Source organism: Bidens hawaiensis, unplaced genomic scaffold (assembly GCF_021521415.1).
Source record: "Bidens hawaiensis isolate Kalapana, Puna unplaced genomic scaffold, B.hawaiensis_p1.1 tig00032431_1, whole genome shotgun sequence".
NCBI classification, from domain to species: domain Eukaryota; kingdom Viridiplantae; phylum Streptophyta; class Magnoliopsida; order Asterales; family Asteraceae; genus Bidens; species Bidens hawaiensis.
This window is the reverse complement of record NW_027495523.1, coordinates 45,996-118,084: the sequence shown is the minus strand read 5'-3', so window position 1 is coordinate 118,084 and position 72,089 is coordinate 45,996. Positions and strand designations below refer to the sequence as shown.

Sequence of the window (72,089 nt, the reverse complement as noted above, 5' to 3'; positions counted from 1 at the left end):
GTTGCTGATCTTGTAACGAAGTACAAGCTGAATTACTGCTGATTTCTTAAGTTCTTAAGTTCCGTCAAGCCGATTAAGGCAGGAATAAGGTTAAGATACTTTACTAGTTACTTTAAATACGTAGTTATAAATTAGTTAGGAGTATATTCGTTAAACTGTTAATATTTTCCACCTAATGTTTTATAAAGTAAAGACGTTGCTTCCATGTGAAGTAATGTTATCAAAATTATTATTTTGACGGGCATGTAGTAACCGGAAGGGGGTATCATTAGTAGACTCTTCTTGCCTAAGGGAAGCAATTCGTACAAATCCAAATCAACCATGGGACCCGTTTGCTTACCTGGAGAAGTTTGCCAACGTGATATCCTTTATTAGGCCAAAGCATGCTATTCCAAACGTCATATGTAAATCCAAAGTATTTTCATAAAAACGACTATAACTATACTAAGGTTAGGTTAGACTTAAGAGTCTGCTGATCAGACCTCGAGTCTGCTGAAACTGTAACAGACTTAAAGTCCGCTGAATAATACCAATTAGGTACTTATGCATACCTATTATGAATATAGGTTAATAGCATACTGAAGTCAAGGAGGTTGATATTTCCTACTGATTATATAAGGTGAACACGTTAACCTTTTACTGTCTGAACTGATTTTACTCTTGTAATAGACTGGTTGTTTATTACAAAAAGTCTGATAAATGTTTGCATGAGATATAATCTCTAAAATCGTTATAATAAAAAATAGATAATAAAAAGCAACTCAGACCGAATACACATGTGTCTGGATCCAAACATAACTGATAATTGGCATACAAAACCAAGTCAATCATAACCGGTTCTCCAACAGAGTTACATAGTCTTGGAGAAGGTTTTCTCCGAACAGGGGCTATGTACTCAGGGAACCTTTGAATTGTGTGTGACACCCGGTAAATTCCCAATCCCTTAAACTAAGTAATCAACCTAATAATTAGGTGATTGTAAATATTATGCGCGCCATGTTAGTCAGCGCGTGCATTTGTTATGTGCGCCCTGCGCGAGCGCGCCATGTTAGTCAGCGCGTGCATTTGTTACGTGCAACCTGCGCGAGCGTACCATGTTAAGAACCAGCGTGAGCATATGTTATATGCGCCATGCGCGAATGTTTTGGCTTTATGCTTTCATGTAACTTAAACGTTATGTTGTCTATGGGTTGACCATCCCGCATGATGCTAAGGCGGGTGCATCCTAAATCGTTTATGCGCGTGCGGAAGGGAACTAACCTCCCCGCATGGCGGGAACATTGAGAGCTAGTTTGTCTGAAGCTCCAAGATGGAATTGACTTCAACATGACTGATCACTATGTTGAAATACCAAGACCACCTGGAGAATCTACAAACGAAACTCGATATCCCCAACTGCGAGAAGGTTACGCACCTACCCGCAGCAAAGAAATGTCCTTCCCGCAGAAAGCTATGCGCACAAAGTGATGCGCACAGAACACTTAGTCTATTCTCCAGACATAAGGAGATTACTCCCGCCCAAAAGGAAACAGTAGCGTGTTTCAGAGATTTTCCACTTTTTACTGTACACTGACAAAAGTACCTGAAAAAGCACACTGTAACATGAAAAGTCAACTGTCAGCCACCCTATTCTCACCAACCCCAGACCTGCATGTCCTGTCCAAATCAAATCAAGATCTTTTGTCCACTCCTCCACTTTTAAATAAACAATAAACAATAATAATTTCCATACTTTATCATCATTACACCTAGATATGAAAAGATTTCAATCCCCTAAAGCAAGGGATTGTGTTCCCTTGAGTTTGCCTATAAATATGTAACCTAAATTACCACTCAAAACACACTCCAAAGAACTGCAAACTTGCACTAATCACCTCCCGAGCATCCGTTATTTTCGATTCCGATCCAGTTACTAGGTAAGCCGAGGTTATAAACTTGAGATCTACTTTCCAAACCTTATATTCTCCTATTTCTTGATCTTAATATATATACTTCTTGTTATTTAATCGTATTCTAGACCTTCGATTCCGGGGCCAACACCAAGAAAACCCGAATCTCGATTAATCCCTTAACAAGAACCACAGGTGAGTCTCACAGCCCCTATTTTCACTGTTTTCACTATTTTTAAACTGTTTTCGGGGCGAGGGACACGTACTTAAATAATGTTTTATCATGGTATACTTACAAGCTATGCAAGCGATTATGTGTTTAAGTTATGTTTCATGATGAGTAATGCAAACGGTTATCTAAGGTTTTCGATGTATGTGCGCTAGAACTCGAGTAAGTGATCACTTTACCATTGGAACTCTAAGGGTAGGGACTGCTGGTTTGATCCACCCACTCGTAGGGGTCGCACCTCTTTGCATGGACGAGTGCCTAGTATGGTCATGGGGCAGTACTATGGGTTTGAGCCCGCTCGTAGGGGTCGCGCCTCTTTGCATGGACGAGCGCCTTGTTTTCCGGCACAACGTCCGCGCGTAACCCGCGGGACGGAATTATTATTTTAGCTCGTAGTGGCAGCGCCACTTTGCATGGACGAGCACATGTTCCTGAAACGTTCGCGCGTAACCCGCGGGACGGTATTACTTATTTTAGCTCGTAGTGGCAGCGCCACTTTGCATAGACGAGCACAGTTCCCAGAAATGTTCGCGCGTAACCCGCGGAACGATTTTATCAGAATATGTTGATAAAACTATGTTTTACCAAGCATGTGTTTTAATGATGCTATCAGAATTATGTTTCAGAATGATTTGTACCAAGATTATGATGCAATACGATTTATCAAGTTACTAAGACTTGTGAACTCACTCAGTTTATACTGATTCAAATGTTTTTACGTGTCTTTCAGGAGATAACTAGGTAGCGCATGGAGTCACACTTAGAGCACCTCACGCTGAACATCTAAACTAGCTTTTTGAAAGATTTTAGTTCTATCCCTTCGATGCGCGTGGTTGTTCCCGCCGCGCATGGGGATATGGCGTGGAAATCTTCAACAATTTTTATACTTGGATGTTTTTATGTAATTTTTAAACAATGTAATGTATTTGTATTAAACTTTTCATGCGCAATGAAAATCTTACTTTGAATGTTTGCAATGGCCCGTGCTTAAGTATCAATTCCCACTCGCGCGCGCCCGGCTGTTTCCGCCGCTCAGGGCCGGGTGTGACAGATTGGTATCAGAGCACTGGTTATAGCGAACTAGGAAAAGAAGTTTTAACCTAGACTATAACCGTTGGGGAATCGCATGAAATATTTTTCAAAGAAAATATTTTCAAAAGAAACTATACACACACTTAGGAACACGGGTCACACTGTCTAGTAAATAATGATAACATGATGTGCTCAGAGTACATGCGCTAAGTCTGATATATTTTCACTCTTTTAAAGCAAGAATGCCTCCAACTAAAGCCAAAGGAATTACCATGACACCCGAGGAACTCGCGGAAATAATCGCGCAAGCAATCGCAACACATGAGGCCAGCAAGGCCGAATCAAGTCAGGGTCGTCAGAATGAGACCCCAGAACCCGAATCAGGAGCCTTGGACAAAGGATGCTCCTATAAGACATTCATGGCCTGTAAGCCTTGGCCATTCAAGGGAACCGAAGGGGCCATTGGGCTCTACAACTGGATTGACAAGATGGAGACAGTTCTCTCCATTAGCAGATGTAGTGAGAACCAGAAGGTCCTTTACGGGACCTGCATGTTCCAAGAGGCAGCTTCGTCTTGGTGGAAGCTTCAAACGAAAACATTGGGGCGAGAAGTTGCTCTCCACAAGACCTGGGAGGAACTGAAGGAGATGATGATGAGAAAGTTCTGCTCTCGCGCAGAAATCCAGAGTCTACAACAGGAATTCTGGAACCACACCATGGTAGGAACGGATATCGACGCCTACAACAACCGGTTCAACGAACTTTGCCAGTTGGTGCCAGACATGGCAAACACGGAGGAAAAGAAGATCGAGAGGTATATTTTTGGGTTACCTCCTGTTGTTAGGGTTCCGCTCAACGCCGCAGCGCCTCCAACCTTTGATGAGGCGGTAGCGCGGGCCATCACCCTTACAAGGGATACGATCCGTGCGGGTATGTTGACTACGCGCGGAATCGAGCAGCGAACCTCTGATCCCAAGAGGAAATGGAACTCTCACCACCGAGGGTCCGACTCCAAGCAGCCACCGTTCAAGAAGCAGGAAAGCGCAAGGGTTTACGCGATTCAGGCCGCGGAGCCACCACGAAAAGGATACAGCGGGCCTCGCCCATGGTGCAGCAAATGCAAGTATCACCACGAGGGTGAATGCGCAAGAATCGAATGTGCCAAATGTGGCAGACCAGGGCACAAGACGATGAATTGCCGTGTCAGAGAAGCTGGAGCAAGCGACAACTGCTACGCATGCGGGAAGCCAGGGCATTTTAGTCGGGATTGCCCGCAAAAGGGGAACCAAGCTCGCGGGAGAGCTTTTGTGATCGGCGCAGGCGAAGCTAAAGAAGAGCCGAATGTGGTAACCGGTACGTTTTTGCTTAACGGACATTTTGCATCTGTCTTATTTGATACTGGCGCTGACCTAAGTTTTATATCCGCTGAGTTTAAAGACTCCCTAGGCCTAGCAACCAGTAGACTAGACACGCCTTATACTATAGAACTAGCCAATGGTAGACAGTTATGCGCGAACGAAAGAACTGAACAATGTGTTATAGTCATGGGAGGTCACGGGTTCAATATTAACTTGTTGCCAATAGACTTGGGAAGTTTTGACATTGTGGTAGGTATGGATTGGTTAGTCGAGAACCGCGCGGAAGTTATTTGCCATGAGAAGCAGGTTCGGATCCCACTGTTGAACGGAGAAACCTTGGTAATTCAAGGGGAAAGAAGGGGAGTTGCGACGAAACTGATTTCGTGCCTAAAGGCGCGAAAGTGCCTAAGGAAAGGGTGCTACGCCTTCCTGGCGCATGTCGTAGAAAAGAAAGGAGACGAGCGAAGAATTGAAGACTTACCAGTAGTGCGCAAATTTCCAGAAGTTTTTCCTGAAGATTTGCCCGGATTACCGCCGCCGCGACAAGTCGAGTTTCGTATTGATTTAGTCCCAGGAGCTGCGCCAGTAGCTCGAGCGCCTTATCGATTAGCTCCATCTGAGATGCAAGAGCTATCCAATCAGTTACAGGAACTATTGGATAAGGGTTTCATACGCCCAAGCTTTTCACCTTGGGGAGCTCCAGTACTGTTTGTTAAGAAGAAGGATAGTTCGTTCAGAATGTGTATTGACTACAGGGAGCTGAACAAGCTGACAGTCAAGAATCGGTACCCCTTACCGAGGATTGACGACTTATTTGACCAGTTGCAGGGATCCAGTTATTATTCGAAGATAGATCTACGGTCAGGATACCACCAACTTAGGGTCCATGAGGAAGATGTGCCGAAAACAGCCTTCTGAACTAGATACGGCCATTATGAGTTCTTAGTGATGCCTTTCGGGCTAACTAATGCGCCGGCTGTGTTCATGGATCTGATGAACCGCGTGTGCAAACCATACTTGGACAAGTTTGTGATTGTGTTTATAGATGATATTCTGATTTACTCACGGACCAAGGCCGAGCATGAGCAACACCTGAGATTGAGTTTGGAATTGTTGAGGAAAGAAAAGTTGTATGCGAAGTTTTCCAAGTGCGAGTTTTGGCTTAGAGAAGTTCACTTTCTCGGTCACGTTGTAAACGAGAAAGGAATTCACGTTGATCCTTCCAAAGTCAAGGCCATCGAAAACTGGGAAGCGCCAAAAACCCCAACTGAGGTGAGGCAATTCCTAGGACTAGCTGGCTACTATCGACGCTTCATTGAGAACTTCTCCAAAATAGCTCTACCTCTGACCGCGCTAACTCAGAAAGACAAGAAGTTTGTTTGGGGCGAAAATCAGGAAACAGCATTTCAAATGTTGAAACAGAAGTTATGTAGTGCGCCAATTTTGTCTTTGCCCGAGGGGATGGATGACATTGTTGTTTACTGCGACGCTTCACATCAGGGACTTGGATGTGTCCTTATGCAGCGAGACAAAGTCATAGCGTATGCCTCACGCCAACTCAAGACCAATGAAAAGAACTACACAACGCATGACTTAGAACTTGGAGCGGTTGTCTTCGCGCTAAAGATTTGGCGCCATTACCTCTATGGTACAAAGTGTATAATCTTTACGGATCACAAGAGCCTTCAACATATATTTGATCAAAAGGATTTAAACATGAGGCAACGGAGATGGGTGGAGTTGTTGAACGATTATGATTGTGAAATTAAGTACCACCCTGGAAAGGCGAATGTGGTAGCAGACGCGCTAAGTAGGAAGGAGCGAATAAAAACGCTACGAGTCAAGGCTCTAAGGTTGACCATTCACGCAGATCTCTCTACCCGCATCCGAGACGCTCAGCAAGAAGCCTTGAAACCAGAGTTTGTTAAAAACGAATGCCTTGGGGGTATGGTTAAGAATTTGGAACTTAAAGAGAACGGCAATCTATATTTCGCTAACCGCATATGGGTCCCTCTCAAGGGAGGATTGCGCGAGAAGGTATTGAGCGAAGCTCACAAGACGCGGTATTCCGTACATCCTGGCGCAGACAAGATGTACCAAGATGTTAAAACGCTGTATTGGTGGCCCAATCTTAAAGGCGCCATCGCGACGTATGTCAGTAAGTGCCTGACGTGTTCGAAGGTGAAGGCTGAATACCAGAAACCATCAGGGTTGCTTCAGCAGCCAGAAATTCCCATGTGGAAGTGGGAACAAATCTCTATGGACTTCATCACCAAACTGCCAAGGACACCTGGGGGTTATGACACAATATGGGTTATTGTGGATCGGCTAACTAAGTCAGCGCACTTCCTGCCGATCAAGGAAACCGATAAGATGGAAAAGTTAGCCCGACTGTATATTCGAGAAGTAGTTTCAAAACATGGAGTCCCAGTGTCCATCATTTCTGATAGAGATAGTCGGTTCACATCAAGGTTTTGGAGATCGTTACAAGGGGCTTTAGGTACTCGTCTTGACATGAGTACGGCATATCATCCTCAAACGGATGGGCAAAGCGAGCGAACAATCCAGACATTGGAAGATATGCTACGCGCGAGCGCAATCGATTTCGAAGGTAGCTGGGATACTCATCTCCCATTGGTTGAATTTTCTTACAACAACAGCTATCACACAAGCATTAAGGCTGCGCCGTTCGAAGCTTTGTATGGGCGCAAGTGTAGATCCCCACTGTGCTGGGCTGAAGTAGGTGACAAGTAAATGACTGGTCCAAAATTGATCCAAGAAACAACAGACAAGATTTTTCAGATAAGGGATCGCCTTAAGACAGCGCGCGACAGACAGAAGAGCTACGCAGATGTGCGAAGGAAACCATTGGAATTTCAAGTAGGGGATAAAGTACTTTTGAAAGTCTCTCCATGGAAAGGAGTCCCCCGTTTCGGCAAGCGAGGAAAGTTGAATCCGCGCTTCATTGGACCATTCGAGATCCTGGAAAGGATCGGTCCGGTTGCTTATAAACTCCGTTTACCCGCCGAACTCAGTGGAGTTCATGATACGTTTCATGTGTCCAACCTCAAAAAGTGCTTATCTGACGAAACGTTGATTTTGCCGTTGGAAGAGATTCACATCGACAAACAGCTGCACTTCGTAGAAGAACCTATAGCAGTAACCGATTGGAAAGAACAAAAGTTACGCAGGAGCAAAATCAAGTTAGTAAAGGTTCAATGGAACTCGAGGCGTGGGCCTGAATTCACTTGGGAAAGAGAAGACCGAATACGCAAGAAATACCCACACCTCTTTCAGAGCATGGCTTCTGCCAGCAACGTCTCCTAAATTTCGGGACGAAATTTGTTTAACGAGGGGAGAATGTGACACCCGGTAAATTCCCAATCCCTTAAACTAAGTAATCAACCTAATAATTAGGTGATTGTAAATATTATGCGCGCCATGTTAGTCAGCGCGTGCATTTGTTATGTGCGCCCTGCGCGAGCGCGCCATGTTAGTCAGCGCGTGCATTTGTTACGTGCAACCTGCGCGAGCGTACCATGTTAAGAACCAGCGTGAGCATATGTTATATGCGCCATGCGCGAATGTTTTGGCTTTATGCTTTCATGTAACTTAAACGTTATGTTGTCTATGGGTTGACCATCCCGCATGATGCTAAGGCGGGTGCATCCTAAATCGTTTATGCGCGTGCGGAAGGGAACTAACCTCCCCGCATGGCGGGAACATTGAGAGCTAGTTTGTCTGAAGCTCCAAGATGGAATTGACTTCAACATGACTGATCACTATGTTGAAATACCAAGACCACCTGGAGAATCTACAAACGAAACTCGATATCCCCAACTGCGAGAAGGTTACGCACCTACCCGCAGCAAAGAAATGTCCTTCCCGCAGAAAGCTATGCGCACAAAGTGATGTGCACAGAACACTTAGTCTATTCTCCAGACATAAGGAGATTACTCCCGCCCAAAAGGAAACAGTAGCGTGTTTCAGAGATTTTCCACTTTTTACTGTACACTGACAAAAGTACCTGAAAAAGCACACTGTAACATGAAAAGTCAACTGTCAGCCACCCTATTCTCACCAACCCCAGACCTGCATGTCCTGTCCAAATCAAATCAAGATCTTTTGTCCACTCCTCCACTTTTAAATAAACAATAAACAATAATAATTTCCATACTTTATCATCATTACACCTAGATATGAAAAGATTTCAATCCCCTAAAGCAAGGGATTGTGTTCCCTTGAGTTTGCCTATAAATATGTAACCTAAATTACCACTCAAAACACACTCCAAAGAACTGCAAACTTGCACTAATCACCTCCCGAGCATCCGTTATTTTCGATTCCGATCCAGTTACTAGGTAAGCCGAGGTTATAAACTTGAGATCTACTTTCCAAACCTTATATTCTCCTATTTCTTGATCTTAATATATATACTTCTTGTTATTTAATCGTATTCTAGACCTTCGATTCCGGGGCCAACACCAAGAAAACCCGAATCTCGATTAATCCCTTAACAAGAACCACAGGTGAGTCTCACAGCCCCTATTTTCACTGTTTTCACTATTTTTAAACTGTTTTCGGGGCGAGGGACACGTACTTAAATAATGTTTTATCATGGTATACTTACAAGCTATGCAAGCGATTATGTGTTTAAGTTATGTTTCATGATGAGTAATGCAAACGGTTATCTAAGGTTTTCGATGTATGTGCGCTAGAACTCGAGTAAGTGATCACTTTACCATTGGAACTCTAAGGGTAGGGACTGCTGGTTTGATCCACCCACTCGTAGGGGTCGCACCTCTTTGCATGGACGAGTGCCTAGTATGGTCATGGGGCAGTACTATGGGTTTGAGCCCGCTCGTAGGGGTCGCGCCTCTTTGCATGGACGAGCGCCTTGTTTTCCGGCACAACGTCCGCGCGTAACCCGCGGGACGGAATTATTATTTTAGCTCGTAGTGGCAGCGCCACTTTGCATGGACGAGCACATGTTCCTGAAACGTTCGCGCGTAACCCGCGGGACGGTATTACTTATTTTAGCTCGTAGTGGCAGCGCCACTTTGCATAGACGAGCACAGTTCCCAGAAATGTTCGCGCGTAACCCGCGGAACGATTTTATCAGAATATGTTGATAAAACTATGTTTTACCAAGCATGTGTTTTAATGATGCTATCAGAATTATGTTTCAGAATGATTTGTACCAAGATTATGATGCAATACGATTTATCAAGTTACTAAGACTTGTGAACTCACTCAGTTTATACTGATTCAAATGTTTTTACGTGTCTTTCAGGAGATAACTAGGTAGCGCATGGAGTCACACTTAGAGCACCTCACGCTGAACATCTAAACTAGCTTTTTGAAAGATTTTAGTTCTATCCCTTCGATGCGCGTGGTTGTTCCCGCCGCGCATGGGGATATGGCGTGGAAATCTTCAACAATTTTTATACTTGGATGTTTTTATGTAATTTTTAAACAATGTAATGTATTTGTATTAAACTTTTCATGCGCAATGAAAATCTTACTTTGAATGTTTGCAATGGCCCGTGCTTAAGTATCAATTCCCACTCGCGCGCGCCCGGCTGTTTCCGCCGCTCAGGGCCGGGTGTGACATTGTGTGTGTATGGCAGTGGTATAAATCCCAGGAATTGACAGGCATTCCTGCTGAGATTGTGAACAGAAAACTATGGTTGTATTTAACGACTGTTATAAACTGTTTTATCGAGTCAACGTTTCACCAGCATATAGATGACGTGTTTTTCCACCTTTGCAGGTAACTAGATGATAATAGATGACATACAAGGATTGGAGTCATAGAAGATCGCTCGAGATGACTCCTTTTTGAATATTACAAATCCATGTATTATTAATATCACGGTTTTGTAAAACTGAAACTCGGGTGTTTAATTCCCGAGTAGTTCTGATAATGTAAATTAATATTTTAATATTTAAAGACTTCCGCTAAAATGAACCCGCTACTCTGATATATTTACAAAACAGGTACCAGCTGATGGTCACACTCCTAGGCCCTGGTTTGGGGTGTGACACTTTTGGGGTGAAAATCATGTTTATCTACGTTTATCTATCTGAAAACGGTTCAGGATATGAATCATCTAAATGTTCATATACGAAAAGTCCCAACAAACATAATGATTGACTACGTGTTGACGAAAGCTGAATAGTATTGTTGATTGATAAATTAGATGGAGATAGTACGAACACCAAAACATTATGAAATTATACGTAACTATATGTTTATACAAACACGCTATGAAATGTTAAACCTAAAAAATTAGAGAATAACATGGTCTGTGAAGGCCATGGGTATAACGTGGTATGTGAAAGCCATGAGGCCATTGTGGGCGAAAGGGGGGAGGGGCATAATGGTAACAAACTAAACTTGAGTATGGCCTATGTGTCAAGTTCTGCTGCAACTTAATAAACAAAGTTAAGTATGGCCTATGAGCCAAGTTCTGCTGCAACTTATAAACAAAGTTGAGTATGGCCTATATGCCAAGTTCTGCTGCAACTTAATAAATAAAGTTGAGTATGGCCTATTAGCCAAGTTCTGCTGCAACTAAAGAAACTAAAGTTGAGTATGACCTATGAGCCAAGTTCTGCTGCAATTAAACAAACTAACTTGAGTATAACATGAATGCCAAAAAAATACTGTGATTATACATATTATGGGCGGAATGGGGGGCCCCAGTGACTGAGCCGTCTGATCGAGTTAGCACAAACTTTGGTCCTAGGTGGCCAACTGTTTGGGAAATTCCGACTGAACCGGTGCACGTGAACCCGGCTGATCTGAATCCAAACCAGTCAAACCCTGTTGATCAAATCGATCCTTACTTGGCTTAGGGAAGCCAACCAATTTATGCTCCGGGAAGTCCATAAATGCCAATCGAAATATCCAGTGACACTTCCGAAAGTGTTCTAATGACCGGTACCCCGAACTATTATCCATATGATCTGGAAGTTCAAAGTAGAGTCAAACAAGAAACCAGTACTGAATCTTCGAGTTGGATGAATTGTCATTACAACCAGAGTTTATGGCATTTTGGATCACCCCCACCAGGTGCTCAAACTTTAGCTGAACCGAGTCGAAGATTGGTTTATTATTCTAATAATCCTAATTTTCCACCGTATCACGGACCTGTACCAACCATAGATGAACAAACAAACGAGATACAGGAAGAAGCCCGCTTGATTGAAGAATTTTATACAACCAATCTTCCTGATGAGGAAATGCAGACTTATAGCTAATCCTCACCTGTATCCGAGAGAAAATGCTTATCTTTTTCTTTCGGCATCCGCACTGGTAGGGTATCCCAACCCACCCAACTCGGTGATGGATGAATTAAGAAACGAAAGGATCAAGAAGAAAAAGATGGGTGATAAGATCATAAAAAAATGTGATAAGATGAAGAAGATGGTTAAGAAATGGGCCAAAGATTAGGATTATATAACTACTGTTATTGTATTTCTATCTTTTGTAATATTATGAATAAAAATTTGCGTGTTGTGTTAAAAATTCATGTATTTAAATGATTTACAGAATGTCTGAACAACGAGAAACCCGAGTCAGTCAAGGGAGTCAAGCTGATAAAGCAAAGACCCTTGAAAATAATAATTCACTGCCTGAAGAATACATTGGAGGAATTCGTGATATGATAAAAGAAACAGTTTCTCCGTTAATCAAAGAAGCTGTGACTCCTTTAATAAAAATTGTTCAAGACCATACCGCGAATTCAAAAAGTGTGGCTAGATCAAAATCAAGAACAATTAAACAACTAAGTCATAACATTTCCGTTCATTCTAAACCAAAAGATTCCAAAAGGACGAGGGATGATAAAACAAAAGAACCAAAAGATAAAGGATACGAGAGTTCTACTGTCGATTATGAGCCAAGACAAACAAAGAAAAGGAAAGTCAATACGGGATGTACTCTTAAGGACTTTCAAGTATATAAACCGAAAGAATTCTATGGGGATAAGGGCGTGATTGTTACTCTTCGTTGGCTCGAGGAAATGGAGTCAATAATTATTATCAGTAAGTGTACCGAAGAGGAGAGTATCCAGTACTCGTCCCAGATGTTTAAGGGAGAGGCGCTGGAATGGTGGAATACGTTGATAGACGTGAAGGGAAGAAGCAATTTGTATAATCTCGAATGGGAAACTTTTAAAGAACTGATCAAACAAAGATTCTATCTTATCCACGAGGTTGATCAGATTCAAACCAAGCTTTGGAACCACAAGGTTATTGGCACCAATATCAAGGAATACAACACTAAATTCCTTGAATACTGCAGGCTTTTTCCACATCTTGTTACTCCCGAATATAACAAGGTGACTCGATATATTTATGGTTTGCCAAAGGAAATCCGTGATCATGTAAGATCACACATGCCTGCAACAACCGAGTCTGCTATTGAGCTGGCTGGATATTTGATGGATAGTATGATTAGAAATCGAGAGGAGGAAAGGAAGATGATGACTGAGAAGAAGCGTGAAGTTGATGAGAAAAGAAAGTTTGAAAAAGGGAAGGAGAGGTCGGCTGCATTTAACCGATCGATGTGTAAAAAATGTGGTAAGCGACATGACGGGAGGTGTTTGAAGCCTACACCGAAAGTTGATGTTCGTAAGTTTGATCCGTATTCAACTTGCAACTTTTGTAAATGACCGGGACATAAGGAGGAGGATTGTAGGAAGAAATTAATCGTCTATTTTGATTTTGGTGAGAAAGGGCACTTTAGTGCGGAATGCACTAAAAAGAAACCGCTAGTTGGAAGCGCCAGTGGTAGTGGTGCCAGGAATGAAGCCAAGAGGGGAAATGCCCGTGCATTCATGCTTAACACTCAGAAGGCGGGAGAATTACCAGACGTGATTACTGGTACGTTTCCTATTAATAATGTTTATGCTAGGGTTTTATTTGACTCAGGAGCCAATCAAAGTTTTATAGATTATAAGTTTTGTAGTCTATTGAATGAACCTCTAGCTAAACTAAATAATCAATATGAAGTAGAAACGGCTAATGGAAACTTAATCCGAATATCTGAGGTATTACATAGTTATATTATCTTAGCCGGATATGAAATGCCAATGCAATTGTTACCAATGGAGTTAGCTGGATTTGATGTTATTTTAGGGATGGACTGGTTAGCTGCCAACCAACCCCGAATACTATGTAACAAAAAGGCTATTGAAATTCTAACTCCAAACAATAAAATGATGCGAATAGCTGGAGATAAAGATTCTGGTAAGATAGGAATCATTTCAAAAATAAAAGCTAGTCATTGTTTGGGAAAGGGTTACTTAGCATTCATGGCTTATGTAACCAAGGAGCCCGAGCCTAAGAAACTTCAAGAGGTCCCAATTGTCGCTGAATTCAAGGATGTATTTCCTGATGAATTTCCTGGAATTCCCCCGATCGAGAAGTTGAGTTTAGAATTGATTTAGTTCCGGGAACAACGCCAATTGCTAAATCTCCTTACAAATTAGCACCAACTGAGATGAAGGAACTGAAAAAGCAGTTGGATGAGTTATTGGAAAAAGGATTTATACGACCAAGTTCTTCACCCTGGGAAGCTCCAATATTGTTTGTTAAGAAGAAAGACGGATCAATGAGGATGTGTATTGATTACCGAGAATTGAATAAAGTCACGATCAAGAATCGATATCCGTTGCCAAGGATTGATGATCTTTTCGATCAATTACAAGGTGCAAGTTGTTTTTTCCAAAATTGATCTAAGATCCGGGTACCATCAATTGAAAGTTCAAGAAGAAGACATATCTAAGACAGCATTCAGAACCCGATACGGACATTATGAGTTCACTGTTATGCCTTTTGGACTCACTAATGCTCCGACAGCTTTTATGGATATGATGAATTGAATCTGCAAACCTTACTTGGATAAGTTTGTTATTGTTTTTATTGATGACATTCTTATCTATTCCAAGACGAAAGAAAAACACCAAGCTCATTTTAAAACCATACTCGAAACGTTAAGGAAGGAGAAGCTTTATGCCAAATTCTCAAAATGCGAATTCTAGTTATCCGAAGTAAAATTTCTTGGGCATATTGTTAATGAGAAGCGCATTCAAGTTGATCCAGCAAAAAATTGAAGCAATTACTAAATGGGAGAAACCCAAGACCCCGACACAAGTAAGAAATTTTATGGGGTTAGCAGGTTATTATAGAAGGTTTATCCAGAATTTCTCAAGGATAGCGGTTCCATTAACTTCACTTACTCGGAAGTCTGTGAAATTTGAATGGGGACCGAAGCAAGAAGAGGCATTTGAAACTCTTAAATAGAAACTAACAAATGCACCTTGCCTGAAGGACAAGATAATTTCATTATATATTGTGATGCTTCAAATACAGGAATGGGATGTGTTTTGATGCAAGGGAAGAAGGTAATTGCTTATGCTTCACGACAGTTAAAAGTTCATGAAAAGAATTATACTACACATGATCTTGAACTTGGAGCTATAATTTTCGCGTTGAAATTATGGTGAAATTATTTATATGGTGTAAAGTTTACATTTTATACTGATCACAAAAGTCTGAAGCACATATTTGATCAGAAAGAATTGAACATGAGACAGAGGCGATGAATGGAAACGTTGAATGATTATGATTGTGAGATAGTTTATCATGAAGGTAAAGCTAATGTGGTAGCTGATGCTTTAAGTAGAAAAGAGCACCAAAAGCCAAAAAGAGTACGAGCTTTGAGGTTAGAACTCAAAATTGATCTATTAACTGAAATCAAGGAAGCTCAGAAGTTGGCACTAGAAGAAAATAACATAAAGGTTGAAAAAGAAAATGGAACAATAGATCAATTAGTTAAGGGCGATGATAATATACTCAGATTAGGGAAGAGAACCTGGGTGCCGATGGTTGGAAATCTACGAGAGAAAATATTAGAAGAAGCTCACAAATCTAAGTATATAATGCATCCGGAAAGCGATAAGATGTATCATAATCTCAAGGATGAGTATTGGTGGATCGGAATGAAGAAAGAGATTGCCTTGTATGTGGCTAAGTTTCTGACATGTTCAAAGGTTAAAGCCGAGCATCAAAAGCCGTTGGGTTTGTTAACACAACCTGAGATCCCGATTTGGAAATGGGATATGATTACCATGGATTTTATTATGAAATTACCCAAGACGTCCCGACAAAATGATGTTGTCTGGGTCATTGTTGATAGAGTGACCAAATCAGCCCATTTCATTCCAATTCAAGAAACATATAGCATGGATAAATTGGCGCAACTATATGTGGAAAACATTGTATCATTGCATGGTGTGTCGTTGTCAATCATATCCGATAAAGATAGTCGTTTCACTTCTAACTTCTGGAGAAGTTTTCAAAAAGCAATGGGTACACGGTTAAATTTGAGTACTGCTTATCATCCACAGACAGATGGACAAAGTGAGAGAACAATTCAAACATTCGAAGATATGCTTCGTGCTTGTGTTATAGATCTAGGTGGAAGCTGGGAAACTCACCTAGCATTGATGGAATTCTCATATAACAATAGCTATCACACAAGCATACAAATGACTTCATATGAAGCACTATACAGACGGAAATGTAGAACACCTGTATGTTGGTCTGAAATTGGTGATAATCAGTTATTAGGTCCCGAGATTGTTCAAAGAACAACTGACCAAGTAATACAAATTCGAGAAAGATTGAAAGCAGCACGTGACAGACAGAAGAGTTATGCTGATGTAAGACGAAAACCATTAGAATTCAAAGAAGGAGACAAAGTGTTGCTCAAAGTATCACCTTGGAAAGGTGTGGTTCGTTTTGGAAAGAAAGGAAAGTTAAGTCCGCGTTTTGTTGGACCATTCAAAATTGTTGAAAGAATAGGTCATGTAGCTTATCGACTTGAGTTACCCGAAGAAATGCCAGAAATCCATGATGTATTTCACGTATCGAATCTACGGAAATGTTTAGCTGATGAGACACTTGCTATGCCTCTAAAAGATGTACAAGTGAATGAGAAACTCAAGTTTGTAGAGGAGCCGATACAGATTGAAGATAGTCAAATCAAGTTTATAAAGCGCAAAAGGTTGAAATTGGTCAAAGTAAGTTGGAATTCCCAACGTGGTCCGGAATTCACTTGGGAACTTGAGTCCGAGATGAAACGAAAATATCCACATCTCTTTGCATAAATCTCAAGGACAAGATTTTTCTAAAGGTGGGGAGGATGTAACACCGTGAAAATACCCCCATCTAATTTTGGGCTAAAAATGCCAATTCTAAAAGTTAAAGGACTGAAAATGAAAATTTTGGGTTTTTAGACCCATCGCGCTACGCGATGGTCTCCTGGCTAACTCCGTCGCGCTACGCGACAGATAAGCACACAGTTCAAGAAAAAGGGGGCGCCGCGCTACGCGAAGGCTAAACCTAACTGGTCCATCGCGCTACGCGATGACCAGGTTAAGTAACCCGGGACACGTGGCCAACCATGTGACAACACGTGGCAGCTTCTGATTAATTGCGGCGTCGCGCTACGCGACGGCCTAGGGGAAAAGGCCATCGCGCTACGCGATAGTCTGCAAAACTCGCCTATAAAAGGGCAGCTACGGGTTTAAGCCAATGCATCTCAATTTCACCTAGATTTCACACACTTAACCTAGGTAATCGTGCCAAGGGTGTTCTAGGGTGTTGAGGGCCGTTTTCGTGAAAAATCGAGGTGTCGTTACACTGTTTAACGAGTTGCTGATCTTGTAACGAAGTACAAGCTGAATTACTGCTGATTTCTTAAGTTCTTAAGTTCCGTCAAGCCGATTAAGGCAGGAATAAGGTTAAGATACTTTACTAGTTACCTTAAATACCTAGTTATAACTTAGTTAAGAGTATAGTCGTTAAACTGTTAATATTTTCCAAGTAATGTTTTTATAAAGTAAAGTTGTTGCTTCCATGTGAAGTAATGTTATCAAAACTATTATTTTGACGGGCATGTAGTAACCGGAAGGGGGGTATCATTAGTAGACTCTTCTTGCCTAAGAGAAGCAATTTGTACAAATCCCAATCAACCACGGGACCTGTTTGCTTACCTGGAGAAGTTTGCCAACGTGATATCCTTTATTAGGCCAAAGCGTGCTATTCCAAACGTCATATGTAAATCCAAAGTATTTTCATAAAAACAACTATAACTATACTAAGGTTAAGTCAGACTTAAGAGTCCGCTGAACTGAATCAGACATCAAGTCTGCTGATCAGACCTCTAGTCTGCTGAAACTGTAACAGATTTAAAGTCCGATGAATAATACCAATTAGGTACTTATGCATACCTATTATGAATATAGTTTAATAGTATACTGAAGTCAAGGAGGTTGATATTTCCTACTGATTATATAAGGTGAACACGTTAATCTTTTACTGTCTGAACTGATTTTACTCTTGTAATAGACTGGTTGTTTATTACAAAAAGTCTGATAAATGTTTGCATGAGATATAATATCTAAAATCGTTATAATAAAAAATAGACAATAAAAAGCAACTCAGACCGAATACACATGTGTCTGGATCCAAACATAACTGATAATTGGCATACAAAACCAAGTCAGTCATAACCGGTTCTCCAACAGAGTTACATAGTCTAGGAGAAGGTTGTCTCCGAACAGGGGCTATGTACTCGGGGAACCTTTGAATTGTGTGTGTAGGGCAGTGGTACAAATCCCGGGAATGGACAGGCATTCCTGCTGAGATTGTGAACAGAAAACTATGTTTGTATTTAACGACTGTTATAAACTGTTTTATCGAGTCAACGTTTCACCAGCATATAGCTAGCGTATTTTTTCCACCTTTGCAGGTAACTAGATGATAATAGATGACATACAAGGATTGGAGTCATAGAAGATCGCTCGAGATAACTCGTTTTTTAATATTACAAATCCATGTATTATTAATATCACGGTTTTGTAAAACTGAAACTCGGGTGTTTAATTCCCGAGTAGTTCTGATAATGTAAATTAATATTTTAATATTTAAAGACTTCCGCTAAAATGAACCCGCTACTCTGATATATTTACAAAACAGGTACCAGCTGATGGTCACACTCCTAGGCCCTGGTTTGGGGTGTGACACTTTTGAGGTGAAAAGCATGTTTATCTACGTTTATCTATCTGAAAACGGTTCAGGATATGAATCATCTAAATGTTCATATACGAAAAGTCCCAACAAACATAATGATTGACTACGTGTTGACGAAAGCTGAATAGTATTGTTGATTGATAAATTAGATGGAGATAGTACGAACACCAAAACATTATGAAATTATACGTAACTATATGTTTATACAAACACGCTATGAAATGTTAAACCTAAAAAATTAGAGAATAACATGGTCTGTGAAGGCCATGGGTATAACGTGGTATGTGAAAGCCATGAGGCCATTGTGGGCGAAAGGGGGGAGGGGCATAATGGTAACAAACTAAACTTGAGTATGGCCTATGTGTCAAGTTCTGCTGCAACTTAATAAACAAAGTTAAGTATGGCCTATGTGCCAAGTTCTGCTGCAACTTATAAACAAAGTTGAGTATGGCCTATATGCCAAGTTCTGCTGCAACTTAATAAATAAAGTTGAGTATGGCCTATTAGCCAAGTTCTGCTGCAACTAAAGAAACTAAAGTTGAGTATGACCTATGAGCCAAGTTCTGCTGCAATTAAACAAACTAACTTGAGTATAACATGAATGCCAAAAAAATACTGTGATTATACATATTATGGGCGGAAGGGGGGGCCACAGTGACTAATTGTATGTGGGAAATATTATATATATATATATATATATATTTATGTATGTATATATGTATGTATGTATGTATGTATGTATGTATGTATATAGAGCAAGGTTAGAATAAAAAGCTAAAATTTTCTAAGAAGTGTAGGAAGTGATTAGAATCATAGGATTAAATATAAGACATAGGGATAGGATGGGAAATATTTATTTATCTCTCTTTTATATAATTCTCTTCAAATCCAAATAAAAACCCTACTATCTCTGGCGCCGTTATCCTCGGGAAACGCCACCGGCAGGAAGACGACGAACTTGACGCCAGAGGAAAAGACGACAACAACAACAACAACAACATTAACATGTCTTCCGGTGCAATTGTTGGTGCAGAGACAGGTGGTGGTTTCTGGTTACTGGCGCGGCCAGATTTTAGACAAGTGTGAAGCTTTGCGGCGGCGTCGGAGATGGCGATGGCGACACAACAAAGACAGTTTATGCAGCCAATCGGCGAGGTGTCGGTGGCTAGGGTTGGGGTGGCTGGTTGAACGGCGGCTTTGCGGCAGCGCCAGAGATGGCGATGGCGACACAGCAAGGACAGTTTATGCAGCCAATGGGAGAGGCGTCGGGGGCTAGTGTTAGGGTGGTTGGTTGTGGTGACGCAGAAAAGACATTTATGCAGCCAATGGGTTGTGGTGGCTGGTTGTGGCTAGGGTTTAATCTGAACAGTTTATGCAACCAATGGATTATGGTGGCTGGTTGTGGCTAGGGTCTAATCTGAATGTACATGTTATTGTGTGTTTAATACTATTTAGTGTTTTACTAATAAATGGGTGTTTTTGTTCTTGACGTTCTTGGCGTTCTTGTTGTTGTGCTTTAAATTTTGATTAAAATATGGTGTTTTTTTTTAAGTTTTGATTATTTTGATTTAAAACACACTGTTATATATCTTGTTATGTTCTTGATGGTGTGTTTTAAATTTGGATTGATGATTATACCCTTGAAGTGTTATGAAGCAGATATTAAAATAAAACACACTGCCTAAAAAACACACTTTCCATCTAGACCATCAGATCACCAAATCTAACGCACCAGATTACTTCTTACACTGTTTAGACACACTTCAATTTTTATTATAACTCTACCCTATATATATATATATATATATATCTGTGCACATACTATGTAGGTGAGGGTAGGAAATACTATATATGTAAGGTCTGTACGATTACTTTCGGTAACGTCCGTCCGATAGCGTCCATTTAATAGTGTTGAGTATGTTGAAATTCCTTGAAGAATAAAGAATTTGAAGCTTGTTTCTCATGAAACACTAGAAGTTTGTGGATTTTGAACACCAAAACATTATTTTGATATGATTATATGTTTGGTTACAATGCTAAGTGTTAAGTACTTTTGGATATCGTGTGGTGTAATGTTCATTTTGTGTTTATGTAAGTATTTTAGCATGTTTATGTTTGTTTATCCATTAATGTTCATCAGTGTCCATTGGTATTTGTTTGTCCATTAGTGACTGGCTGTCCATAGTGTCTGTTTACAATACTAACGAACAGACACAAGACACGGAAAAAATCAATTCCTTAATGAAACGGAAATGAACACTAATTTTTGGTCGGTACGGTGTTCGTGAACCGTCCGTTTGTTTGACAAAAGCTTAACGGACGAATACAGACAAGGTCTTGTCCGGTTCAGCACGGTCCGCTTACAACCCTAGATTAAAGCAAGCAATAAATAATTAAAATATTCGATTTGACGTACCATGTTGAGTTGGATTTATACTAAGGAAGATTGGAATCTTCTCAACCTCCTCAAGAAAACTGCTAAGTATGGAATACGAGCAAGCATAGGTCATCGAGCATGGTTTACTACCTCTAGCATGGTTTTTCAGCATATTCTTCTAAGTGTTAAGGCTTCGAGCAAGCTACACTTCTCCGAGCAAGAGTGTTCTTCTATCGAGTATGGATTACCAATCGAGCAAACAACTTGATCGTTCAAGTTTTAGCCAAGTGATCCGAGCACAGGATGTCCGAGCACATTGGTGACGAGCATGGATGCAATAAGAAGATGTCAATGCTGCGAAGTTAAGACTTCGAGCATAGTTCAGTTCCGAGCAAGATTTACATCCAAGCATGATGAAGATTGCTAATAAGTTTGAGACCGAATTGAAGACATCAAGAAGATAGGTTTGCTCGAAGAACGAATTCGAGCAAAGCAAGGATTAGTCAAGAAGAATGAAGACTGCTAAAGGAGAATAATTTCTAACTGAAATTATTCTAAGTAAAGTATGCTCGAAGCAACTCATCAAGCATACACTGCATATAAAGTCTGCTCGAGCCAGATGGATATCATGCTCGACTTACACACTTGTATTTGATTTTGTCATTCATTATGTAATGATTAGGGATTTTAGAAGGAATGTCAGGGTTATAAATAGGGTACTAGGTTTCCATAATGGAAATACACGACAAACGAAAAAGCGGATAGGCACAAAATATGATAAAACATTCAAAAAGAATATTCCTTTTGTTCCTCATACCGCTGCCGCTTTCACGAAACCCTAGACATTCCATTTACTGTTTCATTGAATGATGTATTTAATACAGTAAATCTTTGTCTTTGAATCGAGCTTACTGATATTTATTATTGTTTCGTTCTTGTGTTTGTCTCATACCTTTGTTCCCATCCGTTGTATATTCTGATTTCACCGGAATATACAATAGGCCTTTGGGTTATTGAATCTAAGTGTTCTTGTCAACCTCTTAAGGTTTGCACCAGATTATCGGTCCTGACAAGTGGTATCAGAGCTTTGGAAGCTCGTTGAAGGCCACGTGACTGAAGGTTTTGAGAAAAAGCTTGAAGCTTTAACGTGTTTGAGTGTATCAAAGGTCAGATCTACATAGATGGATGACCAAGAGGTATCTACAAACAAGATTCCAAGACTTCTTGGACAAGAAAACTTCATAAAATGGAAAGTGCTGTTTGAAGCTGCGGTCAACTACAACGACCCTGAACTTTGGACCTCTATCAGATAAGGACAGTATGTTCCATCTATTGCAGCAAACAACAATGCCACAATAGAGCTCAAAATGAAGAAAAGGGATGACAAGGCATTATCTATGTTAAAACTTGATCTCTCATAGGAAATCCTGACCACTGTCAATCACCATAAAACAGTGAAAGAGATGTATGATGATGTCTGATGTGCGTTGGATGATATATCTATAAATAATTAAGTTTTAAAATTAAAACGAAAATCCTAACCACACACAACCGGCAAGTGTACCGATCGCAAATAGTATAAATCTAGGAAGTCCGAGTATCGAACACAAAGACACATAAGGACTCTAATGATCACTAACCCTAGACAAGACCTACCTAAGAATAATATTTAATTGATTTTAATTTTGATTTTTCTTTTTATAAAATAATTTAACTGGACTAACTGACAAAAGTTACAAAAAATAGAAAACTTAACGAAACTAACGAGGTTTTTGTTGGGAAAAACGACACCTAGCCACGAGCGGCAAACAAAAATTGCGGAATTAACTTCGTTTGGCTAAACTTTTTCCCGACCCAAATGAACCAATGAGGATGCAAACAAATAGCGTAATATAAAAGTAAATAAGAGACACGAAAATTTTAGCGTGGAAAACCTCTCAAGGCGAGAGTAAAAACCACGGGACTACTAGAGCCGCTTCAAATCCACTATCACCAATGAGCAATACAAAGTCTTCTCTAGGTAAAACTAGAGGCATACACAAATCATCATATACTTGGCACAAACTAACTTTAAGTATATGGAACCAAACTACAAAAAAAACGAGTAAGAGCTATCACCAACGAGAGAATGAATCGATCTCTGGCACGTCTCTTATCTTCACAAAATACCAACAAATTGAGCACCAAAAAAACTTTCTTTTGTCTCTCTGTTGAATCTGCTGATCACGCAGACTGCCTCAAAACTTCTCCATATTATATATATTGTCCAATGTCAGCTAAATACAAGAATTCCAAATATACTCTTTATTGTTCTTGTTTCCCACGTTAACTAAAGCCCAGTTATACTATCACCACAAAACTTTGTGGGGTTCATGTAGGCAAAAGCCCATACACACACAAATTTGTTTTCTTGAAACGAAAGCCCACACAAGAAAACATAATTTACTTTTTTTTTCTTTTCTTTTATTAATAAATAGTAATTAATAATATAACCCATGTAAGGTAATATTTTTTGGGATTTTTGATGGGCAAAAATACCCTAACAGTTTTAACGAATATGGAGAAACGACTACCTAGGTAAGAATCCTATTGACAGTTCAATGGATAACGGAATTAACTAGTCACACGACACCGGGATCTTAAAAATAAATAAATCAACTAAGGCTCACTAAAGTTCGCTAGATCACCTCTCGGTCTCACCAACTAACCCTCACGAATATAAGAAGATTAAATTAACCTACCGGGATAAAGATTACTAAGGTACCCTAATGACGCATCTCCTCTCGGACTCAACGACACAAAACCCGCTAAAAATTGGTACTAGCAACTCTAGGGATAAAGGGGTAACAATATTTAACTTGATCTATGACACCTATTCGTACGCAAATCTAAACCAAACCAGACCAAAACTCGCTCTCGCGCAATTCTAACATAGCCGAATAAAGAAACGAGACAAACCGACTTCCTATTACCTCTCGGTCTCAAGAAAGGTGAACCTATTGAATTTTAATAATTAATTGCATAAAAGATTCCTATGGTCGCGCTAACCAAAACAAGATCAAAAACACCAAGTCTATGACCTAAACGTAGAACCCTAACCGAACGACACACAATAAATCAATCAAAGTCATACGCAGAATCAAAAGCAATAATTATATAAAAACAATATTTTAACACATCCAAGATCAAATTATATAAAACTTTTCAATAATAATCATGCCGTGTAACAAGTCAAAACCAAATAAGCCGTTAAACAAAACAAATATTCATCTCAACTTAGGTAGTTCAAGAAGTTTAGCAGTCATGCTAAAAAACATAGAATATATGTGAGAACCGAGCCCTGGTGCGGAAGCGTGAATAGTCGGTATTAATGGAGGAGCTCGGATCTGAGCTAGGATCGAATCAACAACGTGTATTCACTCTTGAAAGGTCTATGGACGGGTGTGGAGAGTTCGATTCGATTAACAATCAATATAGGATGAACAATTGCAATCGAAACACAAATAGATAGATGTAGTAGTATGATTTCATTAATCAAAAGATTGTCACAAAGAATACTCATACATACATACATACATACATAATCATAAACGCTTGCCACCTCGGGAGAGCTCTTCCCCGGGTGGAAACTCTCAATACATCAAACTTACACACACAATGAAACACATGACCTAATTGTCTATTTATAGTGGTCTTGTGCCTTGGTCTTCACTCCATCTGCCTCTTGGATAAGACCAATAATATAAATATATTTTTCACCCATAATAATAATTCGATGCGTCGGTCTAAAATATAAGTTCCAACAATCTCCCTTTTAAACCGATGCCATCGAATTACTTTCATGATCACCTCATAACCCGACGCCTTTCATTTAAATTCTCCCCCTCACAATAAGCATCTCCCGTTGTCCATTTAGACCATCTTCTCTTTTATCTCATTTGGATATAGTTGTATGGGCATAAGAACGAGGCTTCAAACTCTAATAATCGGAATCGTGTCAATCGGTCAACACGAAAGTAAATAAACTCGGTATGATCATCAAATAATCAAACTTTCTTTAAAAGATCGTCTCTTTCTTTGCAAACTCCCTTCAAACCTTTCCCGAATTAAGAACCGAATTCGGAATCAAACTATAACCCGTTCTTGAATTTCAAGTGACTTCATTTCTTAGGAAGAGATTCCAACTATTTACTCGTACTATGAAATCTGAGAACTCGCAAACCAACAAACTTCTTTGAAGAAAATCAAATTGTAAATCGATCTTGATCATATTTTCCTTTACATGAGTCTTTCACTTGATTTGAAGCCAATAATTTGCAAAGAATATATAGAATTTTTCTCCCCTAATTTCGTTGCAATTGTCTTTAACGAACGTGTCTTCAAATTAAGTGCGGGTGAAAACATAAAACTCTTCAATTCCAACAATCTTGACCATCCCTATCAAGAATTGTTGATGAAATTCAAAATATATGAAATAAAATGATACCTTTGTGGTTGATAGTTGCATTTGACTTTGTCAACTCATGAAATGATCCGGAAAAATCAACCACCTTGATCTTGTAAGCCCCTTGTTGAAGTCGTGAAGTTTTGGTGAATTTTGCCCAATTTTCGCTCAAAAAGTCTTTAAAAATGACCAAAATGCCCCTAGTTGACCCGACACGGTCAACAGCTGAGTTGACCAGAAAAGTCACTTCCAAACGGTCACTCAAACTTGGGCAAACATCTTTCATTTAGAACCATGGTCAAAAAGTCAACGGATAAGCCAATATTAAGTCTTTTCTCTATCTTGGCCTGTTTGACTTTAGAAAGTCAACTGCATCAATCAATCCCAAAAATCTTCCAAAACACTTGAAATATTTCACATACACAAACTTTTGTTCACGAGCACACATATTTCCTTTAAATCCCTTCTCGAGAATGCCCAAATAAAGATATGCTCTTGAGTAAAGGTGTGCTCAAGGGTAAAAAGCTTAGTGAGTGATCATTAATGTTTTCTTCACGAGCATGCTCGTGAGCAAGGTGTGCTCGAGACACAAACTTGAGATTACTCTTTTCAAGCACGTATGCTTAGAATATTAAATTCTAATTGTTCATGACAAAACAAAAGTGTGCTCGAGAAGGCATATGCTCGAATAAAAACAAGATGTACTCGAGAAAGGATTATATGCTCGGGGTAAAAACTTAACTTTTTCTGCACACATACATACTCGCTTCAGCTTCAAAATCATCAAATTCAGCACTAAAGTAAGCATTTTCAGCACCAAAATCAGCAACATCAGCACTAAATCAGTATTTCAACAGAAAAATCAGCAGCATCAATATCTTGTTAACAGCACTTTATAACAGCAAACAATCAGCTCATTAACAGCAACTTCAGCACATTTTAACAGCAATTTTCAGCACGTTAACAGCACTTTTAACAGCAATTTTGGCCCGTTAACAGCACATTATCAGCAGGTGTAAACAGCCATATCAGCAGCATTCGACTCATAAATACGCACATCTGCAACTTCTTTGAATACTCAAATATGCATCAGCAGCTGCAGCAGCAACAACTGATGTGTTCGTGACTAAAACTTCAGTAGAAAACAGCTAAAAAAATGTTTTCAATATCTGCACAAACTGTCCGTAACCAACAGTATCAGCAACTATCTGTTATTGTATTGAAAATGCAGCAACAGTTCGTGTCATCTGATTGTGAACATATTTGCAGCAGCACCAACTATTTTGTAACTTTACTACAACATGTACTTGTGATCAAATCTGTTCGGGACTGCAAAATTATCATTCTGCACCGGCTTCAACAACTTATACATTCAGTTTCAACAGCAAATTACGATTCTGCCACTGCAGATATGCATCAGCAGCAGCAAAATAACTTGCAGCAGCATTAGATTTACCATTATACCCCTGCTGCAGCCTATATAATCTATTAATCTTGCAGCAGCAGCAGCCTATTAAGTGTTGGAAGCAACTCTGATCAGTTAATATTGCAGCAATGACAAACGTATCAGCAGCAAACAATCTGCCACTGCACACAGCTGCAAAATTTACCAATTTGCCCCTTAAGGAAAACTGCGCAGGAGCCCGTATATATCAGATTAGATCAGCAGCTATTCGGGACCATATATTACTACTCAAGAATAAATCACATCAACTTATTGTTTGTGTAATGAACCTGAACACGCAACAACTGTACGAAAATACCCTTGACAGCTTGTGCAGCCGCACCAGCAATCTGTTCGTGTATATCATTTGCTATCAGCAACATCTACTCGTGAAAAACAAGTACTCGAGAATATTCAGCAAGATAATTTTTTCTTTTTTTTTAAATAATGCGGCAGCAACTAGCGTTATATATCAGCAAACTGCTCGTAAACTTTAACTGCTCGGGACGCATATCAGTCGACGTATATCAGCAGCAACGGTAAGTAAACCAGCAGCAAATTACTGAAATGCCCTAGCAAACAAGACATATCAGCAGCTACATTCAGCAGAAAAAAAAAATTTTCCGAACCAACCCCTGCTTGTGTCAGCTGCATATTTATAAAACTGCCCTTGCAATCATTTTCACCTTAACTGTTCGTGTAATAATCTAATGTGCAGCAGCTGTATATTATTCGAACCAGCAACTGTTCAGAATAACAAGTAACGGTTTGTGACAATATCACATCAGCAAACTGATCAGACTTGCATCAATTCGAGCACTAAACTTTGTATCAGTTAACACGTGACGATAAACAGTACAGCTTCTGCACATATGTTCTAGACTGAGTTGATGCTTGTTACTGTTCGGACTCAGCCACTGTTCAAACTCATATCAGAAAGAAATACATCAAGCAGTCCCAATCAGTCCTTGACTCTAAGTACTCACGAATAAAATCAGACCTCAACCACATAATAATCATTTTCCCCAAATTTTAACATATGAACCCTAAGTTTTCATATACATGAAATTAATCATTGAAATCTCATCAAGCCATCTTAAAATCTTCAGTCTATCATCAATCTAGCATCTATTTCATCAAATACTCAGATCTGAAACATCAGAAATAAACGAATTTCACCTTAAACGAACGGAAAATTGAAGATTTGGACGAATCTGAACATATAAACGTGAAATTGATGTCAAATCTCCGAACTAATCATCAACTCAAACATCAATCCACATGAATCATCTTCGAATCATAAAACTTCATCCAAATCCATGCAAAAACCCACAAAATCTTCAACGAACTCCAATCTTTAACGTCCATGGCGGATTCAAGATCGAATTGAATCGAATCAGCGGTTAGTCTGAATGATTCGGTAACCCGCTCTGATACCAATTGTGAGAACCGAGCCCCGGTGCGGAAGCGTGAATAGTCGATATTAATGGAGGAGCTCGGATCTGAGCTAGGATCGAATCAACAACGTGTATTCACTCTTGAAAGATCTATGGACGGGTGTGGAGAGTTCGATTTGATTAACAATCAATATAGGATGAACAATTGCAATCGAAACACAAATAGATATATGTAGTAGTATGATTTCATTAATCAAAAGATTGTCACAAAGAACACTCATACATACATACATACATACATAATCATAAACGCTCGCCACCCGGGGAGAGCTCTTCCCCGGATGAAAACTCTCAATACATCAAACTTACACACACAATGAAACATATGACCTAATTGTCTATTTATAGTGGTCTTGTGCCTTGGTCTTCACTCCATCCGCCTCTTGGATAAGACCAATAATATAAATATATTTTTCACCCATAATAATAATTCGATGCGTCGGTCTAAAATATAAGTCCCAACAATATATAAGTTCACCACCGAAGTTCATAAATAAAAAATAATAATAAAGTTTAACTAAAAGAACCGTGCTTAAATAAGTAGGTGTGAACCCGAACACCTCTGAAATATTGTGACTTGCGACTGCTGTGCTCTTGTCTCTTTCTCCACACCACTAATCAATCTATCTTTTCTTTTTATTCTTTTACTTCGGTGGACTTATGTCCAAATCCAATGAAAGGTAAAGAGAATTAACAATAATGACATCTCTTTTACTTTGTTGTGAGTCAACCAATCACGGACGAATGTTACGTGCTTGTGCTTCTGTCTCCTGTGCTCCAATCCTTCACGTGACACCCAATCCCCAATCTAGTTCTCTCTTGGTTCTTGGCTGATGTTCCGATCGCAATAGCGGCTGTAGCTTAGGTTTTTTTTTCTTTTTTTTATATTATGATATAATAGTAGGCTTGGGCTTTCCATGATGCATATGGGCCGGGCTTTGAGTTTTACTTGAAAACGAATGCGTAAAAGGCCTTTAAACTGCTCAAGAAGCTCGGTTTTTTCTTCCTTTAACCCGAAACCTACAAGATAAATAAAACTATGTAAAACCTAGATAATATAAGTTAAATTACATTAAATACAATATAAAAACATAGATAAAAAGGTGCGGAAAATAAGTGTGTTTTACAACACATCACTGTCATTGACATGATCGAAGGAAACAACGAGTTGAGAGATATCAAGAAAGACAGACTGAAGCAGCAACTTGACCGTTTCAAGTTCAAGGAAGGTGAAAGATTGAAGTCAGTACTGCAAAGATTCATGGCTATAGTAAATGAAATCAGAACAACTGACTTACAAATCTCTGATTTCGAGCCGAACAAGAATTTGTTGTCTTCACTGTCTGGATAGTGGTACGCTGCAAGTAAATTTATCAAAGAAAAGGTTAACTTTCCTAACTTCAAACTAGATGATGTTATAGCTTTTTTGAAGGCGGCTGAGCATGAGCTGATAGAGAATCATATGATAAGGGAAGAGAAGCCTAGTTTTCCAATGACCAATGCTCTAGTAGCACCAATGGGAAATCTCTCTCTTAAGAATCAGCAACAGCCTATGATAGAAGAGCCTTCTGAATCAGGATTAGTGTGTGGTGGACAATCAATATTCAATGTCCAATTAATTGAGGATGATGTTGCCTCTACAGCTAGTGGACATATTCCCTATGTGCAGAACAATTTAGGCCAAGGAACTGACTATCAAGCCTTATTCTCAATGTTCACTGATTCCTACAATGCATTTGTAGCAAAAAATCTCATTCATACAAGTGTAGTGCTGGAAGATTTGGAACAGATTGATGCAGATGATCTAGAGGACATGGATATTAAATGGCAAGCAGCAATGTTGGCAGTAAGAAGCAAGAGGTTATACAACCGAACCGGGAGATCAACCTTTTAGGGTCAAATGAACAAATAGGATTTGATAAGTCAAAGGCCATATGTTACAACTGCCAGCAACCAGGACACTTTGCTAGAGAATGTAACCAGCCAAAGCAAGTGGGAAATCAAATCAATCAAACCAGATCTATCAAATTCAACACCAGAACTACCAGGGATCTCAACAGAGAAATCAGATGGTTAATCAAAATCCTTACCAAAATCAGAACAGACCCCAGCAACAACAGATCCAGCCTCAAAGAAACAATCATCTACAGATTCAGAACAACCAAAACAGAGGAAATACAAATGTTGTGAATCAAGTAAGAGATCAGGGAAATGTTGCTGTTACAAGGGCACTACAGGATGGGGACTTTGATTGGAGCAACCATGCTGCTGAGATGGAAAAAGTAAATGTTGCTTTTATGGCAAAGGTGCAAGAGGAAGGAGAATCTTCTGGTTCTAAGGTACACTCTGAACTTTCTATTTCTGATCTTCTATTATCCATTGATGAGCTAAATCAGGAGATTGGAAAGTGGAAGTCGGAGTGTGGAAGAAAAGAGGCTATTATGAATGCATTTGAGTCAAGTGAAGGCACATATGAGAATCAAATCAAGATTCTAGAAGAAGACTGCATGCAAGCTTACATGACTCAATCCAGAATGAGTGTTGAAATTGATGGTTTAAAGAAGATGTATGCTAAAGAAAAACTCAATAATGTAGAGTTATTGATACAAATGGACTTTTTGAAGAACTTAGTGTCAACTGGGAACATTGTTGGGTATGTGGATAAAATGACTAAAGAGGAAAAATACAAGAAGGTACCACCACCTTTCTATGATAAGTATCCACTGAAGGTAGATAAGGAAAGCAGGAATGAATACTTGAAGCAGTTCAAGAATATCTTTGAGGACAAACCTGAGTTTGTGAAACAATATGAGAATGTAACTGTGAGCAAAGATGGAGAGTTTGTTATGACCGAAAATGAGAAGTCAGAAGAAAAAGAGGTGAAAAAGATTGAATATAAGAAAAATGGAGTGAATACTCCAGTGAAGGGAGTACATGCAGTTGCAACAGTGACAAATCTTCAAAAGGCAAACAAAGGAAGAAGGAATCAAACAAAAGAGATGATAAAAGGATTCCAAGATTTCCAAAGATAACTCCTAAGATGAAAAAGAACTTTGAGAAGATGAGGAGAGAACATGAAGTGTTTGATATCTGTAACAAATCTTAGATCAAGAAAAAGGCTGATGTATCAAGGAAATCTTCATATAATCAAACCTATCCTCTAATCTATCCAGTGTTCTCAAATCATGAACTATTCGATATTGGGGACGTTGATTATGTCCCTATGAGAAGATATGCAGCAGAACAAGAGGTAGCTCTTCAAGAACTCCAACCAAGTTGAAAAAGATTGTATTTGTGAAATAAAAATATCCTCAAATACCTGACATCAGCAAGCCAATCAAAATGGACTTCACTAACTCTCTATGCCCCAAAACCTCTTTAGGTTTTGACTTCCCAAAGCCAAGTGACAAGATTAAGGACAAGCAAATGCTTGAAGACATGGGAAGCCTTGCAAGAGTTTGGTGTAAGAAGTGTGATGCCTACGACATCACACTGATTCAGGTTGGGTAGTTGAAGAGGAATTTAAGATTCCTGACATAGTGAGTGGCATTGACATGAAGGGTTACAAAGAAATGTATGAGAAGTATCTAAATGGAGAAAGGAGCTCCTCTGATGGAGAGGAAAACAAATTGACCCTAGAGAAAAGATTGAAATCTGTGCTAAAGATCAAGGAAGAACCAAAGTTTCAAACAAACCTGTGAAGAGCTAAAGGTCTAATGATAAAGGAAAAGCCAAGTTAATACCTGGTGTTCTTAATGGTAATGAAAAATTCTTGCTAAAACAAGGATTTGAACTAAGAGGTTATCAGTGGAAGACTAAGAAGAAGGTGAATGAGTGGAAAGACTGTGTGCTTGATCAAATTGAAAACAACATCAAGTCACCAGTTGTGTCAGACTCGAATTCAGATGAAGAATGTGAAATAGTCATAGAAGATCCATTTCCAACCCCTGATGAAACTCCAACTGACTCTGATTTGCAAAATGATGCAGTTTGTGACTCAGAATGTAATTGATCCTCTTGTGTGTGTTTGTGAAGGAACAGTCCATGAATTGCAATGATATATGGTATATGGACAGTGGTTATTCTAGGCACATGACCTATGATAGAGCAACTCTTGTGAATTATGAAAGAAAATATGAAGGACCAGTTGCCTTCGGGAGTGTTGAAAATGGAGGAAAGATTGTAGGAAGAGGCACTCTCACCAATGGCAAAGTATCCTTTGAGAATGTGCTGCATGTTGAAGGACTACAATATAACTTACTTAGCATTTCTCAAGTCTGTGACAAAGGATACAAAGTGGCTTTCAATGAAGAACACTGTTTAATCCTTAAGCCTGAATTTGTCATTCCAACTGACATGATTATGATGGTGGCTCCAAGAAATGAAAACCTCTATGAGCTAAGAATGAATACTGCAATATCAAGAGGTGGTTCATGTTTTGTTTCCAAAGCCACTGAAAATGAAACAAAACTGTGGCATAGGAAGATGTGTCATGTCAATCTGAAGAACATGAACAAGCTGGTGAAAGGTGAACATGTTATGGGTCTTTCTACAATAGAATTCAAATTGGAAGAAAGATGTTCATCATGTCTCAAGGGAAAACAACACAAATCCTCTCATAAGAGTAAACTGATCAACACTATTGATGAGGTATTGGAACTACTTCACATGGATCTGTTTGGTCCTGTAAGTGTTCCAAGAATTGCAAGAAAAGATTTTGTCTAGTGAACATGTTATGGGTCTTCTTCATAGGAAGCATGGATGAAACTCCAGAGCTAATCTAGACATATGTGTTGAAAATGGAGAATCAACTTGAGAAGAAGGTGAAGGTAATTAGAAGTGATAATGGAACAGAATTCAAAAATGGATTGATGGAAGAATTCTACACTTCTAAAGGGATTTTTCAACAGTATAGTACATTAAGAACTCCTGAGCAGAATGGTGTTGTAGAAAGAAGAAACAGGACATTGATTGAAGCTGCAAGAACCATGATAGCTGATGCAAATCTGCCAGTTACCTTTTGGGCAGAGGCTATCAACACTGCTTGCTATATGCAAAACAGGGTTCTTCTGAACAAGACTCAAAACAAGACTCCATATGAAGTTATCTTCAAAAGAAAACCTTATGTGAAGTTCCTAAAGCCTTTTGGAAGTAGATGCTCACTGCTGAACTCAAAGGATTATCTCAACAAGTTCCAGTCAAAATCATTGGAATGCTTCTTTGTGGGCTATCATCCCATTCAAAGGCTTACAGAGTCTATGTCAAGGAGCACATGGTAGTCATTGAATCTTCAGATATTATCTTCAATGAAAACCATTTCAACAATGTGGAAGGACCCAAGTGGCTATTTGAACTAGAAAAGATGATCAAATCATTCAAAATATACAATGAAGACATGTATGACAGCATGTACATGATAAGCATTAAAGAGAAAGGAAAACAAAAGCAAATTGATCTGGACAAGCTGTGGTCATCAGTTGCTCATGAACAACATGGATTCACTTTTGAAAGAAGCATTCAAGGAGCAATTGAAGTAGAGATGAATGGTCAAGAAGCTGCAATTGAGGTATCAAATGATGGACCAAGTGACATGGAGAGTGAACCAGTGTAGAGTCAGCAATTAGTTCAGCCTGAAGAGACAAATGGATTTGAAGACAGGTTCCAGTCTTTGTTTGATTCTCTCCAAATTGGAACAAATGGTCAAACTTAATTAACTGCTAAAAATGAAGAGGCATCTGAAATTGAAGCTGCTGATATGAACATGACAAATCTTGAAACAGAAGTTTCTGCACAACAAGTTGTGCAGACTACCTCTGTTGAAAGAAATCATCCTGCAGAAAACATCATTGGGAACTTGCATGAAAGAGTGACAAGAAGCTTTTCTGAAAAGGAAAACATCTGTCTGTAATGCTTGCTTTCTATCCCAAGTTGAACCAACGAACATAAATCGAGCCTTGAAAGACAGCAGCTGGGTGGAAGCTATGCAGGAAGAGTTAGCTCAGTTCAGAGACTTACATGTCTGGGATTTAGTTGACAAACCCAGAGGGAAATATGCAATTAGAACCAAGTGGGTTTTCAGAAACAAAAAGGATGAAAGAGGGATTGTCATAAAAAACAAAGCAAGGCTGATGGCTCTAGGGTGCTTACAAGAAGAAGGAGTAGACTTTGAAGAAGTATTTGCTCCAGTTGCAAGATTAGAAAACATCAAAATCTTTCTATCATATACAGCATACATGAACATCAAGGTCTATCAATTGGATGTGAAATCTGCATTTCTGAATGGAAAGATAGATGAAGAGGTATATGTGACTCAACATCCTGGATTTGAAGATCCAATCCATCCTAACAAGGTGTACAAGCTAAGCAAGGCATTGTATGGACTACATAAAGCTCCTAGAGCTTGGTATGATGAGCTGTCAAACCACCTGTTAGACAATGGTTTCTATAGAGGAGCTATTGACAAGATACTTTTCTACAAAAGATGGAAGAAGGATTCTCCTGCTTTTACAAGTATATGTTAATGACATCATATTTGGCTCTACAAATGAACAGATGTGCAATGAGTTTGATCAAGTAATGAAGTCAAAATACAAGATGAGCTCTATGGGAGAAATGAACTTCTTCCTTGGACTTCATGTGCAGCAGAAGGCAAATGGGATCTTCATCAATCAATCAAAATATGTTCAAGAGATTCTTAACAAGTTCAAGTGCCAGGATTACAAGACAGTGTCCACACTAATGGACACACATGAGAAGATGGTACCTGATGAGAAGGGGGAGCCAGTGGACCAGCACGAGTATTGGGCCAAGATAGGATCACTGATGTATCTGACAGCATCTAGGCCAGATATTATGTTTGTTGTGTGTGTCGGTGTAAGATTTCAAGCAAACCCCAAGGTCTCACACATGTTGGCAGTAAAAAGAATATTCAGATATATCTCAAAGGGAAATCAGATTTGGGGATATGGTATCCAAAGAACTCTTCTTTTGACTTGATGGCCTATTCAGATAGTGACTATGATGGTTGCAACATGAGTAGGAAGTCAACTTCAGGAGGCTGCCAGTTTCTTGAAAACAGGCTGGTGTCTTGGCAATGCAAGAAGCAGACTACAGTGTCCATCTCAACTGCTGAAGCTGAGTACATTGCTGCATCTGCTTGCTGTGCACAGGTTCTAGGGATTCAAAATCAACTGCTGGATTATGATATGAATTTCTTACTCACTCCTATTTTAATTGTCAATACTACTGCCATGTTTATTGCTAAGAATCCAGTTCAACATTCTTAGACTAAGCAGATTGAGATTAGACATCACTTTATTAGGGACTGTAGTGAAAAAGGCTTGATAGAAATGAAAAGGGTAGACACAACTAATAATTTGGTTGATTTGTTCACCAAACCCTTAGACAAAACCAGGTTTCATTTTCTATTAAAATGCCTAGGTATGATAAATGCTGATGAAATATGATTGATGATGTGTGCTTGAGTAAGATGCTTACTGACTATCAATACCACTAATTGTGAATGTTTGCATGATTTGTTGCTATGCTTGGTTGATAATTCTGTTTGAATGAATCATGATTTGTGACTTGTTTGTGTGAAAAATATCATGTTTTGATGTTCTTGTCCTCTATACTTAAATCTGTGCATATTTGATATATTCTATATGATATAAGTAGTTTGAGCATGAATCTGTGCTTGATAGTGTGTTTGTTGCTCCTCGAGCACAAACAGTGCTATTTGAAAACTTTTCTAAGTATATCAAGCACAAATGACATGTCTCAGCTGCTCGAGCATAGACACATGCCTTCGAAAACTTCCTAAGTATTCCGAGCACATGTCTCGAGCACATCGTCGAGCTTTCATGAAGTACTTCAAGCACATGCTTTGTAATGATAAATTCTGAGTTTGCTCGATAGGACTTGTATGCTCGAGTGAATGAATCTTGCTGTTTGAATGAATATGTGTGCTAAGTTTTGAAGGGTTTGCATGTCAACTGTTCTTAAAAGACTATACTGTTTCTAACATCATGTTTTGCAATGAACTTTCTAAAGAAATGTCTTTGAAACTTTAAAATGTTTTTGACTAAGCAAAACTGTTTTTGGTGATCTCATAAGAGATATGATTTGATTATTCAGTTAAAAGCTTTGAAGAAGCTTAAAGGTTTTTGGATAGAAATGGTATCCAACCTTATGGGAAATGATAGAAAATTGTTAAGACAACTAACACATGAATTATAAGTTTAAAAGGCTTGAAGCGCAGTCATTGGCATAGTATGGTACCTTTCCATAATGAGTAGTTGCCTATGTGATATAAACCTAAAACTTGCTAAGTTTGATGTGGTGAACCATTAGAAGATAAGGTATGTTCTCTAGCATATCTCCCCGAATGATGGGCATAAAGTTAATTATCCAGTCCTACACAAGCCTCTTGAAGTTTTGGTCAATTAGGAATTTATGTATCTTTATTAAGAACATTCACACAATGTGAATAAATAGTAAAGTGAAGCTCAAAGTTACAAAAGGAGATGAATGCAATTAAAAAAAATCAATCAATCAATTTTCTGAAAGTTCTACAAATTTTATGTTTGGTTTAAAATTTAGAATGTATTGACCATACTTCATTGGGTTTAAGTCAACTTGGGGTGACTTGGAGAAAGCTAAATAAGCCTTAAGAAGAGATTAGAGGCAACCTGAAAATATAGTGATAACCATTCTAGTCTTATTGAAATTAACATGTAACACAAAAGGCAATGAAAATTATGCTAAGTATACCTGCTGTCAACCTGGCTTAAGTCAAAATAATACTGACCATGAAGTAGTGTGAACTTGCTTAAACAGTATGATCCCATGTTAAGATCTTTCTATGAAAATATTTTTAAAGGAAATTCAACTGAAATTTGATCTCTTATTTCACCATAAACTGAATGCTTGAGTCAGCTCAATGTCCAAATGATCATATTTATGCAACATTGCAAATTAAGCAAAGTTTGTGTGTGCATATGTCTAGACTGCTAGACAAATGATTTGTTGACCTTCAAAATTATATCTGAAGAGCTTTAAGTGTTTCAAGCAAAGAATCCTGCTTATTTGTGTGAATACATTGCTTCAAGTATGGTAAATGAACTGTTAGATTCAGCTATGTATTTCGAGCATGCATGCTATTTTCGAGCATACGTTACGAACTGAACATTAGTTTTAAGTGATTCGAGCATGCGTTTTACTTTCGAGCACCTGCTATGACATGATCATTGATGTTCTGTGTTTCGAGCATGACTGCATATTAAAAGCTTAGGCATAAGTATTCGAGCTTGAGAGTTGGAAAGAGTGTTAAGTTTGTCGAGCATGACTGTTTGAGACACTTAAGAAGGTGCATTCGAGCACAAGGACTTGGAGGATAACTTTTGTTAAGTGGTTCGAGCAAAATTGTGTGCTAGATTCTTAGGCTTGATTGTTCGAGTACAAACATAGTAAGGATAGAATCTGCTAAGGCTTTCGAGCATGAATGTACTTCGAGCATGATCTAAGTCATTCGAGCATAGGTTACATAACTGTTAAAGAGAAGTTGCATCACGAGCATAAGTCTTGTCTGGATAGATGTCTAAGTGTTGTTGAGTATGACGCATATCTGAGTAGGGTCAAGCAATTAGTGTGTTTCGAGTATACATAACTGAGTGAATTTTGCTAAGTACCTTCGAGCACACTACATGTCACGAGCATGCTTGTATGCTCATTGAAAATGAACACTATCGAGTATGACCCAATAGTCGAGCACATGGGGTAAATCAAAATTTGGTTAAGGTATCAAGCATAAGTGTATTCGAGCAAACTACCTTGAGTACACTGAGTCTCGAGCATCTCATGACAATAAGTATGTCGAGCATGATCTGTGTTAAGTCTTCAAGTACAGTGGGAGACAGCTGTTCTTTTGGCTGTATTCTCGAGTAAGGGAGGTACATTAAATTTAAATTGAATGACAACTATTTGCACTAGACAACAAATCAGAACTGTACTGACCAAACGTTAGGTATAAAAGGGGGACTTAGAAACTTTTTCATATATTTCATTTCCCTCTCTTGACCTAATTGCAAAACCTCTTGCTCGTGCATCCCCTGCTTACTCAGACTTTCAATTAGTGCTCGATTATACTTCGAATATATCCATTTGCTCTGTTTCGACTTTGGTAAGATATCGATACTCAATTATCGTATCCCTGAGTTCGGAATTAGGGTTTCTGATTGATTATATTACTAACCGTTTACTTGTTTGTGCAGGTTCGCTAATTGTTATGGAACAGGTTATTGAAGACAACTTCTTCTTTAATCACTAATCGCTATTATTTCTGTTATTATGTCCTGACAATTATGTGTGCTGACAATTTTATCTGTTTTGCAGAACTGATGGCCATGCGGTTCGAACCTCGGCACAATATGTGCGCTTTGTTAGAAGTAAATGAAGAAAATTGATAATTAGAGTTAATCATTAATTTTCTTAATGACTCCAACCTGAGGGTAGCTTTGACAGAGAGCCCAACAATTTACAGGAATCACATTACCGACTTTTGGAGCTCTGCTACCTATGTTGATGATGTAAATGGAAAGAGGATTGAAGCCTCAGTTTAAATCAGGATATCGAGATCACGGAAGAATCAATCAGAGAAGCTTTACAATTGAATGACAATCATGAGGCGATGGATTTGTACTCAGTTCCACGACTGCTGAGGATATTTCAAGAAACTTTGGGTTATCAAGGAGGTGTTCACGAAGGACAATTTCAGAAGGGTAGCTTCCCCCTTATTTACAGATTCCTAATCCACCATGTGATTCAGTCCCTATCTCCAAGGAAAGGGACTTGGACTCTTTTGAGCAGAGAATTGGCAACAATGACAGTAGCCATCCTATACCAATAGACATTTAATTTTTCCCGATTCATCTTTAATGGTTTGGTATCAAATGCAGAAAAGGGGGTGAATCAAAGGTTTCTGATGTATCCGAGATTTTTACATATACTAATTAATAGGTCGTTGTAGAACCTACAACAGATAGGAGAAGTACTGAGGCTGCAAGATCCAAACATCTGTCAAAGGATGAAGGATGCAAGAAGTAAATTTACTGACAATACTGATTGGGATATTCTCCCTTGGCTACTTGTTCCTGCTTTGGGTGCTATTGATGTACCTCGCACCCCAGGTCATAGTGTCGAAGATGATGATGAGAGTGATGAAGATGAAGATGTAGGAGGGGATTCTGAAGGTCCTGATGATGATGATAATCAAGGAGATGGAAATGCTGGTGATAACATTGTGCAAATTATTAATCAAATAGCCCCTGAAGCTGAGCACATTGAAGTTAGGCAGAATGTGGATGAGGTGATTGCCCCTGACGATGAGCATGTTGATAAGGTGACTAAACCTACTAATCCTGAAGTCTCTAAGCATGAAGAACCCTCACTAGATGATGAACCAGACAATCAATCTTCCCCCACCACCACAGAACCACAACCAAACCCTGAACTATCATAGACACATCCTTACCTACACCAGCTACATCACCCATTCATGATACAAGTGTTTTCTCACCACCCACATCACCACCTATCCAATCTCTTCAACAAACAATTATCTCTTCTCCACCAACCTCTCCTATCCAAGAACCAATCCATGATGCACCTGTTTTTCATTCTATCCCATCACCAAAAACCTCTTCACCAGAACCTGATTTCCAACCTACTCTGGGCACAATTGCATCAAGCCCAAATGTGTAAACTCTCATACATGAAAATTCTAAATTGGAGCTTGAAAACGTCATGCTGAAAGAACACAATGCTTTCTTGGAGACAAAGACTTTAGCCCTAGAGCAAGCATTACAACAAGCCTTAAATAGAATTTAAGCCCTAGAGCAGGCTGAGATTGAAAAGACCTCAGATGCACCAGAATAGGGGGAGAATATCTCACATGGTGAAGATGCTCTAAAGGTCTTAAATGAATTATACTATGAGTGAAGTGAAGATGAAATTGAGGTAGGGACATCAAATGCTCTGAACATGATAAATGAAGAATATGAAAAAGATGCAATGGAAGAGGGGGAGTCTGACAAAAAAAGAAGAAACCCATAACAGATGGAGAAGAGGAAGCAGAAGGGTAAAGGGATTGCTTTGAATGATGATGATATGCATCCCATGTCTACACAAATACTGCAATCTGGTGATGAAATTCTTCAGAAAGATGATGTAGTTGATCCAGATATTGTAGAGCTTGAAACAGTTCAGACAGTAATGTTTTGATGATATGATCAATCAAGAAAGACAGAGGGTGTTGGCAGAAGAAGAAGATGAAGACATCGATCAAGAAGTGCTGGAGGCACTAATGGAGATGAAGAGAAAAGAAGAGGAAGAAGAAAGGATGAGAAAGGCTGTTGATGAAGAAATAAGGGCTGCAATAGAGTCTCTTAAAGAAAAACATGTTGATCAACAGCTAGAACGTGAGCCAGAGCCAGAGCCAGAGCCTACACAGCCAAAATATGAACAAGAGCCAGAACAAGAAAATCAACTTGGTTTGGGAGTGTCAGAAGAACCCAAGAGGGATGAGGGACCAAAAATGCCCTGGAATACATATGTTAAATTTCTAGCCCAACTGGTCATGCTAAGAACTCACTATGACATTCTGTTAAATCCAGATAAGTATGCACCAGAAACTATGGCTGTGGCTAAGAGGGCTTAAGAGGCTGAGCGACAGGAACATTGGAAAGACAGCCAACTACTCCTCAAAGACGAACTAGAGCCAAGAATTCATGAAGTGACTGATGATGAGCCACATGTCAATGAACCAATCATTGAAGAAATTTTTGATGAAGAACCAGCTACACAAAATGATGAACCAATAGTAACTAAGCATGAACCTGAAGAAAGTGGGATATTTAATAGAAAACTATCATATGAAGTTGTAACCCCAAAACCAAAAAGACAAAAACCTGTAAAGGTTTACAAGAGAAGGGAGGCACAACATGAGGTTGTTGAAGGGACCCGAACAATCCACACTGAAGAACCAATGATAGGTGCCCTTCACAACCTAGATGAAATTATTGAAAGTGATGAAGAAGAGGAGAGAGCAAAGAAAAATGAAGAAAAGGAAAAGGAGGACAGAGCCTACCTCCTAAGCCTAAAATATGATGAGAAATAACTCCAAAGGTTGCCCAAAGAAAAGATTACTCAAGAGACAGAGGGATGGAGGAGCAGGGAGTCCCAAAGAGAGTTCATGTTAAAAGCTGGACATAGGCCTGCATTCCTCAACCTACAGTCATTCGGAACATCTGATAAAATGTACAAGAATGCACTTGTAGACGATGTAGCCAATTATGTTGAGAAAATGAGCAAGAAGAAAGACAAAGAAGAAAAGGTGAATAGAGAGGCTAAGAAAATCAAAGAGGGATTTGAGAAAGAACCTAGAGCTGAAAGAGAGTATGAAGTATTGAAGAGTAAACACAAAGATATAAAATTTCTTCAGTTACATGGCTATAGCTATGACTCCTTGATCGATATATCTTTTGAAGACCTTGAAAGACAAGTTCAAATGGTAAAAGACTCTCACAAAGACAAGAAATCTTTTGCAGATTACCTAAGAGAAAAGGAATTAAAATTGAGAATAGAGAAGGAAAGAGAAGAAGCTAAAAGGAAGGAAGCTGATGTTAGAGAATGGTTCAAAGACCCACAAAGGGTGGAAACTTTAAAAGAGATAGTGATGGACAAAGGAATGACAGAAGAAGAATTCAACAATATGCCTCATGCTCAACTCCTTGAAGTCTATAACAGAAAGCAGAGGTTATTCCTTGAAACAGAAAGAATGTTGAGAGAAGCTAAACTGAAGAAGCAGGAAGAGGAAAGGGCGTACATGATAAGTATACTGTGTAAAAGAGGTGCAAATCCAGCCAGAGTTATGATACAAACAGATGACATTATTAAACAATGGTTTGGAGAATCTGAGATTGAAGAGGCAAAGAAGAGTCAATCAGTCAGCACAAGCAGAACACTAATAAGGTCAGAGATTGTGAGGCCTGAACCTTCTAGGGACTTGAACCTGCCCACACATCTCTTTTATGATAAAAGATCAAAGACCTTAAGAGTGATAACAGAAGACAATGAAGAAAGCCTGATCATTTTCAGAGACGATTTAAGAAGCTTTTCAAAAGAACAATTGAAGAAAATGGCCCAGCTAGACTTGTATGAAAATCAAGATAGAAGCCAGCTTGCAGGGCAACAGAGAAATGACCTCTCAAAATTTATCAAAGAACAATCTGAGAAGGGGTTTCCATTTCTCAAGAAAAAGAGGAGAGAAGTTCATAGCCAAGCATAGAGAGAGAGAGAGAAAACAAAAAAGGATTAATGAAGTACACACTTTGGAGCTCTCTCTGTTTGACTCAAAGAAAAGAAAAACTCATCAAGCAAGCAGCTCAAGTGGAAAACAGAAAACATTGAAGGAGTGCTTAGCTATGAGAAGGGAGATTCTTGAGCCAAAATCCTAGGTGCAACAAAATGGAAGGATGGCTCACCTCACTTACAATAGAAACAATGAATCAGTAACACTCAGAAATGCCTCAGGAGGAACAATAGCTGTGGTTATGTATGATGAAGACCTAAAATTCATACATATCCAAGACCTTCAAGACATTATTAATGCAGAGTTCCCAATCGATTCAGAAGATGGGGTAGAGCTTGACATGTTCAAGCAAAAGGATGCCTTTGTTAAACTTTAAAAGGAAAAAGCTATTGCAAGGAGCCAAAGGAGAAGATAGCATAATGGAGCTTAATGATGATCATTTTACTTCTGTTTATCTTTGTATTTGTTTTGTGATTTGTATTTTGACATGTAAAAATTTGATATGTAATGCCTAAGAGGCAGAATTCCTTTATGTAATGAAATGACTTTTGCTTAAATTGATTATCTTGGATATTTGATACATGTGTAACTGTTTGCAGGTATGTTTTGGTGCATCTGAGCTTGTTCCAATCTAGGGGAGATTGTTAAGTCGGATTTATACTAAGGAAGATAGAAATCTTTTCAGCCTCCTCAAGAAAACTGCTAAGTATGGAATACGAGCAAGCATAGGTTATCGAGCATGGTTTACTACCTCGGGCATGGTTTTTCAGCATATTCTTCTAAGTGTTAAGGCTTCGAGCAAGCTACACTTCTCCGAGCAAGAGTGTTCTTCTATCGAGTATGGATTGCCAATCGAGCAAACAGCTTGATTGTTCAAGGTTTAGCCAAGTGATCCGAGCACATTGGTGACGAGGGTGACGAGCATGGATGCAATAAGAAGATGTCAATGCTGCGAAGTTAAGACTTCGAGCATAGTTCAGTTCCGAGCAAGATTCACATCCGAGCATGATGAAGATTGCTAATAAGTTTGAGACAGAATTGAAGAAATCAAGAAAAATAGGTTTGCTCGAAGGACGAATTCGAGTAAAGCAAGGATTAGTCAAGAAGAATGAAGACTTCTAGAGGAGAATAATTTCTAACTGAAATTATTCTAAGTAAAGTATGCTCGAAGCAACTAATCGAGCATACACTGCATATAAAGTCTGCTCGAGCAAGATGGATATCATGCTCGAAGACTTACACACTTGTATTTGATTTTGTCATTCATTATGTAATGATTAGGGATTCTAGAAGGAATGTCAGAGTTATAAATAGGGTACTAGGTTTCCATAATGGAAATACACGACACACACAAAAGCGGATAGGCACAAAATACGAGAAAACATTCAAAAAGAATATTCTTTTTGTTCCTCGTACCGCCGTCGCCGCTTTCACGAAACCGTAGACATTCTATTTACTGTTTCATTGAATGATGTATTTAATACAGTAAATCTTTGTCTTTGAATCGAGCTTACTGATTATTATTATTGTTTCGTTCTTGTGTTTGTCTCATATCTTCGTTCCCATCCGTTGTACATTCTGATTCCGCCGAAATATACAATAGACCTTTGGGTTATTGAATATGAGTGTTCCTGTCAACCTCTAAAGGTTTACACAAGATTCTCGGTCCTGACATACCATTGTAAAGTTAGATATATCGTTGTAATTAGTTTAGGCTCATCGTTATAAAGTTAGACATATGATTGTATTAAATTATATGTTTAATTAAATTACAACAATACGTCTAATATAAAACGACGTGTCTAAGCTATACATGTCTACTACGTGAACAAATTTTATAATCATAATGATGCGTCCAAACCATTATGACAATAAGTCTAAGGTCATCTTTAATTTAATGGATGCATAAATAATCGTCCTACAATGTACACATATTATCCAAGGGTGGTTGTTTCGACATAAACACAATGTGAAAACAATCAAGTTTTGGATTGCCATATTTAAGCTATTTAATAATGTGGTTGTGTTCGGTTAACCTGCTTAATTGAAAGTGTATCTTTGACATGCCTAATCTATAAATATAACATACATCGACATGCTAGCTGTTTTAACACATATTTTACGACCCACAAACCTCGGTTAAAACGTTTTTTTATTACTATTCACCAATTTGGTTGACATAATTAAACGAAACATGTTAAATAAGTAGTATTTACTATTTAGGTTTTTGATTTTTTGATTTGGGTGGCTGTAATATTGTGGCTAGCTGGTGCTTATATATATATATATTATATGAAATCTTAGTTGGTCGTTAAAGAAAAACTATTTAGGTTTATGTTTTTAGACTATGATTGATTTTCTTTATACACAAACATAATGTGTTTTCTGATTTGAGTGGAGGTAGACATCATTTTGGGACCGATGAACCGATTTCCAACTTGACCCAGCCCCATCTCAAACAGGTTTAGTACAAGGCACTCCCCATCAGCTCGTGATCATGATCAGTTCGTAATCTAGTTCCTTTAAATCAGAAATCGGTTTGGACCCAACCCGATTTAAATACATGAAAAAAAAAACCGTTTCTTTTTTTTTCGCCCTATTCAAATTGGTTTGAGATATAATTATAACCCGTTTTAAAGATGTTAAGTGTTGGATTCGAGTAAACACCTAGAAGGCAAATGGGCCAGCAGCGGATTCAAATCCACAAAAACCTAAAAATGGTTTCGCAAACAACTGAACTGGTTCACCACCCACAACACAACACAACACAACACAACACAACACACCGACGTAAAACCCTTCACCACCACTAAATCCGCCTACGTTAAACCCTCCACCACAATGCAATTCAGGTACGCTTAACCTTCATCTAGAGCTTCCATATTTCAATTCGAATAACCCAGATATGATTCTGATCTGAGATTCGAAAATATGCTCTCGCTGCGCCTAGGCCGCAGATTAACAACCATTGCAGCAGCAGCCTCCGTTACATCCTCCAACAATAATAATAATATTAAGAAACCCCTCATTTTAGACCCACCGCCGGCACTAATTAAGCTTAAGGCAGAAAGAAACCCTGATAAATTATTTCAATTGTTCATGGTTAATGCCACTAACTGGGTTCTAATCGAAAACCACTACGCCTTTGAGGATACGGTGTCTCGCCAAGCCGGGGCGGCTCGCTTTGATTACGTTGAGGAGTTACTTGAGCATCAGAAGACGTTGAAACAGGGTCGCCGCGAAGGGTTTGTGATGAGGATTATTATGTTATATGGAAAATCTGGAATGATTAAACATGCTATTAATACGTATAAAGATATGCACATCTACGGTTGTAATCGCACCGTTAAATCATTTAATGCTGTTCTTAAAGTCTTGTCGCAGACAGGGGATTTGGAAGCTTTCGAGTCGTTTTTTGGTGACGTTCGTTTACAATATGTTAAATTAGATGTGATTTCTTTAAACATCATGATAGACGCGTTTTGTCGAATGGGTATGCCTGATAAAGCTTGTATTTTGATGGGCGAGATGGAAAAATCAGGGATCAGACCAGATGTGGTCACGTATACAACTCTAATATCTGCTTTTTATAAACTCAACCGAGCAGAAATCGGGAATGGTATTTGGAATCTTATGGTGATGAGAGGTTGTTTACCGAATCTTGCGACTTTTAATGCTCGGGTTCAGTTTTTAGTGTCTAGAGGACGCGCGTGACAGGCTAATAGTTTAATGGGAATGATGAGGTATATTGGGATAACGCCTGATGAGGCTACGTTTAATTTGGTGATAAAAGGGTTTTGCAGAGCGGGCTATCTTGATATGGCGAAAAGGGTTTATTCTGCTTTACATGATGAGGGTTATAAACCAAATGCTAGAATTTATCAAACAATGATGCATTATTTATGTAGAGAAGGTGAGTTTGATGCCGCACATACAATGTGCAAAAATAGTATGGAAAATAATTGGTTTCCGAGTGTTGATTGTATTTATGAACTACTTCAGGGGTTGCAGAGTATTGGGAAGGTAAACAAGGCTAGTGTTATTATAAGTTTGGTGCGTAAACGAACGCCTTCATTTTCTGAAAAACAGTTGAGAATAATGGAATCTTTTTTGAAAAAGAGTTGACATTGGTGTAGAAAAGCTGGTGTTTTTTGTATAGTTTTTGAAATGGTTAGTTGGAGATTCGTTTTTGATGGATAAATATCCACGAAAGAGATAGTCTAGCGTGTTAGGTGAATTTGTTGTACCATCTTAATAAGATTTTAGATGGGGATTTGACGATAGTCAGCTTGAGTTCTTAAAAGTTTTGTTCTTTTACCCTTTTCTCGTATAAGTTAAATTTTTATATATAGTTATTGCAATTTTACTATGTTGTTAGATAGTTGCTGTTGTAACTTTGATTAAGCCTGACAAACTGGACAGGTCGCGTGGTTTGGGTGACGTCACCAAAGTAGGTTTTGGTCAGAAACGGGTCTGCGTCGATGAATTCTGATAAAAATGGGCTTTTTTAAAAAAGTATCAATCTGGTTTGGGTCAAAATGAGTTCCAGCCAAAATGGAGTCAAGTTGAAATGAGCCATTTTAGAAAAAAAAAAATACCAAATTAGTTTCACCTGCTATATCTTTATGATGCTCGTGATAACAGTAAAGGTGGCAGTGAGCGTGTCAGTGGCAATGGCAGAGAAGTTAGTAAGTTAGACTCATTGTCTGATTCGGGTAAATCCATATGAACCCTTTACAAATTTTTGCTCAAATTAGCCCATGCATATATATTTTTAATAGTAATGCATATCCAAGTTATCATTTTGTAAGGGTGGAGGATACCCTAATGAATATTTGTAACAAGCATATTATTGCATGCTTGCGATGGTAAAAAAAACTGTTGACTGGATGAAAGGTTGGCAGTGAAGGGCAAGGAAACAAGGCATTCTGACAGGTGGGGCATATACTCAATTTCCAAGGTTCGTACGCTTTCAGCATTCTTTCGTTTCACTAGGTACCAGTATTATTGTTATCATATCATCAATGTTTTAACTGCAACTGTTGATGTGGGTATAATCCCTTGTTACCTGTTGAACAACTCAGATATAGAACTTTTTCAATCATTTTTCTACTAGTTCTTGATTAATCCACATATGATTTATGCTCATGTTTCTTATACTTTAATTTGCTTTACAGTAGCCATTTAAACTTTAAAAACAAATTTTAAAGGTGGAGTTTAACAAGAAAAATGATTAAAATCAGAAGGAAGGACTATTTTAAAACTTTTGCTACTGATTATATAATATTAAATGTTATATAGTAGCTTATGTTAAGAATAGTATTATTTTTCTTACAGATAATATATTTTCATTTTTTTCATTAAAGAGCGCTCTTTTTGTTAGGCCATCGCCTTTTTGCGCCTAGGCCCCAGGTGAGGCCTATCCGCCTTGAGTGCGCTTAGCGCATTTGGTAACTATGATGCATATACACTATGAACTTAAGCATATATCTTTAGTTTTTTTTTTTGTTTTTATTAACCATTCATATTTAGTTATTATTTCATCTAACATATTTTGAATATTAATTGTTTATTGGATTACATCGAAACAGAAGGCAAGCGGGCAACAAGCTGCGCCGCTACTCCTTTTTGAATCGCAAAACCCAATCTTTTAAAAACTATATTTGCTGATCTTGGAGTCATAACATTACTATGTATGACCCGCTGAACACGGGTAAGTAGCTCTACAGCTTCAGGCGCGAGGAAACCAAAAGTGTCAAAAGCAAAAGGAATAAATACATGTTGGTTGTCAAGACACGCCTTTTCATGTTTTGCCACCTTACCTGAAGTAGCTTTTAATGCGGCTTGACCGACCGCGAAACCACTACTCCTTAAGCCCACCAAAGGAGAAACCTCTGTTAAATCCACACACACGTGTTTCCCTCCTATCAATCCAAACACCAAAATGTCAGCTGGTTGAAGAGATGATCTTCCTTCCGACGGGTTATAAATTTGTATATTCCTTGTTTGACCAACTCTGTTGTGAACTTGTAGATCTGCATTTTCCCCATTTGACCAATCCTGATAACACCAATCTTCTTGTTGTAATATAAAGCTGGATCTCCCTGTGATTTGGTTGTGTTGTGCGCTACATGGTTATTGCTGCAATTGATGTTATTTAAGGTATTAGTTTAGTTTTGCGTTTCACCATAATTGATTGAATTCATGGTGAATGCTGTTTACTGCTTTGTTATCGGGGGCTAATTTGAACAACAGTTGGCCTTTCTATAGTGTACCCAAAATATGTGTAATCAGGTGTTATAAGCGTAATTTCAACTTTTTTACTTTTCTGCGTATGCATGTTGTTACATTGGGTGCTTTACTTATCATTGACCAGTTGTATGAGAGATATTTTGTGGTTCTTGAATTTCTTTGGGTTGAACAAGGCTCCTATTTGCCCTGTTCAACATAAATTCATATTGTTTTGAACTCTGACATGTCGAGAAATAAACACTTCTCATTGCCGTCTGCATTATCTTTAACTTTGATCTTCAAGAACAACTCTTTATCATTGGTAACTTCTTTCATCGAGTAAAAGGTTTCTTCATCAACAGCAATTTGTTATTGGTAGCAGGATCCTTGTTTCTTCGGTGGTAATATACCTTATGCGGTAACTCTTTGTTAACACAACTTTCACACCATCACCGACTCTCTTTGACAAGAGCTTCTCGTCAATGCCGGCTACTAATTACTGTCACTCATAAATACTTGAGAGGTTTGTAATCATCAATTCTTAGAAAATATAATCACAACAAAGTACGACTTACATGTAAAAAGACCGTCTTGAGAAGTTACATAAAGTTACATGATTACCAACAAGTGTCAACTGTCGAAGGTCACTATTATACATTGTTATCAACGTTTATGTTTTCAAACCACAAATTTTTTGAAATGTTTATTGTTTAAATTTAGAAGTGCGTTCGCATGCTAAAAAAATTTGGTGCTCTTCCCTCAAATTCATTCTACTTCTAAACAGCTTTTTTTCATCATTAGTTGAGTTATTGTCAATTTAAGGGTGAGCATAAATTAGGTAAGATACCATGATACTTGAACCGATCACATCTGGTTATATTACAATAGGATCGGTTCTCGGGTCTTAAAAATACCATTAAACAGGAGCATGAACCTGAAAAAACCAAAACATATTTCACTCGCTTCTTTACAATAGGATCAATTATCAAGTGTTAAAAGAATATCTGTAGTTCATTTTTACGGGTCTGACCAGTTTTCTAAATTTCTACATATTTTTCTTTGAAAAAACAAGTTCAATATGACGTGGCATTGCATAATATACAAAAGAAAGAAAGAAAGAAAGAAAGAAAGAAAGAAAGAAAGATAAGGTTTAATCAGAAACCACCAGTCATTCCGATGGCAATTCAACACAACTTCCCTTATCGGACTTACATGACTCAACAAAATCCCAAAGGCACCTCGCCGGAGATTCCCACCGCCGACCCATTCCAGCCATTCAGACGCCGGCTTCTCACCGGCATTGGCTCAGCTTCTTTAGTTGCCGTCGGCGCTAACTTTGCCGGAACTACAAGTTTTCTCCTCGGTTTGTCGCCGGAATATTCCCGGAATCTCAAACTTGATGTGCTTTATCCCATCAAAGGCTACAGTCGGTGCATTTATTCTGAACAAGGATTTGGTAATCACTAATTAATAATATTTTTTTGTGCTTGACTCGTTGACTTTGCTGTAATGGTCTTTATTAGAATTTATATACCCACAAAATTGGGTTGGAGATCAGACATTATTGTATAGAGCAGCTGGGAAGGCGGAGATGGAAAGATCACTGGACCCGCCGCCTGTGAACCGCCGCAGGAGTGTCAACGAACCGGTTGTTGCCTTCGGCCCGCCAGGCTCGAGTGGAGAACTCAACGTTAGCGTCATCGTTTCCCCTGTCTCGCCCGATTTCTCGTAAGTTGTATCTTATTCGGCTTCTTTCGAGCTCTAATTGTAAAGCTTGAGCTCGATAGTTTGCTTGTTTTTTTATATTTATACATATTTAAATTACTTTATACAAATTTATAATTATATCTTTATATAATGTAATATAAATTACTTAGTTATATCATAATAATAATAATAATACTTATTAAGTAAATATGTATTTGCCATATTAGCAGTTCACGTCATTGTATTTTTCCACATAATCATCCGTGCAAGCAATCACATCATCGCAAACTGATTTGGTTAGACTCTGTTAGAAAAAGAAAAAAAAAAGCTTGGTGGAGGAACATTGGTTGAAAGCTGGGACTGTCCTGCTACATTTCTTAAGTTGCGCTTAGCGACGATATTGGGATTACAGATCTAATATCCCTGCAATATATTAAATTAGATTTATATAAATAATAGGTTGGTTTAAACTTGTGAGCCTACTTCAGCTTGATGGGTGTAGCTTAGACTCGTTAAAACTCAAAATCGATTCAAGCTGTTAACGAGTCGATTGCGAGTAGCTCACAAGCAAGTTACTCGCTTAACCTCTACGCTAAACAAAAAAGAAATGTAAAGTTGACCTAAAAAGTCAAACATGCTTTTTTAATAAATCAAGTTTGATCATGTATCAATAAAAGGTTAAAATCATACTTTGCAACAAAATTTTATCTTGGGAAATTGAAGATTGATTTGCAAATGAAATAGTTAACTTTGACTTAAAAAGTCAAGGTTCTTACACTATATTAGCAATTGTATGCATATGAACCAAATCAAGTTATTGTTGATAGAATTGAAGCATTTGGAGGTCCGGAGGAAGTAGGAGAAGCTATTGTACGAACAATCACAGGGTCAAACCGACAGCCTGACGTTAAAGGAACGCTTATAAGGTCAAACCTTAGAGAAGATGTCATGAAGAAAGTCAAATACTATGTGTTGGAATTCACGGTAGAAAGCCCTTTGTTTAGGCGGCACAATGTGGCTGTTTGTTGCACTCGTGGTGGCCGTTTATTCACTCTCAATGCTCAAACACCGGAATCTTCATGGCCCGAGCTAAGATCGGACTTTTACCGGATTACGGATTCTTTTAACCTAACTTTATAGTTCATGAATGTGTGGGTTAGCGGATAGATTAATAACTCTTTTTGCCTTGATAATGCAGTTGAAACTTGAAAGTGAATACAACTCACACACATTGTAGATTTGTATCATGGTGTGGATATTGATTGGTTGCATTGGTTAAGTTGACTTGTTAAATCTGGTCACTTAAACTAATGATGTTTCCCTAAAATTTTGATTTGTCTTGTTGGCTTCGGTCGATTTGAAATGATATTGTTATCTTAAACTAGTGTTTTGCCCTACGCGATACCCAGCCAATAATAAACCCATGCGTTGTTGGTCCCGGGCGTTGAGGCGGTAAGTCGATGTGAATCCGGTTGGTTTCAGTTACGTGCGTTATGATATCGGAACTAAAAAGCAAAAATAAAAGAAAAGCATATAAAATTTGAGGTGGACTAATTGGGTGGAGTCGGTCGGTAAAACCCGGGCGTTGTCGATCTTGAACGTTGAGGTTGTGAGTCTATGCAAATTTGGCCGATTTCCGTCACATTCGTCACGGTACCGGAACTAAAACAAAAAAAATGACATTCAGTAGATTTTTGTTATCTTCGTTAAGGTACTGGAATTAAAACAAAATGCGGTGAGTCTTGAATTCGGTCGATTTTCGTCATGTTCGTTACAATACGACTTCTAAAACAAAAAAGGCAGAAAAAAAGGCCTTCGGTCGATTTTCATTACGATAGCGAAAGTAAAAGAACAACAAAATGCTGTGAAACATCAGTGTTGAAACTCGAGTGTTCGTAAAACCCGAGCGTTATAACGGTGAGTCGACGCGAATTCGGACATTATCGATTACGCTCTTTCCGGTATAGAAACCGTTGGCAAAACCTGAACGTTAAAACCTAAAAAATTAACAGCGTTGAAACTCGGGTGTTCATAAAATCCGACCGTTATGACCGTGAGTCGACGCGAATTTGAACATTATCGATTATGCTCGTTATGGTATACCGTTGGCAAAACCTGAATGTTAAAACCCAAAAAATAACATCGTTGAAACTCAGGTGTTCGCAAAACCCGAGCGTTATGACGATGAGTCAACGCGAATTCAAATATTATCGATTACGCTCGTTACGGTACCATTGGCAAAACCTGAACGTTAAAACCCAAAAACTAAATTCGTCAAATTAACATATAAAAATATTAGCATATAAAAAATATTAAATAATTGATATTTATTTGGTCGGTAAACTTGGGTGGTGGTAAGCCCAAGCGTTGTCAGTCTCGAGCATTAACGCGGTAACTCGACACGAGTTTGGTTGGTTCCGGTTACTTTCGTTACGGTACCAGAGCTAAAAAACGGAAAAAAATATAAAAATTGAGGTGGACCAATAGTGCGGCGTCAGTCGGTAAAATTGGGCGTTGGTAAAACCTGTGTGTCGTATGCCCCGGCCGTTAAGGTTGTGAGTCTATGCGAATTCGTTTGATTTTTCTATTATATTCGTTATGATACCGAAACTTAAAAAAAACAAAATTCAATAGCAAATATGATGCCGCTAAATAGCTCAATCCACACTTACCAACACCAAAATTAGTAATTGTTATATATATATAATAGTATATGTAGTTTCTTGTACAACAAAGGTCAGAATAATCAAAGTTCACCATGCTTTTTTTTTTCTTCTACCAACAAAGTTGCAATTTCTTTAAAATATAGTCATAATGAGTTTTCATGATTACCAAAATAAGTCTGTAATATATATAAATGAAATATTTAAAATCTCTTTGGTTGTTCTTTAAATTTTCTTAAGTCATTAGATTATTCATTTGTAAATGGAGGTTTATCATGCATTTGACTTGAATTCTAAGGTATGAGTCTCACCAAACCCAGATAGCTTTTAAACAGGTTATAAAATCTCACTAAATAAAAAAGTAATATTACCAAATATTTAATATGAAAATCCTGTAAAATAGGGATATATTAAAAATTAATATCAGATTTTTTAAAAAAAATATATATTATTTATAATAAGAAATAATTTTATAGTAAAAAAAATAAGCGGGTCATGGGTCATCAAATCCAGATAGCTTTTAAACGGGTTATAACATATCATTTATTTGTGAAACCCTTTCATCATCAAACCCTTTCTTACAATAAAAAAAATAAAACCCAAAAAATAAATATTAAGAAACAAAAAATGTAAAACAACCCCCGTAATATGAGAGATAAAACCTAGTATATAAATAAATTGAGTGTTAAATCCGTTCATTAAGACATATCACATTTATGGTTTTGCAATTTACTATTTATAGGGGCAATTTAATATATATCCTTGCAAATTTAAAAAATATCATATATATCGATTTAAATTTTAAAATATCATATATTTCCTCTCTGAAAATTGAATTATCAAATATATCCTTCTATAATAGTTAAAAATATCATATATATATATATATATATATATATATATATATATATATATATATATATATATAGGGTTAGGTTAAAATAAAAACACACTTGAGTTGTGAAAACTCTAGAAACCCATTCTCAACCACATGTTTTTAATTAAATATTAAATCTTGTGGTCCACAATTAAAGTTAATAAAAAATGGTAACATAAATATACCTTTTTTCTCTCTCCTAAAAACATATAAAAAAACTAGTAAAAAAATGTTAAAAAATAGCAAAAAAATTTTTTTTTAATGTTTCGATGTTTTGTATTAAATGTTATAACATATATTACATGTAACAAAAAAAAACGATGTTACATAGGGTTTTCGCGGGTTTTCACAACTCAAGTGGGTTTTCATTCTATACTTTGCCTATATATATATATATCCCTAAACCACAAAACCCTTAATTTAAACCCTAAACCCTAAATCTAAACCGCTAAACCCTAAACCCCCACACCCGAGCTAAGAAAACCTAACCCCCCACCTCCGACTAAAAAAACTAAACCCCACAAAACCTATAATATTACGTTTTTAGGACCGAAGACGGATGTGTAGGAACATTCGATTATGAGATCTACCAAACAATGTTATGTGCGGAAACCATAACAAGGTGAAAAACACAAAGACTTCTCTTTAAACTTCTCTTTTATTCATTGATAGTAGTAATAGTACAAAATATATGATAATTACAGGATCAGGTACATATTGGACAAAGGAACCGGAAGGTCAAATGAACACAAACACAAAACAACCTATATATAGGTAGTTTTGCACTTATGCAGTGCATATGATAGACGACGCATAAGTTATGCGTCGTGTAACTTATGCGGTGCATAAGTCTTTTTTGTGTTCAAAACGTTAGCGTACATTCCAAAGTCACTAGCTATCAACACCTACAACATAAGACCTAAGCACTAGATATTATGTACTAACAATTACTACAGTCGATAGGTACACTTGCATATCAAGTAGTCTAGAATTAGGAGAGTCTAGCTTTATAAATTTAAACTTGAGTGTCTTAGTTAGGTTAAGTTTTTATAGACTACCTTTAGCACGTCAGACTCGATGACCCGTTGATGATTATATTAATGTCATGAGTGAAAATAAGTTCAAGTATTGGCCAAATAAAAAAGCATCTCATTACATAACACGTATATACATATGTTGAATTCCCAAGGCATAATTTAACATGTAAAGATATATTTTATTAACTAAGCAAATCATAGATCTTAATTATATAAATTTTACCACAGTGACCTACCTGACTTAGATTTCTCAAGCTAATTTTTTTATAATTTTCCAATGCTACATACATCTATTTCAATGTCCTAACATAAAGTTTTGATTTGGTTCAATATCAATACTCAACCAAATCAAGCAAGACCAATTAGGTTAGCTTTATAACTCAAAGTATGAAGTTCCAGAAATGGTGTCAGCCCATTTGGACTCTCTAATAGTGTAACATTTTGGATTTTTCGTATTTGTATTCGTTTAAGTTTAAACCGATTTGGGAATGTAATTCGGATCTCCCGAACTATTTAAAACTTGTATTTTATTGGTATTTAACTTTTTTAACTTATTTTATAATTTCATAACTTTTAATCATGCCAAATAGTCCTTAACAACCTTTAAAATCGCTTAAAACGGCTAAAAATTGTATTTTCGGGGACTATAGGGACTAATTTTTCCAATTCTTTCCTATTTTTTTATTAAATTAATGAAACTTAAACTCCAATAAATGTTATTATAGATCACAAGACGTTTTCTTGTTGTACAAGTCAAAATCTCTATGTTATAATACCCGATTCTGTCATTTATTGATTATTCGGTTTCCTAAAATAGTTATTTCCTAATAAATAAGTCTTAACCCTTAATATTTAAACAAAGCATATCATAAAACTCTAAATTATTACTTTAATACCAGCGCCACACCTGTAATCCACGAAATTCTTCTTCCCCCATTGCCGGTTTCTTCAATTTATTCAAGCTTTCGTTGACTTTCAAGCTTCAAGACCCTTTGACCTCGATTATGTCTTGTTCCATTCATCGTTCGGGTAAGTTGTCTTCTTCAATATTTTAGATTTTGATATGTAGAACAAAATACTTCAATCAATTTTTCCGATTGAGGGAGTCTAGGTGGTCAATTAGACTCAAACTCGTTAAAGGGCAAAACAGTCAACAAGTTTGGTTATTCGTTTTCTCATGCTTCTGCTTAGAACCAACGTTCAGTCTAGAAGACTAATATTTTTGTAATGATATCTTAAGGCTACTGACCAAAACCCGACTTCCAACTCGCTGTTCGGATTCTGGTCAGTACCGACTCGCTTAAATCTTTAATTTAACATAACCAGAGATCTTGACGTCCGTTTGGATTGATTCCAGCGGCAACGAGTTTGTTTTTACTCATATTTTCATACAAAGTTTCAAGCTCATTTGGTTTATTTTGTTAGGTGCATTAACGGACGATCCGTTTACTTGTTAACTTGTTTATCATTATTATTATTCGCTTACCTATGAATCAAGGTGAGTTTTATCATTCCCCTATTTTACTAAATTTTCACAAGTTTTGGGGACATATGCATATTATCCGTATTTCGTATTATTTATATATCTCAAACAATAGCAAACGTGTAATTGTGTGTGATTTGATCAATGTAACGCCCATTACTTTCGGTTAAATGATTTAAGCTATGTAGAGTATGTACATCTCTCGGGATTTATCTAGCTTTCCTCGGGGACCTTCGCGTCATTCCGGTAAGTTAAATTAATTAAATTTTCATTCAAGTTGCTATATCTATCAAATTGGGGGACTAGAGTGTAACATATTGTTTTATATCACAAAACCCTTGCCCCCCTTTCTCCTTGGCCGATCGGAATAAAGCAGCAGACTTAGGGCTTCGTTTTTCTTTTTTTGCAGCCAATTCCAAGTGTAAAACTTCAATTCAAGGTTAGTCCAATGTTCCTACTAGTCTTATACACCTTAAACCATCTTTATATCTAGTGTATTGATCGTAAACCGCTTGTTTTAGGCTTACCGGGTGGCTGTCCATTCAAACACTTTCGGGGCTGTTTTGGTTAAGGTTTACACTCCATAATCTTCCTAGGTATGTCCAATGTAACATACTTTATAATCGTGTGCATTGGTGTTCGTTTGATTGGTCAACTAGTTGTAGATTGAAAGCTAGTATCGATTGTCCAGAATAGTGAATTGTTGCGTTTAACGCGAGGGTTGGAGTAATTAACGACCAATTCAGTTCGGGTAGCTTCGTTTTGATGTACGGGCTGTTGGAAAATTATTTTTATAAGTATTGGGGCTGAATTGGTTGTCGGTTACTCAAATGGGTCAGTACAACGTGTATTCGTGTTTATTGAATAGTTGGTGCATTGTACTTGCGAGTTACCAACCCATCCAACTCGTGTAGTGTCTTGTGGGCTAGTAGGCTGTGAATTTATCAAATTGGGTCCACACGGGGCTGAGCTGGATGTTAAGTGCCTAAACAACTCTTAAACGCGCATATCCGTCTCACCTAGCACTTCTGGGGGTAATTTGGGAATTCTTTATTCTCGGGAGTATCTAAGAGTTTTTTGGCATATACAAAGCCTCGGGGGCTGTTATAATTGAACTTGGTGAGGTTGAGGCTTTAGGTAACTCGAACCATGTTAGAACGCCTCGTAGGATAAACGAGTACTTTCGATATCGTTAGTAATTATTGTGTGTAATCCGACAGGCGTGTGAGTGGTGGGGATACTTAGGGGTTCTCTAGCTTGTGGTGGTTGTGTACCTCGTATCAGGTGAGTCCATGATGCCCCTTTTCACTCTTTTCAAGTTTTGGGCTAGCATACACACCTACTTGTTTTACCCGTTAAACTGTTAAATAATTGCTCATAGGTTTACTGGTAGTAATTTTATTTTAGATGCATCATACATATTACTTGTGACTTATACTTGTGAAAATATAATAGTTTGTCGTGACTTATACTTGTGAAAATATAATAGTTTGTCGAGATTAAGTCATAGTACATATAATTATACATATACCTATTGATGTGTGCACTTGATGAACTTACGTGTAATTGTGCCTATGGGTGTGTATTTGTATGGGTTGTGGCCGGGTCCAATATATTACTCGAGTGACGACTCGTGGTGAGAGGCTCGTGTTGCATACCCATGGGTCCAATATATTTCTCGAGTTACGACTCGTGGTGAGAGGCCCGTATTGTGTGGATTTCTGTATTTGGGTCCAATATATTACTCGAGTTACGACTCGTGGTGAGAGGCCCGTATTACTTATGGTTTTGCTACCGGGTCCAATATATTACTCGAGTCAAGAATCGTGGTGCGAGGCCCGTGTTAGCTTAAAATATTTTCAAAGGAAGGACAATTATTTATTTAATTACGATTTACAAGGTTGTTGTACTTTAAACCGATTATTAAACATTGAATTATATAAAACTTGAACTCACTCAGCTTTAGCTGACTTTTGTGTATGTTAGTTTGAGTTTCAGGTTAAGAAGAGGATGATTTCCGTTTGGACGTGCTCGAGACTACTTGGACGGTTGAAGGCATTATCTAGTCGGGGATATTAATAATGAAGACTGTTTATCTTTAATTATTATTAAATGTATAGTATACCCGGTTTTTGGGAATTTGTTTTTGACACTTATGATTTCCGCTGATTTTACACTCTGAACCGTTTTCGAAATAAAGTGAATTGATTTGGGTTTTAAACTTTTGTGAACTTTTGGTCATGATTACTAACTGTAGGATTCCCGAGATTCGGGGTCTTACAAGTTGGTATTAGAGCCAGGTTCGAAGGATCCGAGCATTCCCCAATGCTTGGACTCGAACTGTAAAAGAAAAGACTAGAAATGCCAACCACGAGTAGCAGCACGCCAAGAGGTAGTTTTAATTGTGTAGTCATTTTTATGAGTTTTAAAATTCCATTATGTGAATAATTGCTTAAGTGTTAGATAGAATGCTAATATGGTTAGGGGCGGGGGGTGCTTGGGATGGGCGAGTAAAGTAAACGACTAATTACACTTGATCAACGTCATTAGCAGTTTACCCTTACCTTACATGTTCTAAGTGCTACTTGTACTTGATTGTTTTAAAATTCTGTCTCTGTAGAAATAAGTCATGGTTGATACTCGTACAGCTAAGAGAGGGTGTCCTAGTGTTCGCGGTCGTGGTCATAAGCCACGTGCCGAGGCTGAGAGAGAGAACCCGACTCCACAGCAGGAAGAGACCCCAATCTAGGAAGAGGGGGATAATCCCATCTTAGATCCTGCTATGTGCGTGGCTATCGCGAATGAAGTTTACCAGGTCCTTCACAGTGCCATTACGGAGATCGTTGCTGAGGCTGTTAGGGCTATGGAGGAATCGATGGTTGGTAAGAGTTCGGATAAAGGAGAAAAGGGTAAGAAAACTCGTATTGAGGATGAGGTGATTGTACCAAGTGAGGATGAGGAGGAGGTTCGGGCTGTTAGTGTGTCTACTAGGGGTTGTTCGTATGGAGACTTCAAGAAATGTGATCCTCCTACTTTTGATGGTACCAAGGATGCGTCAGTAGCTCATCAGTGGGTGAGAGAAATGGAAACGGTATTGAGAATTAGTAAATGTAAAGGGGAGGACATGGTTACTTGTGCTACCGCCTCGTTTCGTTCTGAGGCGCTGTGTTGGTGGGATAATCTAGCTCAGGCTATGGGTGATCGTTCTATTAGGAGGATGACTTGGGAAGAGTTTAAGCAGTTGATTCTCGATCAGTTTTTTCCTCCACATGAATTGGATAAGATTGAGCAGGATTTCTTGGCCTTGGAGGCGGGTAATATGTCACACCGGGAGTATAACACAAAGTTTAACCAGATGGCCCGATTGTGTCCTGACTTGGTTACTCCTGAAACTAAGAGGATTAAGAAGTATGTGAAGGGTCTTCTGGTGGATATTCGTAGGGGCGTGGTGACCACCGACATGAGCTCTTTCCATTTGGTGATTACCCCAGCTGGTACTTTGTATGATCAGAGGGAGAAGATAGTGTCATCTGAAACTAAGAAGACTTGGAACTCGAATTCGAACTCCAATGGTAACCGGTTCGGGGGAAACAACTTTAATCCGGCAGGAAAGAGAGTGAAGACTGAGGCTTCAGATCATAGGGGGAGTGTGATGGTGGATAAGTGCAAGAAGTGTGGGAGACCTCATAGGGGGGAGTGCAGGCTTGGGTTAAACCCTATTTTCGTTGTGGGAAGAATGGACACCCCAACCATGAGTGTCCGACCCTGACTTGTTTATGATGTAGGGGGTCTGGGCACTTAGCATCCAACTGTCAGTTCGGTAGGGCCGGGGGGTCTGAGCAGGGGACTTCCTCAAGAGGGGGAACGGAAGAAATGCCGAAGGCCACGGCAAGGGCCTTCAACATATCCAAAAGGGAAGCGAAGGACGATGCGAACGTTGTTTCAGGTACTCCTTTCCATATTCATCCTTTATATTTTACCGTTTGTAATTCCTCATTCCTTTCGGAATCATATTTGTGATTGTTTAGCTAAGTGGTAGTATAATATTATCCCAGATACCTTTTTAATTGATGAATTGCAGGCTTCGGTCTTGTTTGATTTGGGTGCTAGTAGGAGTTTTGTGTCTACTGTTTTTTGTTCCGCGTTGAATAAATCACCCGAGCGTGTAGTCGACGTGTTTAAGGTGGAAGTCACCGTAGGAAAGTCTGTTTCTGTGTCTAGGGCTATTCAGGGTTTTTCCATCAAGTTGTCTGGGTATAAATTTCCAGTGCGGCTGTATTTGATGCCGCTAGGCTGTTTCGACGTGGTGCTGGGGATGGATTGGCTCGCTAGTGTTGATGCTCAGATTATCTGTGGTCAGAAACTGGTGCGTTTAAGGGCCCCGGATGGGACCCAAATTACTATTTTCGGTGATCGGAGTGGTGGGACACCACATATCATATCCATGCTTAAGGCGGGAAAACTTATGCAACGGGTTGCGGGGCGTATCTGGCGTATGCTATTGGCGTGAAAACCAAGGTGGCTACCGTCGGTGATGTTCCTATTGTTCGGGATTACCCAGATGCGTTCCAAGATGAATTCTTAGATGTGCTGCCGGATCGCGAGGTCGAATTCCAGATAGACCTTGTGCCTGGTGCAAAACCCGTTGCTTGAGCTCCTTATCTTCTAGCACCAAACGAAATGAAAGAACTTATGGCTCAATTGGAAGATCTGCTCGAAAAGGGCTTCATTCGACCGAGCATCTCACCTTGGGGTGCCCCGGTCTTGTTCTTCAAAAAGAAGGAAGGTAGTATGCGGTTGTGCATCGACTACCGTGAACTGAATAAACTTACCTTGAAAAACCGGTACCCTCTACCAAGGATCGATGACTTATTTGATCAGCTCCAAGGAGCTAGTTGGTTCTCGAAGATCGACCTTAGTTCAGGGTATCATCAGTTGAAACTTCATGAGGAAGATATTCCTAAGACTGCTTTCTGTACTCGTTACGGACACTATGCGTGTCTCATGATGTCCTTCGGTTTGACCGATGCGCCGGCGGCGTTAATGGATCTTATGAACCGGGTGTGTAGGCCGATGCTTGATTGTTCTGTTATTGTGTTCATCGACGACATTCTTGTGTATTCCAAAAGCGAATCAAATCACGCCCGTCATCTAATGGAAGTTTTGGAAGCTCTGCGAAAGAATAAGTTGTACACGAAATTTTCTAAGTGTTCTTTTTGGTTACGCGAGGTTCAGTTCTTAGGTCATGTTATTAACCCGAGCGGTATTTTGGTGGACCCTGCGAAGGTGGAAGCCGTAAACAAATGGGAGTCCTCTAGGTCTCCATCTGAAATCTGTAGTTTTCTGGGCTTGGCCGCTTTATTCCTGACTTTTCGAAAATCGCTTCATTATTGACCAAGTTGACTAAGAAGAGCGTTAAGTTTGTTTGGGGTACTGAGCAAGAGGAAGCTTTTCTTGAATTAAAGAACAGGTTGACGCATGCTCTGAATTTAGCGTTGCTCGATGGCATTGATGATCTGGTTGTCTATTCTGATGCTTCTTACCAGGGGCTTAGGTGTGTTCTTATGCAGCGGGATCGAGTCATAGCTTATGCCTTGTGGCAGTTGAAGCCTCATGAGGCGAATTATCCTACCTATGATCTAGAATTGGCGAGCGCTTATGTTGTGGAGACATTATTTGTATGGTATCTCTTGTGTCATCTATACCGATCATAAAAGTCTAAAGTATTTCTTCGAGCAAAAGGAACTGAATATGTGGCAGCGTCGGTGGCTAGAATTGATTAAGGATTATGATCTGGAGATTATGTACCATCCCGGTAAGGCTAACGTGGTAGCAGACGTGTTGAGCCGGAAAGAGAGACCGAAACCCATTCGTGTTAAATCTTACCAGCTTATTCTCAAACACGATATTTTGAAACAGATAGCCAGCGTTCAGAATGAGGCTTTACAGGTGGAGTGGATTATGTCAGAGCGTATTTGGGGTCAGGAAAAATTGCTGGAAGACGTCGGTGACGGGGTGAAGTATAAAGATGGTCGTTTATGGGTACCCAGGTATGGGGGTTTCAGGAGTAAGATCCTTGATGAAACACACAATTTGCGCTATTCCATTCATCCGGGCGCGACTAAGATGTACCAACATCTAAGATCCTTGATGAAGCACACAAGTCGCGCTATTCCATTCATCCGGGTGCGACTAAGATGTACCAAGATCTAAAGATGAATTACTGGTGGCCCGCGATGAAGTATGAGGTGGCTCAATATATGAGTAAATGTTTGACATGTTTGCAGGTTAAGGCTGAGCACCAGAAGCCTTTTGGGAAACTTCAACCCCTGGAAATACCTGAGTGGAAATGGGAGCATCTTACGATGGATTTTGTGATTAAACTGCCTCGTACTCCTAGGGGTAATTATGACACCATCTGGGTAATCGTGGATAGATTGACTAAGAGCGCTCACTATTTTCCGATTCGAGAGACTTATAATTCCGAACAGTTAGCCAATGTGTTTATTCGTGAGATTGGTTCTAGGCACGGGGTGCCTGTATCTATTGTTTCGGATAGGGATACGCATTTTACCTCTAGGTTTTGGAAGAAGTTTCATGAGGAAATGGGTACCAAACTCCTCATTAGTACTGCTTATCACCCGCAGACGGATGGTCAATCCGAGAGGACCATACAGACTCTCAAGGATATGTTGCGAGCTTGTGTGATCGATTTTGGTGGTAGTTGGGATCGTCCCTTACCGTTGGTCGAGTTTTCTTATAATAACAGTTATCACGCCACTATTGGGATGCCGCCGTTTAAGATGTCGTACGGGCGTAGGTGTAGGACTCCAGTCTGTTGGGGCTCCATCGGTCAGAAATAGTTGGGTAGTTTGGAGGTGGTCGAGGTTACGAATGAGAAGCTGGATAAGATTAAGGCTTTTATGAAGGCCGCTCAGGATCACCAAAAGTCATATGCGGATAAAAGGCGAAGGCCTATTGTGTTTGAGGCTGGTGATCAGGTTATGTTAAAAGTTTCTCCTTGGAAGGGTGTCATTCGTTTTCGCAAGAAGGGGAAGCTTAGTCCGAGGTTCATAGGCCCGTTTCGTATCTTGTCCCGTGTTGGCAAGGTGGCGTATAGGCTGGATTTGCCCGACGAGCTCGCTGGGATTCATCCTACTTTCCACATATCTCATCTGAGGAAATGTTTGGCAGACGAGGAGGCCTATATGCCTCTTGGTGATATTGAGCTCGATAGTAAGTTGAATTACATTAAGGAACCTACCGCTATTCTTGACCGTCAGGAAAGGCGTTTGAGGAATAAGGTGGTCAGGCAGGTGAAGGTGCAGTGGATGCACCGTAGGGGCTCTGAGGCCACTTGGGAATCCAAGGATGAAATGATGAAATTCTACCCGCAGTTGTTCCTGTTGCATCGGGATTCGGGGACGAATCCCATTGTAAGGGGAGTAGACTTGTAACGCCCGTTACTTTCGGTTAAATGATTTAAGCTATGTAGAGTATGTATATCTCTCGGGATTTATCTAGCTTTCCTCGGGGACCTTTGCGTCATTCCGGTAGGTTAAATTAATTAACTTTTCATTCAAGTTGCTACATCTATCAAATTGAGGGAATAGAGTGTAACATATTGTTTTATATCAAAAAACCCTAGCCCCCCCCTTTCTCCTTGGCCGATCGGAATAGAGCAGCAGCCTTAGGGCTTCGTTTTTCTTTTTTTGCAGCCAATTCCAGGCGTAAAACTTCAATTCAAGGTTAGCCCAATGTTCCTACTAGTCTTATACACCTTAAACCATCTTTATATCTCGCGTATTGATCGTAAACCGCTTGTTTTAGGCTTATCGGGTGGCTGTCCATCAAGCACTTTCGGGGCTGTTTTGGTTAAGGTTTTTACTTCATAATCTTCCTAGGTATGTCCAATGTAACATACTTTATAATCGTGTGCATTGATGTTCGTTTGATTGGTCAACTAGTTGTAGATTGAAAGCTAGTATTCGGTTGTCTAGAATAGTGAATTGTTGCGTTTAACGCGAGGGTTGGAGTAATTAACGACCAATTCAGCTTGGGTTGCTTTGGTTTGATGTACGGGCTGTTGGAAAATTATTTTTATAAGTATTGGGGCTGAATTGGTTGTCAGTTACTCAAATGGGTCGGTACAACGCGTATTCGCGTTTATTAAATAGTTGGTGCGTTGTGCTTGCGAGTTACCGACCCATCCAACTCGTGTAGTGTCTTGTGGGCTAGTAGGCTGTGAATTTATCAAATTTGATCCACATGGCGCTGAGTTGGATGTTAAGTGCCTAAACAACTCTTAAACGTGCATATCCGTCTCACCTAGCACTTCCCGGGGAAATTTGGGAATTCCTTATTCCCAGGAGTATCTAAGGGTTATTTTGGCATAGACAAGGCCTCGGGGGCTGTTATAATTTATCAGGACCATGAATTGGGTGAAACCTTCTAAAAGGTTGACAAGAACACACCGACTCGATTACCCAAAAGGCCTGTTGAATATCCTGGCGGAATCAGGATATCAACGAGTGGGAACGAAGGAGTGAAAATAGCAAACACAAAACAATAGTAGATCATCAATAAAAGCACATTTAAAGACAAAGATTCACTGTATTAAATGATTCATTAATGAAACAGTGAAAGGAATATCTAGGGTCTCGTGTATGACGGCGTCGGCGGCTGTACGAGGAAACAAATAGAATATTTTTTTAGAATGTTTCTCTTATTCCATGTGTGCCAACCTGTAAATCTGTGCACTAAATGGAAACCTAGGACCCCTATTTATAGACCCTGACATTCCTTCTAGAAGTTCCTAATCATTACATAATGAAATATAAAATAATACAAGTGCTGAGTCCTCGAGCAAGGTAACAATCTTGCTCGAGTAAATTCATTATGCTAGGTATGCTCGATGAATGTCTTCGAGCATACTTTACTTAGAATATCTTCAGTGAAGATATTCTCCTCCAGCAAGCTTCATTCCTCTTGACTAATCTATGCTTTGCTCGAACTCATCCATCGTGCAAGCTCATTCTTCTTGATGTTTTCAGTCTTCTTATTCAGCAATTTTTAGCATGCTCGGATGTAAATCTTGCTCGGGGAACTGAATTATGCTCGAAGTCCTTGCTTTGATCACGTGACATCTTCTTATTGCATCCATGCTTGTCCCCATGTGCTCGATCATCCTGTGCTCTTAACACTTGGTTAAAACTTGTATGATCAAGCTGTTTACTCGATTGGCAATCCATGCTCGATAAAAGAATACTCTTGCTCGTTGAAGTGTAGCTTGCTCGAAGCCTTAATACTTAGAAGAATCAACCATTTAAGACACCTTGCTCGAAGTAGTAAAACCATGCTCGATCGTCTAGGCTTGCTCGAAGTCCATACTTAGCGGTTTTCTAAGGAGGTTGAGAAAATTCCAATCTTCCTTATCATAAATCCGACTCAACAATCTCCCCCTAGATTGGAACAAGCTTAGATGTACCAAAACATACCTACATATAGTTACGCATGTATCAGACATCAAAGATATATCATTTATGAACATGTCATTTCATTACATAAGTAGGAATTCTGCCTCTTGGGCATTACAAATTAAAGTCTTTACATCAAGTACAACTTAAACAAAAAATACAAGATAAACAGAAACAAAAGCTAATTATCATTTATCCCTTCTCCTCCTGCTCCCTGTATCAGATCTTTCTTTCATTCTCTTGACAAAGGCAGCCTTCTGTTTAATCATGTCAAGCTCTACAGCATCAGAGGAGTCATGAAAATTTAGCATCAATCAAGTCTTGAAGGTCTTGAGGATGCATAAATTTAAGATCTTCATCATGTCTTATCACTGCAATGGGTATGCCAGACTCATTTCTCAATGAAATTGAATCATTATGCTGATTGTAAGTTATGTACGTGATTCTCCCAAATTGCTGCACTAAAGAGTTTGGTTCCTGCATCACTTCTCTCATAGCTAAGCACTCTTTTAACGTCTTCCTTTTACCATGTGAGCTGCTTGCTTGAGACTTTCTTTTCTTTATCTCAAAGAGGGAGAGTCTTGAAATATGCACTTCATTTATCCTTTTGTTTCTTTTCTCCCACTCTGTCTGGCTTCGTATCTCTCTTCTTTTCTGTTGCAAGAATAGGAACCCCCTTTCTGCTTGTTCTTTTATAAATTTTGAGAGATCATTTCTTTGTCGACCAGATTGCTGACTTCTGATTTGATTGTCATGCAGTGTCAATTTAGCCATCTTGGTTAATTGTTCTTTTGTAAACTTTCTCAAGTCATCTCTGAATATGATGAGAGTTTACTCTTGATCTTCTGTTATAACTCTCAAGGTCTTTGACCTTTTATCAAAGAAGAGATGTGTGGGCAGATTCAAATTTCTTGGTTACTCGTGCCTCACACTCTCAAATCTCAAGGGAACTCAGCTAGTGCTTCCTTGTTGTGTTTGCTTTAACTTATCAAGTCCCTCTTCTACATACCATCTCTTGATAGTCTCATCAGTTTGTACGACTAGCCTTGACATTTTTGCTCCCTTTTTGTGTAGAGCACTCATCATTTCTGCTCGAACTTCTTCTTCGGCTCTCTTCTTCGCTTCCTGCAATTTTCTTTGTGTTTCAAGATACAGTTTCTGCTCTCTATTGTATATTTCCATTAATTGCTCATGAGGCATGTTTTGAAACTGTTCTTTCGTCATTCCTTTCTCCATGACAATCTTCTTTAACATATCTACCCTCTAAGGGTCTTCAAACCATCTCTTCACTTCTTCTTCTTTCCTTTTGGCGTCATCTCTTTCCCTTTGTAGTCTCATCTTCAACTCCTGTTCTCTCTCATAATTTTCTCGACTCTTCTGATCTTTGTGAGAGGCTTTTACAAGTTGAATTCTTCTTTTAAGTTCTTCAGGAGAGAGATTTATCAAGAAATTATAGCTGTAGCCGTATAGTTGAAGAAACTTGATATCATTGTGTTTAGCTTTTAATGCTTCATAGTTTGCTTCATCACTAGCTTTCTTTTCAGTTCTCTTTTTACTACTGTCCGATTCTTTTAATACCTTTTCACCCTCTACTTTCCCTTTTGACACCTTCTTCACATAGTCTGAGATGTCATCTATAAGAGCATTCCTGTATAGTCTATCTATTGTGTCAAAAGATTGTAAGTTAAGGAATTCAGACTTGTGACCGGCTTTAATCAAGGATTCCCTTTTTGATTTTCTCATTCTCTACCCATCAGTTTCTTTGGCTATGTCTTCTTTTGATAGTCTTTGAAGGTGCTTTAAGTCATAGTCCAAACTGATCAGATAGTCTATGTCTTCATTCTCCATTTCAACATCCTTTGACCCCTCATCATCTTCGTTCTCATCTTCCAAATCAATTGTTTCTTCAAGATTATGGAGAGCCTCAATCATTGGTTCTGCATTTCTTTCAGATTGATCCCTCCTCCTTTCTTCCAGTTTTTCCAACCTTCTTTTATACACCATTACTTTTACGGATTTTTGTCTTTTAGATTTTGGTGTTTCAATTTCAGTTGTATCCTTTCGTTTCAAAGATGATTGAGATGGAGTGGGAGTATTGGATTGAGTTACTTCAACTTCTAGCCCTTCAAGTATGATTTCTTCATCAACTAATTCAAATGTCATAGATTCTTCTGGCTCATGGTCATCTTCATCACAAACTTCATCTATAATTGGTTCAGATGTGTCTGTTAGCAGGAGTTGGCTTTTCTTCCATTGTTCTTGTCTTTTCTCTTCATGAGCTCTCCTTGCTGCAGCCACAATTTCCGGTCTGAACTCATCAGGATGTAGGAGAATGTCAAAATTTGTTCTGAGCATGACTAATTGAGCAATGAATTTGACATAAATGTTCCATGGCATTCTTGGTTCCTCATCCTTCTCAAGTTCTTCTCTTAATCCCAGACCAGTCTCTTGTTCTTTATCTATTTCCATTTCAATGTTGACAAGTTCAGTCTTAAGTAGTTCAGGTTCAATCACTATAGGCTCTTCATGTTCAGTTGTCACTGGTTCTTCAGTTGTGTCCTGTTCTTGTTCATCAACATTCATATTTTCTTTTAGAGCATCAAGTGTAGCCTTTATCGCCTCATCTGCCTCTTTCAACCTCTTCTCATCCTCCGTTTCTTTCTCCTTCATGTTTATTAGTGCTTCAAGCACTTCTTGAGGTATTTCCTCCTCCTCTTCTCTCTCTAAAGAATCCAAATCTTCATTTAATAGCCTCATGGCAGTCTTTACAGATTCAACTTCTGCAACATCAGGATCAATCACATTTTCCTTGTGCAATATATCATCAGATTAAACTTTATGTTGGGGCAGGGAATGTAAATCATCATTAGTAAATGCAATCCCCTTTCCCTTTTCTTTTCTTTTCAACATTTCTTCTTCAGTTTCCTCTTCTTCTTTATTCTCCCCCTCATCACCAGATTTATCATCTTCATACTCTTCATTTATTAACTTCAGTGCATCTGATGGTCCAACTTCCACAATTTCCTCATCAGAATTTTCATATAATTCTCCGATCACCTTTAAACTCTCTGCACCTTCAGGTTTCTCCCCTTGTGTTGATGCATCTGAGGTCTTCTGATGTGTGAAAAGTGTGTATATAATATTAATAACCAAGTTTTACCGAATTCACCTAAAAACCACACAATCGGCAAGTGTACCGGTCGTTATGTAGCTAGCAAGTAAGAACGGATATTGAACTTAGGACACTATGAGTAAACTCTAATTATTAAACCTAATTAATTACTTATCTAGTCTCTCTTTTGATTTTTTTAGATTTTTTTTAAAATATTAATTAAACTAATATTACTTAACTAATTAAAAACTAAACTAAAAATGAAACTTTATAAAAATTGGGTTTTAACCAAATGCGAGAAACGACTACCTAGGTGATGGAATCCTACTAGTTAAATTGATAGCTAACGAACTTGACTTGGTTGAAAAACAATATCTAAAAAATATGATACTAAAGACCACTAAAGTACGCTAGATCGCCTCCCGGCCTCACCAACGAAACCTTTGAACTCTAATGACCTGTGAAGCTCAATTGTTAAAGGTTTGGATCACCTCCCGGTCTTACCTTACCTAATAATACTATGGTATCCCAAAACCCAAATCACCTCCCGGTCTCTTTGAATACAATATATATTAATATAAAGGGGGTATTTTTAATTAATTGGAACACGACTTGTATCACAATAATCTTAAGGGACCTAGGCTAACTCACTCTCGTGCAATTAGTACCCAAACCCGCAAAAGACAAAGATGACACAACACTAAATTGCCTCCGGCCTCTCTAGAGATAGAATAATAAAATCTAATCCGCTCTCTATAATTATTCCTACGATTTTGTCGACCATAAATCGCAAACAAGTTGAAAACACAAAGTAGACAACCTAATCATGTATCTAACAATTACCAATGACTATCAAACACAAGTGGAGTAATTATTAAAGCAAAAAATCGGATTCAATTACGCATATATATCATGACCAAAGTAACTAAAAACTTTACCAAAGCATCAAATCAATCAACGTCAAATAAAAATTCGTCAAACCATTAATCTAACTTAGTACTCAACCGAAACCTAGGTAATTAAAAATATTTAGCTAATCATAAAAAAGTATGAAACAAAAATTAAAACACAAGTTAGAGTTCATAAAAAAAACGAGAAACAGAAAATAAAATGTAGTTGTCTTTGATCTTGATTGGCTGTGAACCCAGCTTCAACGTTCAGCCTGTTTGACTTTCTTTTACTTTTTCTCTTGATTGACAAGCACCTCCACATGAGGTTTTTTTTCTGTCCTTTTGCTTTCGACAATAATAATAATAACAGTAGCCGCCAATTATCCTCCTCCTTCTTGCGGCTGGTCAAGACCTTTTGTACTTATATTCACGAGCCCTCACAATGAATATGGGCTTTTCATTGGATTAATTAACCCAATTAATTGAGTAGTCAAATAAAATGGCAGGTCCACTTGATCGTTGATAGCCTTGTGACCCCTTTATAAAACAATTGTGAAGCCCACCATCTTGAAATCCAATAACACGTTCTCTGTATTGCAATTTTAAGAAACATTTAAATTTTGATCTTAACAATTTTACAATGCACAACTTATAATTGCATTCACAAATAGAATTATTTTATAATAATAATAATAATAATAATAATAATAATAATAATAATAATAATAATAATAAATTAGTCTTGCTCGTATTTTAATCATTTAGCTCAATGTCACTTGAGAACCTTAAAAACCCACATATGAATCAATTATGAGTATATACAATAAAAACCTGGCTCAAAATACTTGAAAGTATAGGAATATTTATATAATATTATATATATTTTCAAACCACATCATCTTCTCAACCTCAGGCTGCCCCTCTAGGGTTCGAATTTTCATTAGAGCTTCAGTCAGTGCAGCCTCTAATGCCGAGTTCCTTGTAGCTAAAATGGCATTTTGTTCCCTCAACTTGATGTTTTCAAATTCAAGTTTAGCATTTTCATAGAAAATATCATACAGATTTGGGCATGAAGGTGGGGTTTCTTGAGTTGGCTTTGGGGCGGGTTAAGAGAATGGTTCAGATTCAGCAGTTTCTGGAGATGGAACTTTATACGGTTCAGAAGATGGGATTGATTGAGTTGGTGGGGTAGTGTCAATAGAAGGTTGATCTTGTACTGGGGAAGATTGTGGTGTTTGAATGTGTGTGTCTTGAATGGGTTGGGATGGTTGAGTTGGTGAGGAATGAAGTGGATCTTGTGGTGGAGATGTAGGAGGTGTAGGGACAGGAATGTTATCAGTTGGTTCAGTATTAGATAAAACAGGTTCAATTGTGGCTGGTGAGGAATGAATATCGTCATTTACATCATCTATCGCAATAGAATCCATGTCATCATGGTAAACTTCAGGTGGTGGTGAGTCTGGTGGAGTTATTCTATTGACTGTTTCAGCAACATTTGATACAACATGTGCTATAAGTACATCATCATCCATTGGCTCTGTAGCTTGGTTGACTAATCCCACAACCTGTTCATCTATCTCCTCATGCACCTCTACTTCTGCATTATCTTCTCAAGTGCAAATTGTTCAATCAAAGGCATATATCCCTCAACAACCTCTTGTTTATCATCATTATTATCAACAACCATGCCGTGTCCACCTTCTGGACCATTGTCCCCATCATCACTTTGATCATCATCATCTGCACCATCATCATCTCCATCATCATCTTCTTCAGTATCACCATTCCTTGGGGTTCTAGGCACATTAATAGCACCTAGTGCTGGTACAAGCAACCATGGGAGTACATCCCATTCATCATTATCAACAAATTTGCTCTGAGCATCTTTCATTCTTTTGCAAATGTT

The 72,089-nt window shown here is 38.6% G+C and overlaps 1 protein-coding gene and 1 pseudogene across 1 annotated transcript; both read left to right on the top strand.

Moving 5' to 3' along the window:
- The first annotated feature begins 45,638 nt into the window (after positions 1–45,638).
- On the top strand, positions 45,639–47,166 carry LOC143583499 (uncharacterized; annotated as a pseudogene).
- A 2,940-nt stretch (positions 47,167–50,106) lies between these two features.
- Positions 50,107–51,895, top strand: LOC143583498 (psbP domain-containing protein 7, chloroplastic-like). The gene is made up of 3 exons (XM_077065791.1): positions 50,107–50,394; positions 50,462–50,666; positions 51,473–51,895. The coding sequence occupies exons 1-3, from the start codon at positions 50,115–50,117 to the stop codon at positions 51,783–51,785; spliced, it is 798 nt and encodes a 265-aa protein (XP_076921906.1). The 5' UTR covers positions 50,107–50,114; the 3' UTR covers positions 51,786–51,895.
- The last annotated feature ends 20,194 nt before the right edge of the window (positions 51,896–72,089 follow it).

Bases quoted from the DNA above. Each gene is read 5' to 3' on its own strand.
- LOC143583498 (XM_077065791.1), top strand. From the start codon at position 50,115: ATGGCAATTCAACACAACTTCCCTTATCGGACTTACATGACTCAACAA. The intron at 50,395-50,461 runs GTAATCACTAAT...GGTCTTTATTAG, and splicing joins TTATTCTGAACAAGGATTTG to AATTTATATACCCACAAAAT. The intron at 50,667-51,472 runs GTAAGTTGTATC...TATTGTTGATAG, and splicing joins CCTGTCTCGCCCGATTTCTC to AATTGAAGCATTTGGAGGTC.